At 39.7% G+C, this 72,089-nt stretch overlaps 1 protein-coding gene and 1 long non-coding RNA gene across 2 annotated transcripts; one reads left to right on the top strand and one right to left on the bottom strand.

Annotated features, from left to right (window-relative positions):
• Positions 1–13,447: 13,447 nt before the first annotated feature.
• tmtopsb (teleost multiple tissue opsin b) lies at positions 13,448–40,672 on the bottom strand. Its single transcript, XM_079662039.1, has 4 exons — positions 40,037–40,672; positions 33,497–33,825; positions 19,425–19,658; positions 13,448–14,469 (listed from the first exon to the last, which is right to left on the bottom strand). Exons 1-4 carry the CDS (start codon positions 40,416–40,418, stop codon positions 14,146–14,148), a joined length of 1,269 nt encoding a protein of 422 aa, XP_079518165.1. The 5' UTR covers positions 40,419–40,672; the 3' UTR covers positions 13,448–14,145.
• Positions 40,673–70,286: 29,614 nt separating this feature from the next.
• On the top strand, positions 70,287–71,487 carry LOC307026755. The gene is made up of 2 exons (XR_013804446.1): positions 70,287–71,122; positions 71,340–71,487. It is a non-coding gene; the product is annotated as an uncharacterized lncRNA (long non-coding RNA).
• Positions 71,488–72,089: the final 602 nt, after the last annotated feature.

Raw genomic sequence — 72,089 nt, 5'->3', positions numbered from 1 at the left:
TGACTTATATCTTCTTTTCTCTCAAGGACAATGTGTCTCAATCAAATTACCTTTCGGATATTATCTGAAAATGCACGAGTGCAGTTTATCTTCAAAATGTAAAAAAGTGCCCACAGACAGATAAAAAGTGCTGCTTGGTCTTTTTTTTCAGATTAGATTGATACAACTTTAATTCCACTGGACTTCTTCAGTTGCTGACACTGACAGAGGAAACTATTACATTATGTTAAAACATGATTGACTCACTGTTTTATTCTCGTGTCCCAAGTATTACGTCTGTCCAAGTAAATGTGCCAATCTTTTGTGACCTTAAACGATCAAATGAATCCATTAACTTGTTAGCCATTTGTAATTCTAAAATACATTAACAACACTAACCAGGCTTGTCAGATGGAAAACTCTGTGATACTATTCAAAGTTTCTGCAAGATGCTTTTCCTATATCATTTTTCATTTGTGTATAAAGTATTTCACAGCATCTAGTTCTGCTTAATGTCATAATGACACAGTAAGTGCCAATCCAAACCAACAAGTGTGGATGGGGTGTGGGTTATCAAGCCATCTAACAACGAGTCTACATCAGTCCTGTGTTGGGGTCCAATTGTCCAAAAATCCGCTCCTGCGGCCGCAAGGTATTGTGTGACAGCATGTTCTCTTTTCCTTTCATAAAGGTTAGTCCAGTGTTTCCTAAACTAAAGGAGATTTAAAGGAAGTTTTGAAGTTCCTTTCCTATCATAGAGAATTGGAAGAGCTATCATCATGGCTGCCACTGAGGTACTTCCGGGTCATTTCACTCCATTAGAAACCTTCCTAAGCTTAACTGACAATTCCCGTGTCTAGTCTAGAAAACGCTAAACGTATGAATTTGATCATAACGTTTTGTATATGCATTCGGTGGACTTCGAATCAGGGGGTAGCAAGTTCGAGTCCCACTGCAGTCAGCATGTCGTTGTCTTCCCTGGGCAAGACACTTCACCCCAAATTGCTCCTGTGGGGATTGCCCACAGTACTGAATAGTCGCTTTGGATAAAAGCGTGTAACAAATGACATGTAATGTAATGTAAATGTAATGTATACAGTGACTGCAGCATAAACCAAGTAGCTTATTGTGACGGCCCTGGGGCCTGTGAGTGTGCAGGTGTGTTGCAGGTCCTGCGATAGGGTGGAGCTGAAGAGGCCAATCAGCGTGATCGGGGACACCTGGCCGGAGCCGAGGTGCTAGTTAAGCCCAGCTGCCAAACATCAGATTAATTATTTTTTAGTCTAAGACATGCTGATTTGAAATGGTTGTTATGGAAAGTTACGGAGTTTCCTGTTTCTGCCGGAGAGTTGGGAGTTGGTCCCAAAGCTTGCTGCTGTATTTAAACTCTCCACCTGAAAGAAAGGAGCCTCGTTCAGCTGTGAGTGTGACTATATACTTTCTCTCTAACGGAGTGGGTATGGGGCAGTTTGGAATTGGGCCAACATTTCAGAGACCTTAAATCTAAAGTCCCAAAAAGCAGATAGACAAGAGGTTAACCTGGGCCAAAGAAAAAATTAGATACCAATCTTCCCAAGAAGAAGCAGCAATCTGTGATTTAGGTCGACCCAAAATTCCATTAAAATAGACCAAATGTATGAAAGGTTGGACCATCAGTGGTGGTCTGGCCATCTGGCATACGTGACCTTTTCCCAGTGGAGAGACGTGCCTTTTGGGCCAACACAACTGTCTTTGTTTGTTGATTGTCTGATTGTCAGAGAGATAAGATAGCTCTTATTTCACACCTGACTGGCCTAAACACATCTTTTAACCTCGCCCACTTTTGATCTCATTAAACAGCACATCTCATCTGTAACAATTCCAGAATAGATAAGACAAAACCCAAGGGAGAGAGCACAGAGTAATAGCTTGTAGAAAACAGACAGGCCCTTCAGGCAGAATGACCTTTTGCATCTGAGGCTAAAGCATTTAAGCGACTTGCAGCTCAGAAAAAAAACATAGTCACTTGTTATCTTGCTTAATGAAAACAGGCAAGTGTGAGATACTATGGTTAAGGGCATTGGCATCGACAGGTCATTTTTCTGAAAGGTAAGCTAAGTATTGACAAAAAGCTTGGTATGGGTTCATTTTCAATATCTTAATGACATATGCCATCCTAATTCAAATGTTGATATAGAGATGTAGGTGGTGAGGAAATAACTAGAGTATAAAGGAAAACGTTGCATGACAAAATAAAAGCACCATCTTTAACAGCTGTATTTGGAAACTCCAGCCCGACAAAAGAAAAAAAAGAAAAGAAAAAAGAAGACAGCATGACACCAACTCCATCCATTTTGTGTGATAGACAAAAAAGATTGTCACTCTAAATACATCTGAGCCAGTCTACCTCCAGCTGCTGACAAAGTCATACCCCCTGCACAGCTAGGAAACACACACACACACGCACGCACGCACGCACGTACACACACACACACAGGGCAAGTCAGGACCCCCTCTTGTGGCTGCAGATGTAAAAAAGATGACAAAATCTGTGTTTTGTAATACCACCCTAATAATCCTAATTTACCTCACTTCCTTGCTCACTAAATGTATTTTTTGAATACTAGGTTGTATTTCTTATTTAATAGGATTAAACCAGACACATTTTCATGATTATCAACATTCTGATCATTTAACTCTAATTCCATCCATTATAGATTCTATGGTTCGTTGATATCTGGCAGGAAGCTGGCATTCTTTAGTTTTCTCTGCTGTTCAAGAGACAAGTTTTTAGGTAATGGTGGTAGCAGACGTATGCCTTAAAGTTCTCACCAGCCACACTAACCCATTGCTGTACTGACAGTGTTATTTTCTCTTTATTGGATTTCTTGTTTAGCCTACTAAGTGCAACGAGATGGATGGCAACTTAACTTATTAACTGATTACAACGATACAAATCAAAAATATCACTGTACAAAAAAGGCAGACAAAATTGATCACAGGCTAAATTGTATTTGTTGTCTTCATTCCAAGACTGGAAATTGTGTAAGAGTTATTGGAAAGATATCTAATTGACAAAATGGAATGTTGCAACACCATCTCTCATTTGTTTGACATTTCAAGGAGGTTAAATGGGTTACGGTTACTACACAATGCCAATAAAAGTCACATGTTTTACTTTATATACTGTACCCTGATTATTGTTGAAGAGAAACAAAAGTATACAATACTTATATACTGCAGGTGATAATAAATATAACTGTTTTCTGTATACTTATGAAGAACATTGTTGTGTTTTCATTTTCAACTTTTCACAATTGAATTCCTGCCTAACCCAACACCTTCCTGTTACTTGGAGGGTTAATGCTGGGAAGAATGACACTCACCATGAATGAGTACAGTACAGTACAGTACAATAACCTAAAATTGTTTCTACTGCATTTACAATCAGTCTGGAGAGGACAGAGGAACACTGAGTCAGCAGATTCATTCAGGCTATTAAAATCCTCAGGATTACAGTAAAGAAGAGTCCACAATATTCATAGGAGGGGATTTCAGGGATACTTTAACCTCTGGAAAACCTCCATCCTCCATACCCTGATTTATTGGCAGCACCGCAGCCTTCTAAAAACCCAGGGGGAAAGGTTTGAAATGTTGTTTATAAATATGGAATAAAAAAGAATCTTTGCCACTTTTCGAATAAATGCAAATAGAAACAACATTATTATTCAGAAACTGTCTGATCCATGTCTGTGGTCTGCCTCTGTGTCATGCTGGCCCAATAGCAACAGGTGGGACATTTATTAAAAGCGCTAATGATTAATTTCAGCTACAGCATTAGTCATATGTAGATATCTACAGTGTAGTTATGACAATGAAATGCTTAGGTCACAGGCTCCTCCAACAGTCCAACACAATAAAACAGATAATAGTGCAAGTAAATAAAATAAAATACAATGTAATGAAGAATCGTCTATACTGTATGCAAGTAATTTGAATATTGATATACGTATATTAGTTGCAAACAGATGAATGTTATGGATGTTCCATGGATGGTAACCAAGAAAAGGAGAAAGGAGTGAACGTATAAATGTTTTCCAAATCCAGCGAAAAAAGCCCTTGTGTTTGATTTGGTTCCTGAAGAGGGATGACCCCCACTCGAGACTGTGCCTCAACACATCCTGTGTAGACACTGATAGAGAAGCACAACTGATGCTGCTCGGCTAAAACACTTTTGCTTTGCAGGTAACTGATATTAAACAGTGGTGCAACTGTCGTCTGTTTGGATTGATCTTGGGATCTTAGTCAGTTCTGTTCTGTTCCCTAAGTGGACTTATCAAAATACGACCTAACCCTCTATCCAGCACTACTTCACACATTTTTCAAAAGAATAAAGAGAACGTCTGACAGAACACACTCCTTTTGTTTGGTTTTTCTTGCTCAATGAGAAAACTGTTTGAACAAAGGCAACTGAGAGAATGAGACAGAAAAAGAGCTGGGATGGTGTCGTCTTATCATTGTAAAGCAGGGTTGCCTAGAGACAAAACCCATGAACTAATTTCATACTACATTTAAATGAAAATTACTATTAATTTCTCAGAGGTATGTTGAATACAATAATAAAATCCTCTTGCAGAAATTATTATGTAAATGTATTTGGTTCCTGTTCTATGTACACGCATGGTTTACCTCATTGTTTGGACACACACACACACACACACACACACACACACACACACACACACACACACACACACACACACACACACACACACACACACACACACACACACACACACACACACACACACACACACGTCCCTATTCAAAAGTCCCCACTCCTTTTGTTTCGTCCTCGTCATTGAAGAACTTGGTGATTAGATGTTCTGTGTGTTGTTTGAGGGCCACGGATCTCTGAGCTGAGCATCGCGTGCGGTCGCCTGGCGACAGGTTGTCATGGCGACCTTGGCGTGATAGATGTCCTCGCATCCTGATGTCGTCTTGGCGATGCTCTGGTGTTTGTCTTGCTATCCTTCGCCTGAAGCACTCATTCATCATCCGTCTGCTCAGAGGGGGCACGTCCCTTGCTATCAGCGGGTCTGATTAAATATTATTCACTTACTCACTGCCAGACTCAGCTTGGGTTGTTGGCTTCTAACTCTTTCAAGTCCTATTTTGTATTAACTGTTTTCCAAACTTGCTTGCGTCTAGCAGTGAACTGGAGTAGAATTAGCTCTGCCGTCATCTCTATTTGTCCCAGATTCAACAATTAATTTAAGTTAAGTAATGGAATGCTGTAAAAAGGGCCACGAAGATTTGCGTGACAAAGTCCATTCTATTCATATATGTTTGAATATGTTTGAATGTTTCTCTGAATTATGTTGGTGTGCACTTTCAAACTTTTCATCTTTCGCCATGAAGATTTGCCATCTGGAGCCACAATGCCTCCAACAGCTGTTTAATACAGCAACAGATTGCTCCCCCGGCCGTCTCTCCTGAGGCCCTTCACATTGACTGTTATTTAAACATTGAGATAAGATTGGAAATTAGAGCATCAGTGTTCATATGTGCAGCATTCTGAAATTAATCAAACCCTTTTTATGAAATAGCCTATTGCCCTATATTTGGTTTTTATCTCCATTTGATATGGTGATCCATAATTAAAACTGACAATATATTTAAACTTTGGTCCAGTGGATTCTCTGAAATACATTTTGGGGTTTTGGCACAGAGTTTAACTGAGTTTTACCAACTGCAAACTATTCTTTGACCAATCAGTGAACTGGAAAGTTTGTAGCTGTTACACTTGAATACAAGTCTACTCTGCTGATTTTTTTTATATAGCTTTCTTCCTTTTATCAACTTAATCACAACACAATACAGAATAGTTATTTAAGGCGCCTGTAACAATAGAACATCCCGAAATACTTGGGGAGCTTATGTTATGTAAAGTCTATACTTTCAATTGGTCATTGTTAACTTACACCTATAGGAATGATTTAAACACTGTGTTGCTTTACACATTTGTTTTAAAAGGTTGTCTGATGTCAGGTTCATTACAACATGCATTTCCCGTTCTCCATGCTCTCTTAAACGTCTCTGTTTGCAGTCAGCCATTCTTGTTTATGCTGGCGTTGCTGAAAAAAAGCAGTGATGTAAACAATGAAGTCAAGATTTGGCTCCAACAGGGCTCTGGTCATTGGAAAAGCAAACTAGCTCAAAGTTGGTTCAACATTGTGATTTCTTGAAGAGAGACCACAAGCTGTACGGGTCAACAATAACACCTCAGTACGGGGGCCCCCCAAGGATGTGTGCTCAGCCCCCTTCTCTTCACTCTGCTGACGCACGACTGCAAACCCATCTTCAGCACCAACCACATCGTGAAGTTTGCAGACGACACTACTGTGGTGGGTCTCATCAGCAACAACGATGAGACTAACTACAGGAAGGAAGTGAACCAGCTGGCCCTGTGGTGCCAAAAGAACAACCTCTTCCTCAACCTGGAGAAAACAAAGGAGATAGTTGTTGACTTCAGGAGAACCCACCGTCGACCCCCTCTCCCCCTGACCATCAACGGTGCTGCTGTGACGCAGGTGACCAGCACCAAATTCCTTGGGGTGACCATCACTGATGACCTCACCTGGAAAATCAACACCACCGCACTAGCGAGGAAAGCCCAGCAGCGCCTGTACTTCATCCGGAAGCTCAAGCGAGCCGGAGCATCACCCCCCATCGTGCTGTCCTTTTATCGATGCGCCACCGAGAGCATCCTCAGCAGCTGTGTGACGCTGTGGTTTGGAAGCTGCACCGCCGCCGACCGCAAGAGCCTGCAGCGCATAGTGAACTCTGCCCAGAGGATCATCGGTGCCTCGCTCCCGTCACTACAGGACATCTACAACACCCGCCTCACCCGCAAAGCACTCAGCATTGTGGGTGACTCCACCCACCCCTCCAACAGCCTCTTCAGCCTACTGGCTTCAGGAAGAAGGTTCCGCAGCCTCAGCTCGGGGACCGTCAGGCTGAGGAACAGCTTCCTCCACCAGGCGGTCAGGATGCTGAACTCTCTCCCCTCCCTACCTCCCTCTCTCCCCCCCTCTGACATCTCTCCCCTGAACTCTCCACCCTGCCTCCGACCTTTCTCCCCTGCCCCAAATGTTCCTGGACTCTAACACACACACACACACGCACACGCACACGCACACGCACACGCACACGCACACGCACAAAACCAACCTTCGTCATCCAGCACCAGTCACTTTTCTGCCAACTTTATACCCCGATTATCTAGGCCCTTTTTTTTATGTATATATGTCACACTGTAGGACCTCGAGAAAGGATATTTTGAGATTTCAGGATGTACAACATGTAGAATTAACTCATGTGCTAAGCCCCAATATTTGGACAACTTTTGGACCGGCTGCTTGAAACATGAATAAATGAACAGTATGAATGTAGCGTGAAGGTACTGGTTGTTTGTCAGTCAGTGGAAATGCATGAATTACTTGGGAAAAGGCAAACAGCTCCCAGTCAAGTGCTCTACACAAACACAAGCTTATAATGAGCTCCAGAGAAGCACTGGAGGTAGGAATTGATAGATGCAAAGAAGGAGGGTTGAAGGATTCAGTAGACTTTACAGTGTCTACTTTTCCATTGGGTGAAGACTGGAGGGTCTAAACATGTTGTGGGTGGAGGAGTGTCGTGGGTGTTTGTGTATATACCTGAATACTAAGGGAGCCTCAGAAACATATTGGCACTGCACCAAAAAGGAAACATTTCACTTCTTAGTCTGCATCTCTGGTGTGACGCTTTATACATTTCCAAACAATATTCCTAGCAAAAAGAGGGAAGGAAGAATCTTCTACCATCTACTGTAAGCTACGTAAGAAGAGGCACAATTAGTCTGACAATTTTCCCCGCAGGATACATCACACTCCAGCTGAGTTTGGCTTGCCTTATCTTGTTCATTGTCTGCTCGTTTGACAAGATGTTAACAGCTGGGTAGCTGTCTAACCACATGCTCACTCAATTGTTGATTTCTGGCTCCCTGGCTAATGAAAAGATGGAGTAATCATTTTGGACGCTAACAGTGGTGGTGTAATGATGTTACAGTGATTCTGCAGCTCTAAAACCTTTATTATGATCTGCAGATCTGGTCCATTTCATTCAGTTGTGAAGCTGACTTTAATTTATTCAATCTATCCATCTATCTTTACTCAGGCTGTAGACCTACTTGCTTAATTCTTTACTCTGCTTGTTTGAATTCTTTGCCACTGAAAACGTGCATTGGTCTCATGTCAAGCATAATGACATCTGGAGGATCTTCAACGCAGTATAGTGGGTGCGCCTACGGAGAGAAATGGCCACAAATTCAAGTTAAACATGCATTAAGCTAATATTAGTTGATTTTAATTAGCTTCCCTTTCCCTGTGACCATAAAAACACTGAAGCCCAAAGCGCATATGACAGCTCCCGAACGAAGTCTGAGGGGTTTGAGGGCACTTTTTATTTATTTATTTTTTCCACTAAAAGACTAATGCTTTTGTTTTTTAGCCAACTCACATTTGGCTGGAAAATCAGTGCTCTTCTGGTGTTTTCAATCCGCCCGTACAAAAGGCCCACCGAAAAGGAGGAAACATGAGAAGAGACATTTAATCCGTAGCTAGGCCACACCCCCTTTACATTTGTGTTTGTAGGCTTGTAGAAAGCATATTAGTTCATTCTCACAGTTAAGTTTCAGTTGGTGTTTGTCTTTGACCACCAATAAGGGATTTGTTGACTATTTAAATAGACGTTTTCTGTTAGTAATTTGTAAAGTTCAGTTATAGGCTTACCAACTGTTCATTTAGTTTAGAAGTACGTTTATATTGAGTGGTAGTCTAGTCTTTATCTGTGTAAGAGTAGCTGCACTTTCAATTGTAGAGAATTGTTATATTTTATTTTTGTTAATGCTGATGCTTGTTTCTTTCCTTTGGAACCCACATATTTCAACAATAATAGTGTAAAGCCTATCCATATCCAGTTAATTAATAAACCTCTAAAGGAAAACCCTGCCTCCTGTGTCCTGACACACCTAATTGTTTTCGTTCCTTATCAGCAAGAGCTTCATTTCCATTTATTTTCCTACACGACGGATAGTGAAAATAATATAGCAACCAGTAGAGAGGAAACTCGTCTCCCTGTCTCACTATCTGTACACCCAAAATGCACCACGTGCAGTGCCCAAGATACATGGAGGATAATTGTACTGAATATGAAGGTGAACATAGTGTAGAGCAGATGCACAGGCATAAAGAGGAGAGGGAACGGCTGAGTCCTGCCAGAAGCACATCCTCCACGCTTCCAATGCAGAATATGCCTGAAGAAATCGTTCAACAAGCTTTAGAGTCGGCTGGGCAGACAGCTGAGACAGCCAGAAGGCAAACAGAGCTTATGGAGTTCGTACATGCAGCATGATTCACCTCGGCCCTCAACTTAATCCGATATCATCACGACATCAGACAATAGTTAACACATTTTACCCAGAGAAAGTAGGTGAGTCGAATCTTTACCCAGCTCGTGCCCCTCGCCTTTCCAGAATTCAAGCTGCACTTAACTCAATGACTAGATGATTACATTTCTATCCATATCCGGTTAATAAATAAACCTTAAAAAGAGAACCTTCCCTCCCTTGTCCGGACTAGTAGGCACCCTATATTTTTGTCTATGGTATTTCCTCTCAATCCAATTATAACTGAATCACGACATGGAGATTCGTTTCCTGTTGATTCAAATCTCTTTCCAGTGGTGGCGTTTATCTTCAGTATAATAACACTGGTAACATTGAAAACCGTTTGTGCCATTTTCAAATGATCCTGCTCTGAACCAATCATATCCTTTGATTCTATCCGTTTTCCTTTTGAAGTCTTCCATGTTTCTGGCATTGGAGGCTCTGTAGTCTCTGATTAGTCTCTGATTAGTCTCTTCGACCTGCTAATGGCTTCCAAAGCACCTATCTGGAGTTCTTCTACTCATACAAATCACCGTACTGTGCGTGATAGCCGATGCTGAAGTTTTTAGCACAAAACACGCATTAAGTTCAGGATCTTTGATTTGGAAATGTCTTTACAGTTGTCCATGGTACGACGTCATTGACGCTCAGGTCAAGCATAGACTACAGTCCTTTTACATTCTAATGGGAAAGAGTGTATTATAATCTTATCTCATGTTTGCTTTGTAAGATTGAAGATAAAATAGTTGTTTTAGTGAACTTTCCACTGTATTACCACGACTACCATTAATTGGGTCAACTGTACTTTAGTGTGATTGATCACAATATTTTTTTAACCCGCACATCACTTACTCTGCTATTGTACAATCCTCTTCAGTTGTCCACATATCTTCGCAAGTCCATAAAATGGAATTCATTTTTTCCCATTTCATTCCAAATGACCTGATCGTGGCCTACGGTCCACCTAAAAATGACAGAATCAGTCAGTTGTTGGTTTAAAGCCATGTTCTGGCTTTAAAATGGGTAATTTACATGGATTAGACATTTCTAATTTCCAATATAATAACTTCACAAACTCCAAAATTATACTCTGAACAGCTGGCCAGATGTTAACAATGCCTCTCTGTACGTTTGCATCTCACAGCTCATTATTTATTCATGGCAATCAGTTGTAATCAGTGTTGGGTGTAACGCGTTACAAAAGTAACAGTGTTACAGTAATGTATTACTTTTTGCAGTAACGAAATAATGTAACGCATTACTAATGACATTTGGGTAATATACTAGGGGAGAAGGGGGTAAGTTGAGCCAGTGGGTAAATTGAACCACCCCCTGTAACCAGGCAACGCCTTATAGTTGTAATCAAGTGACCAGAAATGATGCAAGCTCCGCCCATTTCTCATTGCCTGTGAAAGAGAGATACTCATTGTGGTCTGGTAAGTAAACATTTAAAAAAAAAACGTTTTTTGCTTGTCAAAGTAAATGTTCCAAATGTCAGCTATATCGGCTGTCATGTCAAAAAAAAAAGTTTCCAGGTTTAAACACATATATTGTATATGTTGATGTGTTGGCAGCGTATTAAACCATGTGAATCATTAAGCTAAAGATGACTCTGCGGTTTGCTAATGAATTTGCTAATGAATTAATTTCAGTTGATTAAAAAATAATCAAATTCTTTTTTTTTCTCGCGACCCCCCCCCCCCCCACTTTGGGAACCCCTGGCTTAGAGGACAGCATAACTAAAAAATGGCTCAATTTACCCCACTCTCCCCAACCCGTTACAATTCTTAGTAACGCATTTACAACACATTTTAACCCGAAATTAAAGGGTGTTTTGTTTTTTAAGAATTCACTAACACCGCGAGACATTCCGACACCAGAGAAAAATTGTGCTGGTAGATTAGTAAACCTGGTGTTTACCCTTAAGGCTCATCAAGATCCCTCCCCTTCGTGTCGGGTTCCCTGATCAGCCTTTCGTGTGTTCTTTTCCCCATAATGACCGCCTCGCTGCACATTATCCCGCTTATTACACGGCCATTTAGGCTACTAAACAAACTACAGAGCTACTTCCTCTCTGCCTTCTTCTGGTGATTTATGTGAGGTCCAGCGCTTCGTCTTTTAACATCTTTTCCTTTCTCTTTCTTGATCCTCCTTAGCAACCTTCATTATAGTCCTTGACAGTGGTCTGTACTACTGTATTAACAACGTGTCATGTGTTAAGAATTTACAATCAGAATCGAGTATTCAACTAAGCCGTGAAAATTGTTAGTAGCGTTAATGGCCTGCACCAGGGGTATTCAACTAAAATTCAACGAGGTCCAGTTAGAGAAAATCTCCCCATGCAAAGGTCAGGAACTTCAAAATGTCTAACTTGCTTTATGAATTACTGTGATATATATTGAAATAGCTTGTAGCTTTATCAACGTCTGCATGTAATCAACAACTGACTGCCAATCAAATAAAGAAAGTACAATTCAAAAACAACAATATTTATTGTCACTAACATTGAACTATAGGCCTACAGATATACAGTAAATACTGTGGATATGTGTAATGTTCCTCTCGGGCTGCATTTAAAATAAAATCGAGAAAACAAATAAAATAGCTTTTGAAAATGTGTGCATCTTAAAAGTGCTTAATTTAGATAAATAAAAGAAAGTGTAGCACCGCTTGAGTTTCCCTTTTTCTTTGTTAACCGTTTCACATCATGACTTAACAGTTTCAGACGATTATAGAACAATATCAGTCTTTACACATCATAGCAATTGAACAGTTTTAAAGTTTCTCTTTCTTTTCCACTTATATTGCAGTCCATCACTCACTTTTTTTTATTCAGGGCGAGAATTGAGCTTAAGCTTGTCCCACCAGGAGTTTAAATCTGGGCTGAAATGGTGTTAGGGCCATTCTCATACACACATACAGGGGCTCATTGCTTAGCCTCGGTTAGCCTGCCCTGGAACGATATTTATTTTTTGTGACCTCAGTTCTGACTTGAGAGGGAATGTTTGGTCAAACACTTTGTGTTTTGTCTCATAGTGGCGTGTTGGCACTTTTAATGAGCGCCACGGTCTCTGAACAAATGAGACACACCGGTGTTGAGGTCCCAGTGGGCAGGATGAACATGAATGAGTCCATCCACTCAGGGTTAAAAGCTCTGTTCTCACTGTCCACTTTCCTCTTCTTGGAGAGCGCCATGTGTAATTATTTGTCTCTCCTGTCTGCCGCTAACACGTCTGTTCACTCTCCTCTCCGCTTTTCTCCCTGTATCGCTAATTATTCTCTTCACTCACTTTCCTCTCTGCTTCTCTCTGCCGCGCTCTAGTCTCTTCTTCTGTGTTTCTCTCCCTGTATCACTCACTCGTCTCTTTCGCCCCCTGTCAGCGGCGGTTAAAATATAATCGCGCCGTCAAAATTGAAATCCTCTATTAATGTATTGATTATAGGTCCGGGTCCGTATAGGTCGGCGTCCGGGTCCGGATCCGGACCGCGGTCCGCCTGTTGCCGACCCCTGGCCTACACAGTTGTTATGCTATACCACATTGCCCTTCACTGGATGTATAATGAGCTGCACTAAACTACATTTTAGCATTTAAAATACCTAGCCATTCTTTTGCGGTTATTTTGGTAAAGTAACTCAAAAGTAATATAAAAGTAGTGTAACTCGTTACATTTCAGAGACAGTAATATTGTAATGTAACTTATTACTTAAAAAAGACAGTAATAAGTCATATGTACTGTATCACATTTTTGAAGTAACTTGCCCAACACTGGTTGTAATATTATACTCTAGGGCTCCTATTCTGTTTGTTTCTCAGCAAGACGAAGGCTTTAATGTAGAATCTGATTCCCACCATGTAAATAATGCCTAATTCATGGATTAATCAACACATGGATGTAAATAAGAATGAGAGATACAATGAAAAAGATTGAGAGTCAAATCTGCAAGTGAACAGATTTCATTTATGTTACATAAGCAAATAAACTACATTGGTTGACACAACTTTTCTACTAAACAAAGAAAAACAGAAGCTTCAGAAACATCAAGACAACTCAAAACAGTGAAATCTCACAAATAACATAGCAACATTTCCCTTTTAATGGCTTTCATAAAAGTCCCAGTCCTGAAGGCCTATATGCATCAAAGCAAAATAGCAAATGAAGGCAACTCCTCAGTTCTTAATTGCATACTTTTGTTCAACACATCTTTAATACTGTACACTGTATGAAATCCTTAAATATTACAAATGGGAAAAATGATTTGAAAATAATAACCCTGCTTAGAGTAGAGCAACACCTCGTTTAAAAAGAAACACCAAAAGATTTATGAAATCTCCCCCAAAGAACGCTTTGCTTCTTCAAATTGTTTCTGATTAATTTCTCAGATCAAAAAATAACATTATTAATTAACGTAACAATTATATTTAATTAATACAGCCAAAATACTTAACCTATTTATGTGGATTAAATAATGGGTAATCTTAACATGAAGCACTACGCTTAGCCCTGTGCGTACATTGCCTCTTGTAAACAGGATTAAACTGACATGTTGTGTGTATCTCTGTTTGCTGACTTCACAGAAAAATATAACATTTTCTGGGATTAAAAACGTCCTAGTTTTTTAATTTTTTAAATCCTACTCAAATCCTTGTATCAGGATAGCATAATTGTTGGTTTTGAGACCTGTGACCTTTTCATCACCTTCAGTTCCTATTCTCATTTCCCCTTTTCTGTGCCCTGTAGTGAGCCACCAGAATCAGCTTGGGTTTGGGGGTGTTAGCAGCAGGGGAGTGTGAAGCAGCTGAGTGATGATTCGATGAACACGGAGGCACATAATTAGCTCTCTGAGACACATTTTGGATGGAGTTGGGTGTGGGGTTGACGGTGGACAGGGCAGGATCCGTCACATTGAGTTCCTTCTGCTCGCGGCCGGTGCGAAGCGTCCTGGTTGGCCGTGAAAATGTCTTTAAGGTGGAGCCTCTTTCCGGTGTAGAGCATCCAAGGAAGCCCCTGAAACATCTGTAGAACTGGAAACATACACATTGGATTAGTGTCATTCAATAGTGGTCAAAAACTATATTGAGTACAATGAAGAAAAATGCATCCAATAAGTCTGAAGTCTTGAAATATGGTAAAGACAATCCGGATTTCAAGAAATCAAATGAAAATAAAACTTTCATTAATAGTCAAGGATTAGGGTTAAGTTTAGGAGGAAGCAATTTGTTTATTACATTTCAAATTTGTAACTCCTCAATAATGCATGTATCTTGTTACAATATGATTTAAACCACACCAACTACTGATTGGGCTTCTTGTAGTCTTTTGGGATAAATATATTATCTTATATGGTCTTTGGTTCTATTAGATTAGGTGTATCCCAATCAAGTGGTTTTAGCTCCCGCTCCTACTATACTTTGAAGAGCTCTTGAATTGCATAAGGAAAACAAACAGCCTGCATCCAAGCTGTTCCTTAATGTTTTTGTTTCAAAATAAAGTATAAAATATGAAACCCTGTCTATTATCTGTGTGGCGGTGTTGCTGTCTTAAGGGCATTTCTTGCTTCCTCTTTGTGTCCTTGTCCACCAAAGTTTGTTACTTGCCTTTTACTCTCTTACCTAACAACAACAACATTACCTCTAACACAACATATTCTCACATTGACATGAAATGAGATGTGCAGCCTACACATAAAAGGTTTATAACCAAATGTGGGTTGAAACTATATTGAATTATATTGACACTCTCACATGTAGGATATACAGTATAAGTAGCCTAACTTTAATACCTAATAATCTTTTTGAGTAAAAGTACACATGATTTACTAATTTTTTTGCAAGTCATAGTGTCATATAAAGAAATCAAAAGAAGAATGTCATTTTAAAAATCATCACAAATTAATAAATAATGTTTATTGTGAGGTTGAAAGAATTCCGTTGATATCCACATCGAACAAAATACTTGTGGGAAAGGAGTATATACGTCAATAGTGTGACAGTGTTTTGTTTTTTTTATTCCTGATTTTCTCCATTCTAAAGTATTTTCATTTTTAGTAAAAACGTTGTAGGCTACTCTACTCTTACTCAACTATTCTAATAGAATTGTAGCGATAATGTGTTATTATGTTTGTAAAAGTAGAAATTGAACTATGAAAGACAGCACCAGTAAACTGCTTTTTTCAACAACAAAAAACAACTTTAGTTCAATCTGCATATCAGTAGGCCATGCAGTATTACAAGTTGTACACCTAGTATAGCTGTGGTCACATAGTCATGGTATAAATAGGGATAACAACAATGAATGGGAGCAGACAGTTGTGACAACATAATGAATGGTATGTAATATAGCAGTAGAAGAAGTAGACCTAAAGTACAAGAAGACCTTGTAAGTGACCTTAGCTACGAGTAAAACAGTACCATAAGACTTAGAAATTGAGGTATAGTAGCAGTAGTAGACTAGGGTTAGTCTAGTATGAGTGGTGGAATAGTATATAGCTGTAGTTTTAGTATTAATAATATTAACAGATGACAAAGTAATGGCCAAAAACGAGTATGAATAAAATGAACATGTAACTCTTTATGATGTGTAGAATTAGTACAGTTCTATTGACATCCTTCTTCCTTCCTCCATGTCGGGAGTCGAGCAGGCATCAAGCTCCCCTGGATAAACGTAGTGTACTTAGTATACTCTCTGGTTCCGCACGTATACTTTAAGTCAACTACATTTCCCCAGGGCGCCGCTATGCAAATTAGTGTGCCGCATGATGAGACACTTCACTACATCTCATTACAACATATGAATGAGTAGTTTCCTCGCATGTTTCCACCCAGAGATTGATATGACAAATGAGACCAGTGGTGCTTTTTAACTTAAATACTTAAGCTCTTTCATGATATACGAGCCAATTAATTTTTGTCACCCCGAGGAAATTATCCAGCTTTCAAAATTGGCAATCCATTTAGAATCTTCTTGTGTTTTAAATCCTAATGTATTATTTTCCAGAGAGCTGTGATTAGCCTGGTAATAGTGTCTCATTTGTGTACACTTATGTTCCAGGAAGAAAAAAGAAGAAATGTACCACTGCTGTAGGCTGTAATATGCCTTTATTCTACCAGAAATTCTATAAATAAGATTATATATAACCACAAAGTTATTCTTAGAAAAAACAACGAGTGCACAATTTTCCCTCGAATGAAACCTTTCCCTTGTCCCTATTATGAAAAAGAAATAAAGATAACTTATAATTAAACCAGTGAGGACAGGTAAAAAGTCATTACTTTGTTAAAACATTTTTAAATGGATTGATTGATTGATTTAAATGGGTTGCAAACCAAAACGTTTCTGACCACAATTGTGAAAAAGTTTTGGACATACAGGTGTATCCAAATATTGAAATAAAAAAGGTATTTTGATAAAAAATGAAAATAAATCCACATTAATAGTACATTTTATTACGCTTTCCTATATCTTAAAAGCAGAATGGTCCCATTCAGAGAGTTACATTATTATATTACTTCTATAGGTTTATTGCTTGGTAGTGATGGACCACATTTTGACAACAAACAATTGTATTGTATGTACATGTATTGTATTGTAAGCACAAAATCATATTTTATAAATGAATCACATGTGTTGTTGTTATAAATCTTAATCTGTAAAGTTACAGCCAAGACACATGGATGGATGTAATGGAGGATTTAGTACAATATATCCCTCTGAAATGTTGAATAGAAGTATTAAGCATCTTCAAATGTAAACAGTATGGAAGTAAATGTATTTAGTGACTTAACACCAAAAAGATGTGAAAACCTTATGCAGAAAAAACCTAAAATCAATAAAGGAGTAAGATTGACAGCTCAGATCCGGGGAATGAATCTGTGCAGCGCTTTAAGTCTTCAACTCGCCTCAACACACTGCTGCCATAGTTATGGGCTGGGAGGAACTGAAGACTGAAAGTGCCACACAGTGTTTCTTCCTGTGAGTTTATCTGTGGCCGTGGAAGTCCAGTTCGGTAGCTTTATCATCACACACACATAAAGCTAAAAAGAAACCTTCACGACCAGACAGAGCAGACAGTTGTGACATCAAAGAAATGTAAATGTCTCCCAATCTCAAAAGTGACAGGAGACAGACTGAGGTTGGAAGTATAGATTAAAAGAGACAGACAGATAAAAGAGTGTGAGAAAAAGGAAAGGTCACCAGCGCAGTGTCGCTCCTTGATATTAACATCACATGTTAATCCAAAGCTATGTTATGAGAAGGTTATATTAAATGGATTTCTTTTTCCCGCTCATCAACTTTTTTCCTTCAATACCTGTGGTTCCTCTTTATATCAGTTTTTTCATTTAGTTCCATCGTTTCCTTTACCCTTTCCTTCACTGTTTCTTATGGTCTTTCTGACATGTGTCACTGCTTTATCCTTACTTTATATCTTATCATTATTTAATGTCTTCCTCTTTATCTCCATTTATCTTTTTTTCATTGCTTTTTCTGTCTATCCATATCCCCCCCATTATCTCCCTATTTAATAATAAATACCGTCCTTTCTTGTTTTCTGTCTTCCCTCAACAACTACTTACTGTAGATTACCCATCCAAACAATTTCTTCTTCTTCAATCCTGCTAACTCTTCTTTCATTTACTCTTCAATTGTGTCTTCCCCTTTCTCACTATTTCCTCCCTTTTTTCTCTTTTTTTCCCAACATTTATTGATTCTTCTTCTCTTTTTTCCTTCCTTTTTTCTACCCAGGTATTATCCTTCATTGATGTCAGTTCTGTCATGTTGCATTATCGTGTAATGTGTGCCAAAAAGACATTAGATGAAGGAAAAAAGGAAAAAATCGTTCTCAATTACTTTTTGAAGAAATTTGTAATCCTAGATTACATTAGCAGTTTGAAATACGTGGTTAACATTGTGTATTAAAAGAACCCCACAAAAAAATGACTTGGTTAAGTTACAGTCATACATTTAAAAAGCTGCATGAAGGACTGTACAATCGGAGTGAGAAATAACTAAATAACCTAATACTTACAGTACTCAGGTCACCTGAGTTATTACATTATTTACAGAGGTATTAAAGAAAATCTTGTCAAAATGTCCCAAGCAATGTGTAGACACGCATGAGTTGACCTTTAATGCTCACACTTGTTCACAGTAATTAAACTAATCTACTAATGACTGTGGTAATGATTTATTGAAGGTGAAATGCTGCTACAAAGACCCTTGAAATGTTCTCTGCTGCCAATTAGGACAGCCAGTGGCATAAACCAGATTACTTCCCCTTCCTCCTTTAATTACTGTGCTGTGTGCTTGTATGTCAGTGAAATGTATCACAAGCTCACACACAGTGGGCAGAAGCGGTGGCTTGACATATTTTAATGGTGTGTGTGTGTATGTGTATGTTGTGTGCATGTGTGTGTTTGTTTATGGCTTTTAGCGGTTTGCTTCCTGTATGTATGTTCACAGCTGGATGTGTTCAGTCTGAAGGTGTCAATGAGGAGCCAGCAGATGGAGGAAGGAGGTCTGCATGTGCCTTCACTAACCCTCCCATGGCTGTCAATCTCCTTTAACTAACCTCTGCATTTGATTTTTCAGGAATAGTAGAGCAGATAAATAGATTGCTGAAACTGACCACATCTGTTTAGTTTAGGATAACAATTTACCACAAAAACACTTTACTTTAACCTCACTATCTACAATAAAATAAACTGAAAGAACACTAAAGGTTTGCCATAAGTTACAATTCCACTAAAATCAATCATGTGAAAAGTGATTGAGTTGTTCAGAATGCAAGCGATTTTAACCAAACATCTCGACTGAATCAGAGTTTGGCTAAACATGATGCCTAAATCCTAATTAACATTATATTTCCAACCACATTTTGAAATACATTTAACAGACACTTTTTTTTACAATAAACAAGATGGCAATGCACGAAAAAGCCTGCATTATGACTAAGGAACTGAGAAAGAGAAAGAAATCTCACCTGTTTGTTCATGAATATATAGATACAAGGGTTTACGACGGTGGAGAACTTGGCCAGCAGCGATGGCGTGATGCTCGCCTGTGGGGTCAAAATGTCACGGGGGCCGAAAGTTGAGAGCAGGGCTGCCACTCCATAAGGCAGCCAGCATACCAGGTAGCACACCACCATGGTGACGACCATCACCAACACCCGGTGCTCTCTGCGCCGGTTTACCACTGAACTCACACTGCGGACCTGGCAGGGGAACAAAAACGATATTGATACACAACAAATAAACACATGGTACGTAAGAAGAAAGGAAAAACAACACAGTTTCGATAACATAAACTTCAAGTTAATTGGTCTGAGGATTCAGGAGACAATTATATTGTTTGTTGTTTTACCTGGGGTCAGTTAATGTTAATAAGTAACAAACTGCACCCGAGCTATCATTATAATCGAGCAAAAAAACACCTGCCAGAAGAGCACACACCCTACTGTTTATTGCTTATAAGAGTCATTCATAGGGTCAAACTAATAAGAATTCAAACACATTAGTTGCAGACTTTTCTTACGTGTTAGCTGCAATGGATAATTAGGCTTTTTTCCTTAAATATTGACTTTAGTCGTGACTATTTCCAATATGATGACATTTACAACAGTGTTTTTTGTGTTACAGATCAACTCAAAATGTAAACAGTTGCTTTAACTTGGTCATAGGATCAATGTGTGTTGCTAAAGGGAGAAATAGCTTGAAATGAATCTTACTCTGCATTCCAAAGTGAAATGCTGTTAAACTACCTGAGGATGCAGCTCCCATATATAGCAGGCAGCTCAGAGTAATCTGACTGCAATGTTGCCAACAAGAAAACTTGCCAACAAAGTAATTGCTGTTTCCTTTTTTCTTTTATCTGCACACTCACCTGGGAGATTTGCCATGTCTGGCCTGTCTTAAATAGGCAGCAACATTCTGGTTCTAAAAAGTAAAGCCATTGTTGAAGAGGCAAAAACTTGCATTCTTTCTCAAGTAAATAGCCCTACTTCTACTTGATTTATTATAACATTGTTTACATCTGTTTATGGTCTCAATGCTAGATTCAAGCCTTCTTCAATGAAAAATGATATCCATTGTGTCAATGATGGTCCCTTTAAAGTAAAATAGATGAAAACGCATTGCTTTATTGCTTATGGTTGACAAGTTGTCACCATGGCGACCTGTCCATCAGGATTAAGGCACAGCAAAACGTCACTCACTCCAGCTCCACCATCTCTTCTAAAGATTGTCACTTTTGGTTCTCTAGAACAAAATAGTAATGTGTAAAATGCAAAACTAACGATAAAGCAGCACGCTTTTGAGGGGCCGGCTTGAGATTGACTGGTTGTCAAGATACTACTCAAGAAGCTGACTCAGATAAGGAAATATATGATACATTATGATGTGATATGATGCGATATAAATGATAATGGGACACATCGACGTCTGCACTCACAGTGCCGCGGACTGAACTTAATGTTACTCTGATCCGGTTACTTGTGTTGAGGCAGATATTTAAGTAAGCTTTCTTAACGCTAATGTTATAATAGTCAGATTGCTCTGAAGATGGGAGGTGATATTCTATAAAAAATGTACGTTCACACAGTTTTTGCTAGCCGTCTTTCCTGCAATGGCAGTTTTTCTGTATTTCCTTTCTCTTGTAATATGACTTGATCGCTTTAAACTCCGCACACTGAGCTCTGATTGGTCAGCAGGCAGTGCTTTCACTGAGTTGATCTCTTTGCCTGCAACCTAACCTGCTCCGGACCAGGTTAGCCGCTCAGCATAAGTGACATTTATACCCAAACAATCAAATCCTCTTCTGCCAACATAAATATTGCATTAAGAACCTATTAAATATTCATGCGATTGGGAAATATAATTCAAAGAAAATCTAAATTAAACAGACAACATAGTCTGGGAGAGGAATGAGAATGATTCAGACCTTTATTTTGGTCTGTGCAGTTTCACACTCGAATGCATACATCAGTTTGCATCAGTGAGAAACCCTACAGTACAATAATTGACATAGCCACCAATATAATTCTCTGAAGGAAGTATCTTGCTCCTCACACTGTCACAAATATTACTGTATGTGCAATTGTTGTTTGTGCATGACTATAAGATACTGTATGAAGCTTTGTGTTTTTTTTTATGTTTTTAAATTCAAATCAGGACAACTCTCTTAAACTGACTTTTATAGTAGGCCTATACTTCTTACTTATTTAATATATTTCCCTAACAGCTATTGTTGCCTGTGTTTCTTAATGTAAAGTTCATAAAAGAGGTTTCCATGTTTCTGCCTTTTATCGATAAATTGTATTTTGCATTACTGTAACCAGTTTAAAAAAATGCCATACATTTCATAGCCCCTTAGATAATCACTTGTTTAATTTTCTAAACAAGAAATGTTTGCTGAATGGTGTGGCATGTGTAAGCAGGATTTATACTGTAAACTTTCATCAAAGTACATTCAAGGATGCTCTCATTCCACTGATAGACGGCTGCTATCAATTATATAAAAGATTATAATCCCAATGTCAAGCTCACAGGTGGTAATTTCTCATATATTGATTACCAACTTAAAGAAGGTGGGTTTTTTCTATTATGAGCTAATCAGTAGGCAGACGCCAGAGTGAGAAAGCGGACAGATAACCATAATTCCTAAAGTGTTGTGGTGTAGTTTCTGTAATTTAATTGAACCTGAATTGCATAAACCCAATGATTAGCACAGTGCTTATGACGCCAGGCCAGGCCGACCATAGTGACACTGTGTGAGACTAACAAAGAACCAAACAAGGACCTATTTAAAATAATCAAATCAAATTTAGAATATTTGGCAATTAAAAAACACTTTTATACAGTATTGCATGATTGTCATGTATCTGTAACTGTAACTGTTAGACTAAAACCTACAGTTGAGTTTGTGTGTAATATATTAAAGGACTCCTATTATACTATTTGTAGGTGTATATTATAGGTCTCAGATATATAAAAAACATGTCTATGAAGTGTTTTGCTCAGAATACCAAACAGATCACCCATTCTAGCCATGCCTCATACCCCTTTATTTCAGCCCTGTTAGAGAAGTGCTGATTCTGGGTCCGTAGCATTAAAAAAAAAATGGAGCCGAGACGAGAGCTCATGAAGGACAATTCTACAGAGATACTCTGTTATAGGCTGCCTTGATTAAATGCCATATTTTGTTCCAAACCACATCAAGGATTATTTCTGAAACAGTATGGAGCTCAAATGCTTTTTCTTTTGCGGGTTTACCACAAGGTGATTACCTTTTTATTTACTGCTTCTTTACATATACTCTCTCCAGTACAGCGTTAGCTCTGAGTGTTAGCGATGCTTGATAATGTAAACAAAGACCATATTACGTCCAAAATATGCCAGGCATTGTTTCTGATAGCAACGTTTCTGATAGGACCATGGGTGTAAAGCCAGCCCACATTTCCGATATTAGGTCATATCGGATGCAAATCTGGATCAGCTCCGTTGTACCCCCGTTTTTAGAGATGTGGGTACGGAGGAACAGAGAGGGTTCTGTTTTCTGACATTTTTTTGCATGATAGGAGACCTTTAGGAGCAAGGTTGATATTGAGAAACTGGAAGCAAATTCATTAGTGTATGACCAAAAATATGTTCTGACAACCCCACCAGAGCATGGACCATGAATGTGGGTTGAATGTATCAGCAAGCTCTCCCACAAAGCCTCAATCTCTTAGCTGCCAAAGCTGTCCTTTGAACAATGATCTGAGTAACTGAATCATCATGTCCATGGTACTCTGAGCAAATTGCTCAGAGTAAACTGCCCCCCCCCCCCCCCCCATAGTTGTTGTTTTTAGTACATATTTTAAGAGAAGCACAACCAGGGAGTACGATCCAGAATACCAAATCTGCTTTTGCTCAGCAGGTTATTTTACACACGTATTCAGTTTTCTGTATACCTGCGTAACTCTCCACACCCATTGCAAATAATATTGCTACAATAAAAAATGCCTCAGTGGAAAACATAACATCATGTAGTTCAGTGAACCGCTCTGGAGTAAGTTAGTTGTGTAGTACATTTTTCTTTTTTTCTTTCTTTCTTTTTTATTTAGATAAACAAATCAACAGTTATTGACCATCTTACATTTTACTTTTTTTGTTGTTGAAATAATACAAAACAAATAATGTAAATCACGCATACAGACAAACAAAAATGAAGAGACAGAGACACAACAACAAACAAAACTGTGTGTAGCAGAGAACCAGGGGGGTTACATTACAAATATAGTTTTAAGTTGAAGTCTGGTCTATACGAACTCAATCCATCCCTTCCAACACTTGTCAAAATGTGTCTGTCTTGAGCAGTGTTGGGCAAGTTACTTTTAAAAAGTAACTAGCAATAGTTATAGTTACTGCTGTCAAAAAAGTAACTAGTTACTTTATTAGTTACTCAATTATAAAAGTAACTAGTAACAAGTTACTTTACTTTAAAAATAATAACAATAAAAATACAAGTTTTTTGCTGACTAGTTCTCTGAAGGCAACAGACTCAATCGTTGCGATGGGCAGCATGTCCTCAACAACATACCTGGCAATCTATTTAGTTGACTCTGGGTGACATGTGGCAATTTGAAAGAATCGTTTTTTGGCTGTTTAGATGGTGTTGCTCCATCTGGGTCACTGCCGGTGGTTGAGACGGTGGGGTCTCATAGCGACTAGTTTTATAGCCCCATGTACATTAGTTAGGTGCTTCAGGAGATTGGCATTGCTGTTATTCGATGTGGACAATGCTTTCTGTCCTGCACACAGTTTACTTTTGACCGTAATATTTTTTGCGTCCTTTATCCCCACAAATTGAAAATAGTGGTTATATCTCCAAGTTGTAAATGCGCTGCTGCTCTCGCTGATACTTGCATCTGCCATTGTGTGTGTGTGTGCTGGTGGTGAGCGTTGCTCACAATTTTTTCGTAATGGCTTTTTTACTGGCGACTAGCATTACTTTAAACATGTACATTTTAGAGAAACCAAGAAGCTGTTTTGGCATCTTACCCAGGTACAGTACTTGAAAGTAAAAGGTAAATCTCAATGCTTAAAACTCTTTCCATTCAATCTCTTATTGAGTCCCAATAGTGAACAATCCCAGGGCATTCCCAAAACACATGATGGTGATTGGCCCTCACAGATCCACAGCCTCTCCAGCACACTATCTGCCCCCTCCTTGAATGCACTGGTGTTATAAACAACCCGGTATCACGGCAAGACGTGAACATGTGACGATTTACCATGCTGGGAGACGTGAAGATGTCACGATTTCGTCCCTTCAAACGTGACAGTTACACGGTATTGTTAACATGTCCCAACCAGTGGAGATATACCCGGAAATGCCAAGCAAATGCTACCCCGATGGTCAGTTGTTATTGTCAATATTAATATAATGTGGTGACACGTTATTGGACATAATTCACCTCTCGTATTGCGTTGCCACACGGACCCTTGAGTAGGGAACACCTGTAACTTCAGCTGCCATTCCTGCTAGTCCATCAAGCAGAGCAGTCATGTGTTAACCTCTCTGATATTAATGGCTAATAAAGATTGGAACTCCATTTTGAATACACCGCCTCCGACTCCCTTTTCACGGCACTACACTGGTGACCCTGACGTGATCAAACCTCCTCTCAGGCACCAGGAAACGCTCCAACGGGGCCTTCGTGTGGCGATGCACCTTAGCGCGTTGACAAGCCACGCACTCCCTGGCCCAAGTCCTCACATCCCTGTTCAGCCCTTTCCAGACGAACTTCGCCGCTACCAAACGTACCGAAGGTTTAACGCCGGGGTGTGACGACAGGCCGTGCACAGCCTCGAACACCGGACGCCTCCAGCTTGCAGGGACGATAGGGCGCGCCAGGCCCGTAGAGACGTCACAAAGGAGAGTAATGCCCGCGTCGCCGAACACCACGTCCTCCAAGCGCAGCCCCGCGCCCTCCACCTCCAGAGCCTGGACGCCGGGATCCGTGACCTGGTCCGCCGCCATGCGAGCATAGTCCAAGCCCAACTGGACGGCCCCGATGACGACCCTGGAGAGACAATCAGCAACCAGGTTCGACTTGCCAGCCACGTGCTTAACGTCCGTAGTGAACTCCGATATGTAGGAGAGCTGCCGCTGCCGCTGCCGCTGCCGCCGCAACAGCCTCCACCTTCGCTGGCAGAGGAGTCGCACCGCCCTTGGTGACGCGGTGCCCCAGGAAATCGATCTCAGACACCCTGAACTGGCACTTTGCAGGATTGATGATCAATCCATGTTCGTTGAGCCGCGTGAAAAGGGCTCGGAGGTGGGACAGGTGGTCCTGTACTGAAGAGTCCATGAGCACACAAAAAATCCGCTCCGAGGAGGGGAAAAGAAATGTCCGCTGTCACGAAATCCCAGCTGAAACGCTGTCCTCCGATGCACAAACACATAGGCCTCACGCCGTACGTGCGAATGGGACCGCCGTTAGCCGTCGTCAATCGCGGGCCGTGCCCACCATGGGCGACGTCTTCACTCGACGCTGGAACCACGCTCCGTTGAGCGCCCGTGTCACACAGAAACAGGCCCCCCGAAACGCTGTCGCTAACAAAGAGGGGCCTGCACGTGCCGCCAACGCTCAGGGCCACTACTGAGCGCCGGCCTCTCCGTTTCCCGGGGGTTTGTAGCTGCACGGAGCGACGCATCTCTTCGCCCTTGACCCGAAACGTGCATGGTAAACGCACTCTCCGGTGTCTCCACGCCGGCTCGACACAGCCGTGTCCGGCCTCCGCCACGCTTTCTTGACTGCAGATGGGCCTGAGGACAGCACCTAAGGAGGATCTGCAGTGTTCTACAGCGGAGATGGTGTACTGTCAGCCGCTGAGGGTTCCGGGGGATTTCCTCCCAAATGCATCAGCTCCCTGGTCTGCCACGGCCAAGCGCGTTTTTCTGCGAGACGCAGCGGAGGCTTTCGCTCCAGTCCCGACTGCTCAGCACGGTGCGCCGGGGTCTCAAGTTCCCGCGGAGCTACGCTCGGCTGGGCCCGTTTTCATACGGCACGACGCACACAGAGGCCCCCTGTAGCCCCCTTACTACGGACCTTTCCGGGTTTTGGAACACGGTGGCAAACACCTGGTGGTCGACATGGGCGGCGAGGCTGAGCACGTCTCGGTTGACCGGGTGAAGGCTGCTCACTTGGACGTGGACCGGCCGGTGGTGCTGGCTCGGCCGCCGAGATGGGGCCGACCCCCGGCTTCGATTCCTGTCAGGGTGTGTGGGCCTGTTGTTCCGGTCCCTCCTCTGTCGGGGGCCGCACAAGCGGAGGTCGCTGCACCGACTCCGGTGCGCAGGTCTCGTGGGGGCATACGGATTTTGTAATAATCAAATAATCAATAATAATGATCTATTTTTTAATAGTCACACTCGATTACGCCGATTTTCTTGTTGCCCCAGCTGGTCGACACCTCTTTCAGCAGAAACAAAGGCTACATTAATGTATTAAATCGATGTTAATCCATGTGTGTGGATGTGGAATTAACGGACGTGACGTTGTGCGAATGCGTTGCCAGGCAACAGCTTCGGTTCATGTTAATTTACAAACTCTTCAACTAGAACCGTAGTTATTTTAAAAAACATTTTAGAAGGCCTGACGAAATACTTTAATGTAAATCAAAATTTAAATGTGAAGGAACGTGTGTATAACAAAATACGTCCGTCATTAACAATACCGGAAACAGACGTAGGCAAGATCCTCAGCTCGGTGATTCGATGGTTTAGCACGTTGGGAAATGGTGTTTATGCGATGTGAAATCCGAAAACATTTAAAAAAAATAAAAGAATACTTTATTCCGAGTGTGCTTGCTTTTCTCTTTGAAAGTCATCACATAACGGCATTGTAATACATGGTTCGGCTGCATTAAATATTACATATCTGCCGTAGTTATCTATTTATAGAGCCCTGATGAGAAGACTTCTAGACAAACAGGAAGAACTGCCGCCAAAACTGAAAACGTGAAGTGGATCATAAATATGTCAGCAATTAAACAACATCTTACATTTCTTTTCACACAATACAAAGTCTCTTCGCAGTATCAACACTAATTCGGCTGAATTTGATATTTGATCCTATTGGTAGATAGACTGTATTTACACCATAACGGTGCACAGCTGATAGAAAGGGACACCTAGTGGTTGCAGATCATTAAAATCTCTTAAAAGGGCTGTTTCAGTGCTGTGCATGGGTTTGAAGCCAGACTGAAACTTGTCATGGATTCCATTCGTGGTGAAGAAAGACTGCAGCTGGGCAGAGACTAATCGCTCCAGGGTTTTAGATAAAAAAGGTAGCTGGGAGATGGGCCTAAGATCTGCGAGAATGGAGGGGTCGAGATTTTTATTTTTAAGTAGTGGCTTGACCACGGCATGTTTGAAGGCAGCTGGGACACATCCTGAGCTAAGAGAGGTGTTTATAAGTAATAAAATACTTGAGGTTTATGGCTGTTTTGGAGATTAACAGAGAAATATGCTCTGTTTTGGCTGCTTTGACTGCCATCTGGTAGTCAAGGCAAGCACGAAGGATTTCTTGGGAGACGTAGAGTTTATCCTTTTTCCATTTTCTCTCTGCACGCCTGCAAGCGCGTCTGAGAGCACGTGTACAGTCATTGAGCCACGGCTCTGAGAGAACTTTGGCGTGTCTAAGCGTAAAAGGAGCAACAGAATCCAGTATTAGGGTACATGTCGAGTCAAACATGGAGATAAGCTCATCAGCACTAAAAGCACAGTTCACCTCTAATTTACAGATCAGAGAAGCATTAAAAACATCAGAGAACTGTGAGGCAGTCAAGGGGTTAATCGGACGTGCAGGGGCACATGTTTCAACTCCTGGGGAAGGGATTGAGGTTGTAAACAGAACCGGTAAATGGTCTGAGATAGGGCTGAACGATATATCGTGTTATGGCGATAACCGCGATATGCGCATGCGCGATATTCACATCGGACGTGTGATATTAAGTAGGTAAATCAACTCAAACACGTCATGTTACAATTATTTTGCTGCTTGCTACAAAAGGAAAACTTGCGGGCTCTCATGTCAGGGGTACTTGCATGCACAGCAAACCACCAATCACAATAATTCTTGATCAGATCACAGCCCCGCTAATTTGCAGACCATCAAAACACCTGTAAAAAATTAGCGAGGCACAGGAGGACAATACCGGCGAGAATGAAGATTTACTTCCAAAAAGAAAAGCAACATCTGCCATCTGGAACTATTTTGGATACAAAAAGGTTCTTCTCTTCTTCATTCACAGATGAAGCCCCTTATTTGAGGGTAAGCAACATGCATTATCATGACATGTTAGTTAGATCATGACTAACATGTGGTGTGTGCGCAAGGTATGATGAGTCTACCAGTTAAGATCCAGACGTCCGTGACTAAAATCCTTCATCCGGTTAAATATAGTTAAAAAAAACGCAATATATATTCGCAGGGGAAAAAAATTATCGCAATGTCAGTTTTTTTCAATATCGTGCAGCCCTAGTCTGAGATACGCGTTGCTGCACCGATTTCATCCACAGATACAGACAGTCCAAACGATAATACTAAGTCCAAAGTGTGTCCTTTTTCGTGTGTTGGGCCAGCCATGGACTGAACAAGACCAAAAGAATCAAGGAGATTTAAAAAGTCCCTAACCAGAGGTTTGGACTCGCAACACACATGGACATTGAAGTCTCCGGAGATCAAAACACGATCATATTTCACCATGATCCCGGACAGAAAGTCAGAAAAGTCATTTATGAAATCCTTATTGCACTTTGGCGGACGATACACGACTGCGCAGAGTATAGGCGAGGTTCAGTTCAAAAAGCTGCAACTCAAAGCTAGCGTAGCTAGTTACAGGGTGAAGCAATCAGCATTGGGGCTAGCTCTAAACACTGAAGCTATGCATGCCCCCACCATGGCTGGTGGTACAGGGGGAGCTGAAGAATGTACAGTCAGGAGGAAGAAGTTCAGAGAACGGTGTATAGGCCTGCTCGCCAGAGTGGACCCAGGTCTCCGTCAGAAACATAAAATCCAGTTCACGAGAGGTGAAGAAGTCATTTAGCAGGAACGTTTTGTTTGCTATCGACCTAGCATTTAGCAAAGCCATGCAAAGTTTTCGCTCCGGGCTTGCCGAAGGTGTAGTGCGTCTCAGCTGACGAAGATGTGCATGTTGAACGCCGCGCGGGCCGGGAGCAGTCAGTCGGGCAGGAGGAGCTGTCAGCGGGCCCAGCAGAGGCCGCAGCTCCGGAAAGACAGGGCGAATCCATCGATCCCTCACATGGCGTGCAGCGAGAGGGCCATGACATCCGAGGCGTGGATGAGTCCCAGAAGAAGCCGTCAGGTATGCTTTTTGATGGACGCTTTCCCCGTCGTCTAAAGCGCTTTCGGCGAGGCAGGATGCAGGGCAACCGGCTCAGGTAGGTGGGAATATCCGACAGTAGAATGGGGAGGGACAATTTATGGTTGCCAGATGTAGGTTTGGGCAGCAATATAAACTCCAGTGCAGTGCAACTACGAGAGACATTCTGACAAACATAAAACAAAAAACAGGATAGCTAAAGGCAGAGAGCTGAGGGAGCGGCAAGCCGACACAGGCGCCATCTTCCCACACACTGGTCACAGCTGTACGGTCTCTCCTGATGGGCCGCCAGTCACTAAAAGCATACGTCACCAATAATGTCTAAAATATTTGGAACATGTTGAAGTCAGTATGAAGTCTCCATCAGACGGAAAATAATAGGCTGAGACAGTCTGTTAAACTCCAGTGACCACGTCATTAATCTGCTGCTCTAATTATGTCAATTGGAGTTATGACATCATCGTGTTCCATGACACAGGTGTTTATATTTGAGCTAACAACAGCTGTTGTCCCAATTCAGCGGCCGCATCCTCCTGAGGATGCATTCGGAGACCGCATACGTCACTTCTGCCAAACGAAGGCTGTCCCAATTTTTAAAAAAGACAAGACTCCTCCGAATGCGGCCCGCAAATGCAGCCTTCTTCCCCAGATTTAGAGGATACATCTGATGTACACTCCGCGGTCTACCATATCCCAGGATGCAACGGGTGACGGTGACGAGTGAGTTAAAAAAAATATATATGGCTTGTAACGTCCCATCAACGGCTACAACGGTTTCAGCTGGATTCGTTTTTAAATGTACTCACCCAAATAATAAACGACATGAAAGAAAAGTAAACCTATTTAATTTGTGTATTTAAATATACGGGCAATTGGAGATGTCTTCTTTATATTACATATAAAATAATATGAAGTGAAAATATTTCTAAACCCTGTTTGGTTTTCATATTGTTGGGATTCATTATGAAGCTAATTTATTTATTTAACTGCTTTTGTTATACAAATCTTACTGCAACAATTTTGTTTTGATAGGGAGCAAGGAGCAGACTGCGCAATTTATCCAGATGCGCGGGGAGAATGAAGCCCTCTTCACGGGGGCCTGTTGCGACCTCGGGAAAATAATTTAAACATATTATATAACACCAAAATAAGTACAGCGAGATCTGACTCCATATTGAACAGTTTTGAAAACAGTTTTGAAAACAGTTTGAAAACAGTTTGAAAATATTTTGCCTAGTGTCAGAAATTATTACCGGCACTTGTGACTGCAGCTGGTTGCTAGGTGACGGGGGCGGCAAAATGTTGGGGTAACTGCCGGTGACGTACAAGGACATGCTCCGTAGACCGTCTCATTTCGCAGTCCGCGGAGGACCCAAGCTGGGTCCTCCGCGGACTGCGAGGCTGGGTCAAGAGGACCCAGCCTCTGAATTGGGACACAGCTAACTTGTCCAGAGATCAAAGGTTTCCATGGGGATCAGTGAGAGGAGAACATTTTCATTGTTCTGAATGAGAGAGTAATCTCTTACATTTGAACGTTTTGTTGAAGAACCGTAACAGATATCGGTGAAATTTCAAAGCCTGAAGCATGTCAAGGAACTTGAGCTTCTGAAGTGTGCTTTTTGTGTACTTTTAGGTTAATAATGTGGCTTTTTTGGCAGATTAACTAAAGGTGTGCGGCTGCTGTGGTGGGGAAAGGTGAGGCTGAATTTACAATGGGGTTTAATGGAGACATGTTTAACGTTTTTGTCACTTCATGCCCTCAAAAGGCATTTTGTTTAATTATTTGGCATAATTTTGTTTTATCTTTCAAGCTACGAGATGTTTTCCTACGTTTGTCATGGCTAATTATGTCTCAGGAATGTAGGGTTTGGGAATTATGGCAGGTTTAAAAGAAAATATGAAGGCAAAATCTGTCCTCCACTCTAGCTGTGACATGACGCACTCTAAAATCTGAAGAAGGCCTCTTTTCCAAGGTCTGAACAATGTTTAATATCTCTAAAAGTAAGAATCGGATTTAAAAGTTGTGTTACACGAATAATGTCAGAAAGATGTGTAACATTTTAAAGTTGGAATTAGGTTTCTGAGTAAAAGTATGAAGGAACAGTTAGCAGTTGAAGTTGCATGAAGATTGTTCAAGTCTGAAGAGTTTCTCCATTGACTTCCATGTTAAAAATGTGATGAATTATGGGATGTATCTCTGGAATCATGAAAGTTATGAATTAAAGTAATTGCCATCGTTTCCCGACCGAGCTGAACGTTTTGATGTTTGAACGGAGTTTCTGCGATGTTCAATGTGGGAGAAGAAGAGGCGCAAAATAACCCCGCGGAATAATAAAGAATTTTGTGCGTAGCATAACAGATGGTTGGAATGCTGTGTCAGCATTCCCACTAAATGATTGTGCAAACAGCACCAACACATCAGCACCTAGCTCTCATAGAGTGTGGTTCATGGCCACAAACAAAGACGACCCTAAACTCAACAAAAGCAACACTTTGCAGACAGAGATGCTGTGTAAACTAATAATTTACACAATGAGCAGAACTTTAAAGGGAAGAGTTAGTGTAAAAACAAGGTATTGTACAGAAACAAATGACCCCTTAACAAAAACATGGCAGGCTTATACCACACAGTTTACATTTGTTGAGCCAGACTATGACAAAGGTGACTAGCTGTACTCGTCATCTGGTAGCCAAGCAGCTACTGATGACCAACTGAAAGTGAAGCCTGAGTGAAGCAGCTCATGCTTATCAAACAAACAGTGCTGTGCCTGGACCAGGCTCCATAACATCAGCCTGGAGAGCTCTCTGTAAACGGTAGTGTCAAGAAATTGTGAGGCATTTCAAATAAGGTGTCGAAGGGAATACCAGTAAATGAATCACTGTCAAAGTCCAGCAAGTAAAGAAAAGGAAAAGTCCAAACATCCAAGCTCTCAATTAAGGCCGCCATGGATCCTTTTTAAGGCTCACTTGGACTACTTCTTCACTTTTGTACAACAAATACCATTTTAGATTATGTTCTTTCTCGCTTGCCAACTCTATCTCAAGATTAAACCCTACCATACATGCAACAAACAATATGTTTAAGCAAGCATTTGTACTCACCTACAAACTGGATCTTGACATGTATTACATGTATTTCCTAAACTTTCGCAATTCGTAAGGGTAAAACTATTTGGATAATACAAGTGCCACCATTAAAGTTTTAAAAATAAATCACATACCTGAGAGAAGCAGACACAACATTTTATCGGTTAAGAAACAATGTGAGGAAAATATGGTTATCATCCTAACCTCTCTCGTGCATCGTCTGGCATGAAGGTTTACCTTACATACAAGAAGAAGGCTAACAACACTTACAGGGGCATCTCTAAGAGACAGCAAGAGTTCAAAACAGATGTTGAAATAATTCACTGGTGTAAGCAGCTTTAATAGACAACTTTGTTGAGGCGGTAAATCTGATGGCACATTGAAAGAGCAGCTGATACATGGCTCCATTTCAAATATTAGGGAATGCACTGCTGGGTTGAATTTGAGTCACTCATAAATGCATTTATTTTTGTCAAAACTACCTTGAAGTGCATTAACTGGCTCACTTCCACTGAGATATACAACCTATTTTAACAAAAGTGACTTTGTAAGAAGTACATTTGCATACTCGCACCTGTCTGATGGCGTGCAGCAGCTTGCCGTAGGAGTAGAGAATAACGCTGAAGGGCAGGACCAGGCAGAAGGTGAACAGGCAGACAATGTACGAGACATTGTTTGGCGTCTGAGTCCTCCAGTCTACTGAGCAGGTGGTGCCAGGACCCTCGGGCCCATATCGGCTCCAGCCCAGCAGTGGGGGCACAGTCCAGGCCACAGAGTAGAGCCAAGAGAAGCAGATCCCTCCAAGCGCTGGGCGGAAGTCTTTGCCGTCAGCGATGGTTGGCTTTATCATGGTGCAGTAGCGCTCGTAGGACAGAACGGCCAGGGAGATCAGGGAGACAACGCCTGAGAGAGGGGTAAAACAGAACAAGAAACTGAGTCTATAATCTTTCGTCTCTTGACCATGTATGGGTTCTGGCAGCTTATGATATATTAAGATTTCCAGTACTGTATGTTGTATGTTTTTATTTGATTGTATTTACTTGTTTAAAATTAAATGTGTCTTCACGTTGACTTACAAAAGCTGTCCTGTCCTCTTGGCTAATTCTGGCAAACGTATAGAAATGTTGATTAAATAAATTAAAAACTAAATTGCAGATATATGTTTGCCTCAATTTGCAGTTCATCCGAATCTTTTTGTTAATGTTGACTTTTTTACCTTCATTTTATTTGCATAGATAGTTCTTCCTAGAATCCATTTTGGATTTAAAAAAACAACATAAATGCTAAATAGAATTAGTCACCACATTTGAAAAACTGATATTTGTGGCCAACTATTGTGCTTAGAGAAGTATGCCACTTCTTAAGTAAGAATTTGCTGAACTTAAAGAACTTAAGTTCAGCAAATTCTTACTTAAGACGTCAAACGTTTTGCTGGGGAAATGACTTAATCGATCATCTTAACACTTTTTGTTCGTTTTTCTTAGCTCTAATTAGATGTAAAGTTATATTCAAACATTATACATGATATAACATTAATTATACTGAATTGTTATTTTTTCATCAACTGTTATTAAAATTGGGAGATAATGTTTATCTCGCTTAATTCCTCAGTGTTCGGTGGCTATATCTGTTCACATTGTAACTGATTTGGATGGGAGCAGAGGCAGACACCTGTACAAACCTTTTATTGCAGTGAATTGTTGCTGAAGTGAAGTCTTAATCAGTGTTAATCAGCACATAAGTGTATCGGGGGCACTTTACCTCCATTTCACTGAGTCTTCAAAGCACTTTGATTACAGATAATTGCAGAACCTTTATGCATAATTAAGGATTTGTTTGGCTCTTACCGTGGCAGGTTTGTTGTGGACAGGTCAAAGGCATACTCTATGTGTTGAAAGCAACCACAGAGGGTGAGAGTCTTGAGAATAATTTAAATGAAAGAGTGTGTGTGTGTGTGTGTGTGTGTGTGTGTGTGTGTGTGTGTGTGTGTGTGTGTGTGTGTGTGTGTGTGTGTGTGTGTGTGTGTGTGTGTGTGTGTGTGTGTGTGTGTGTGTGTGTGTGTGTGTGTGTGTGTGTGTGTGTGTGTGTGTGTGTGTGTGTGTGCGTGTGTTTGTAGGTGGTTGAAGTGGGAGTAAGAGCCCTTTGAATTCATTACAAAAGCTCTCTGGTTAAATAAAGCATTCATTAACATACAATCACAGAAGGTTACAAAGAAACATTGATTAAAAAGACATACAAGTCAAATAATGTCCCCAATTAATTTTTAAATATTCAGGAAGAATAGGAAGTTCATAAGAGAAATTGGCCCAATACATGCCACTGGGAGTCGCCTAAGTGAGAACATTTTGAAGTCTTACATATCAGAGTTTTAAGACTGGATTATAAACAGAAGAAGTGGCAACTGCAGTGAACACACAAACACACACACACACACACACACACACACACACACACACACACACACACACACACACACACCCCCCCCCCCCCCCACACACACACACACACACACACACACACACACACACACACACACACACACACACACACACAAGGAAGAGACCACTCCAAGTTTTTCTTAAGCTTCAATCTAAGGCAGCCATTCAATTCCAGTGTCTGTTGAATTCCAACACAAACAGATGTTGTCAGTGGTTTATATAATACAATAAAAAATGTTAATTTTACTCAAACACCTATAAATAGTAAAACCAGAGAAACTGACAATGCTGACAATGGTGCAGTGATCTCTTATTTTTTTTAGAGCTGTATATAGGCTCTATTCATCAGAGAGTGCAGTCTGTAAATGGTCTTGCATTAATATGGCACCTTACTTGTCCACTTTTACCCCTCAAAGCACTTTTACAACATTTACCCTTTAACACATGTATTCATACACTGATAGGAGGGCTGCCAAGGTATACAAATGCATTAAATCTAATCTAATGCTCATTCACAAACATGGATTGGACGGCTACAGTATGCCTTGAGCAGCAATTTGGGGTTCTATATCTTTCCCAAGTATCAAACCGCTCAACCTTCCGACTAATGGAAAATCCTCTCGTTTTCCAGAGCCACGGCCGCCCGGTGTGGTCTCTATGGTAACAACGACTATCGATAGGTAAGCAGTGGGAGACAATGCTCAGAAATGGGTCAATGGATAACCAAAGGTAACACCTGAAAGATTATGATCAGGTCCAATGTCTTTTTTCTTTCTTGATTTCGATGAGAAAAGGCCTGAGGTTGAGGAAAGATGTGAGGGAGAATTAATCAGGACTTTTCATCAGGAAAAAGGCTACGTAATAACGATGCCATAGTCTTATGGGTCAATCATTTAAATAAATAAATACCCAGAGACATGACATGGGCCCTTTAAGCATACTGTATACAAGCATTTAGCAAGTTTTTTTATTCGACGGAAATGGTTCTTAAGCTCCTGTTACAACATCTTAAATTTGCCAACGATGAAAATCTGTATATGTGAACAGCAGAATGGTACAGCAATACAAAAATTGTTGGACAGCATCATCTCTTTTTATTTCGGCCACTTAGATTACTTTGGTAATTGAACTAAATTAGGAACCTTTCTAAACCACTTTCTCTCATTCGCTAGCTGGATTAATACATGTTTAATCTATATATCCTTCTGTCTATGTGTATGTCCTTCTGTCTGTCTGTCGTCATTTCAATCTGTTTATACATCTTTAATAGTCTGCTACCCGAAAAAACAAGAAAAGTTCACTTAAAGGTGGGGTAGGTAAGTTTGAGAAACCGGCTTGAGATACACTTTTTGTTATATTCCATGGAATGCTCTTAACATCCCGATAGCAATGAATATCTTTAGTGCTTTGAAAACAAATCCATACAAAAATGTCATCTGTGGAAGCCGTAGTACTGTAAAAAGCACGACCAATCATTTTAGCTGGCCCGGCTAAAATAACTGGATGCCCTACCTGCCTGTCAGCCTTCCATCTGTGCACAAACTTATCTCGTGCCCTCATTGGTCATGTGCGCGTCCGTCTGTGTTGGAGGAGGGGCTCTGTAAGGAAGTGGCAGATTTTTTCCGGCTGTGTATTTTCAAATTCTAGCCCACTCGAGCTGGTTTCTCCAAAATTACCTACCCCACCTTTAACAACCATTTCATTCTATTCATTTCCTGTAATGATCTCTCTTCTGAGCCTGGTGGGGATTCGGGGGAATGTAATAGTCCCTGACATTGGCTTTGATTCACACAAAGCCCACTTTGATTTTCCAACATGCATTTTAATGGATTTATCACCTGAGGCCTGATTTTTCTTAACACCATAAAGAGTGGTGTGTAATAGATTTACAGTATTGTAAAAATAATGACCCAATGTTCTACACCTGAGTCAGCACAGGAGTTAATCATCTCTCATTGTCTCCTTCTTGGTTTTTCTCCCTCTCTTTCTATTACCCTATTCCCCTTTCTCCCACTTTCTATCTAACCTCTGTCTTCCAATGTTTGCTTTTCTTCTTTCTTTGTTTCAGATCAAACTGATGGCAAAGTGCTTCGGGATTTGTCTTGGCAGATGAGAAGCGCTAAATAAATTGAATTTATTATTATTATTATTATTAAAGCAAAAAAACTTGCTAAATATTACCAAGATGATGCACACTCAGCAAACAAAGACTAAGTAATCAGGTTAATCTTTAGTGTTTTTGCAGATATATATCGCCCTGTCTATAATCACATTTACAAGTTAATTAGTGAAAGCAGAGTTTGAATTTGTGTAAATAAAAGGATGACCTTTTAGGTTTCTAAGTCTGAATAACTTAGTTTCCACAGCGCAGGGGTCAGGCACAACATATGTTGTCTTATGTCACATAAATGCTGTAGCTCCACAATAAGCGTATGGGGGAGAAATAATAGAGCTGTCCTGCTACTTTTAAAATAATTTGACAGTGTACTATGACACATGTACTGTAATGGCATTGTCAGATGTCCTGCATACAGGTATTCTTTCTTTCTCCTGTTTCAATGTGTCCTGCTTCTTTATGCCAGTTGAGATGTACAACTCACACATCTTTCTTTCTTTTAGATAGTATCCTCCTTTTACTTTTAGATACCTTCACCTGTTTCTCCACACAGCACGATGAAGTTGGATTGCTGTAGAACTATAAGCTAGGCCAATATGATATCAAAGCAGCAGGATGGACAGTTTCTTACTAGTGAATTAACAAAATGCCTTTATTTCACCTTGCAGGTCGAGGCCAGGGTGAAATGAGAAGTTCTGTTTTCACTTAAGACCTGCCAACCTGAATAGATCAATCTATTTTTTCTCCTGTAAGTAATACTGTGTATTCATTCTGACTGACTGAACTTATCAATCAGAAAATGGCTGGGCAACCGCAAGGGAAGTCTTGAAATTGTGGTTTTAAACTTTAAATAAATTGAATTCAAAAAAATATTAATCCTTATGCATTACCGGTTATGTTTATGGTTGCTTGATTTTAAAACGTGTTATAATTTAGCTTTGTTATGGCCATGGTGTACATATCATAATATACTGCAATCTATTCTCCTTAAAAGTCTCAAATTTAACTTGGTGAACTCTAAACGATCCCGAAAAGTTAATTCTAGTAAAACAAAAACATCAACAAGAGACTCTGAGAAGCCACTTGCTTACAAAACTTTTGCTTGGCCAATGCATAAAATATATAAACACAGAGATACTTGTGCACTTTGAAGATGCTAGCAACTCAATTTAGGTCTTCTCCTCAGGCAGTTTTTTCCAGTTAAAACACAACTTAGCACAGTGGAGAAAGGATCAAATGTAACTCTGCTCTTAAAAGGTAACTCACATTTTTTTTGATCAAAGTATAATTCATATTACGTGTCCTTGACTAGAGAGTGTACATCTACATTATTTTTAGGATTGCTTAAAGTATCTCAATAAGCCAGAGAACAATGTGAATCAAGCCGCGTCTAGTTTTCAAAACACATTTCGGAATTCTGACCAAGTTCTCACATGAATATTTCATGCTAGTAGGAAATGATTAGCCTAGCCAATAATTAAATATTCAAAGCATTTTATTCAGGTATTTTTCCACAGCGGGCAGTAGCACTTGGTCTTGCAGGGGCTTGAACTGGTGACCTTACTGTTGCCAAACCAAGTCCCTATGGACTTCGCCACCACCACCATGTTATTGCTTGATACTTGTTTATACTAAACTTGCACAGAGAATTTAGAAAGTACGCAGGCTTTCCATATACTGAAAACTTGATATCAATTGTGCACGTCCTTCTACAGTGAATGTCAGTGTGTTGTTGAAGGATTGAAAACCCTGTCAGTATATCGAAGTGTGAATATGGTATGTTACTGCAAGCCAAACTCCATACAGTAAACCACTTATTTTTAAGTATCTACACCTGAGTCCAAGAAGTCCAGACTTCATTTAGGACAAACAATACCTTGCTGCAAGTCCACACTCACAAGAGAAAACAACCCATTTAAGAGCAACAAACCCTTGCTTCAGGTGCGAAGACTACAAAAAGGATACAAGAGAAATAACATCACTTCAGAGAGCAGCAAAGGTAAAGGAGAAAGATGAGAAGGAGAAGAGATCTTAGTTTCTGAGCAATGGGGTGACATTAATCAAGCTTTGGCAGTAATTACAATGATTGTCCTGAAAATTAGAGGTCACAGGTTTGATCCCTGATGAAGTATTACAATACATCTCCTCTGCTTCAAATTCATTCCCATTAAAAGTTATATCCGGAGAAAAAAAATTGAATTATGACACTTTAATATACTGTAATAATAATGTAAATTCCGCAGGATATTCAGTTTGCAGCACAGCTGAAAATTACCAGTAGTGACCTTAATAGGATTGTGACGGGAATTAGATCCAGAATTAAATTGCAGGGTTTTAATCGAGTTAATACTGTTTTGGGTTCAGGGGCGGACTGGCCATCGGGACGTTCGGGACGAATCCCGATGGGCCGATACTGAAGTGGGCCGGTCGGATGATTGGGGCCGGTCGGATAAGTCACTATCGCGAGAGTAATAATAACATCGGACTTAAAGGTGAAACTCGTTGTTGAAAAAACTTAATCCAGTGACACATGCGCCAGATAACGCAAAGAGCTACTTACCTAAAAATGCGTTAATGAACCCGTACCAAATGCACCCAGCGCGTCCAATCAGCCATCGCCCCTGCACGCTGGCTGCGAAGCTGAACGGGGTGCCGACCACGCTCACCAGCAGGTCGCTCGCTGAGATGCTCACCAGCAAGAGGTTCATGGGGGTGCGCAGTACCCGGTACCGGCAGAACAGCGTGAGCACCAGAAAGTTATTGAGGAACCCGAAGATGCCGATGAAGCCGAGGCACACCGCCACCACCAGGTGACCCTTTGGGCTCAGGGACGGAGGAGCGAGAGAACCGGACACTTCTTCGTACACCTCCGTCACTGCCGTGCCACCGGCTCCTCCGCCTGGAGATTGCGCACAGCTAAGGTTCAAGTTGCAAACGATCATAACGGGCAAAGCCGTGAAGTTTGCATCAGCCCGAAGTTTGCACCGCGGGACGTGAAAATTCAGTCTCGGTGCTGCTGACTCTCAACCCATATGGAGAAGCGAGGGCGCACGAGGGAGTCCACAATTGTCCCGAGCACGCATGAGGCAGCCTTGTATAAGCACAGAAGAGGTTGGTAAAGCTACCAAGAGGCGAATGAATGAGGATTCAGAGAGAAGATGCTGCTGTCATCTTGGATCCACCCATCCGCCGTGCGCTCCGGTTGCGGAGATGTGCGCTCCTGCGTTATTGTTCGGCCACCGGACCAGTGCTAAGTGCTCCTGAGCTTTTATCACCCAGTGTCCTTGGGGGGGGAAAGCTCAACATTATGTGTTGGGGCTTGGCGCGTGTGTGTCTGTGAGCATGCATGTGTGTAATTGTCTCAAACTACCAACAAACAATCACGGTCAATGAAAGCATTGCACAATAATATATCGAGGGATAAACAAACTGTATATTAAGGGACAGTATGAGCAGGTGCATGTCCACAACAGTTATATTAGAAATGAAATTCATATCTTTGAAATCCAATCATTTTTTTTCATCATCATTTTCTTTATCCGGTAATCATCTCTCTTTCTTCTGCTTTGCTGGCTATTTTGTCTTGTGTTTCCTTTAAAAATAAACCTTTTTTATATACAAAAATAACTAGAGACTATCATGCGATGGCATTACAGTCATGATAGCAAATTTGGCGAGGGACATAAAATGCGTGGGGGAGACCACACCAATGCTTTACCTACGCCTTTATTGCAATCTCAACTACACACAAATGTAATGTTTCATTACATCTTGCACATACAGACAGTAATATAGACACCTGATCCATTATTTAAAACTATTCATGTGATAGCTTCTGCTTCAAATGTTGCCTCCAGGACTGATTTGCCATGATGACACACACACACACACACACACACACACACACACACACACACACACACACACACACACACACACACACACTTCAGAGACCTGTGCTTACTAAAGGCAGTTATTTTACATCCATCTCACATTCACACCAATTCTGTTTCTTTTCTTCACATTGGTTTACATCAAATCAGCCTATACATCCCCCCATGGCCACCTTTGACGCTGGGTATTGTACAGAGCACGTTATACGACACATTAAGTGATGTGAGTGGATAACGTGAAAATAGCTGAATAGCAGGTAAACTGAGGCTCCCTTAGTATTCAGGTATATACACAAACACCCACGACACTCCTCCACCCACAACATGTTTAGACCCTCCAGTCTTCACCCAATGGAAAAGTAGACACTGTAAAGTCTACTGAATCCTTCAACCCTCCTTCTTTGCATCGATCAATTCCTACCTCCAGTGCTTCTCTGGAGCTCATTATAAGCTTGTGTTTGTGTAGAGCACTTGACTGGGAGCTGTTTGCCTTTTCCCAAGTAATTCATGCATTTCCACTGACTGACAAACAACCAGTACCTTCACGCTACATTCATACTGTTCATTTATTCATGTTTCATACTAAAGCAGCCGGTCCAAAAGTTGTCCAAATATTGGGGCTTAGCACATGAGTTACTCTAACCCCTTTTCCAATTAAATGAGTTCTGTGCTGGTGCTAGTTTGGTTCACAAAGAAATCGCAATATTGAACCAACTTTGAGCTAGTTTGCTTTTCCAATGACCAGAGCCCTGTTGGAGCCAAATCTTGATTTCATTGTTTACATCACTGCTTTTTTTCAGCAACGCCAGCATAAACAAGAATGGCTGACTGCAAACAGAGACGTTTAAGAGAGCATGGAGAACGGGAGATGCATGTTGTAATGAACCTCACATCAGACAACCTTTTAAAACAAATGTTTAAAGCGACACAGTGTGTAAATCATTCATTTAGGTGTAATTTAATTGAAAGAATAGACTTTACACAACACTTTCACAGCAGGAAAAATGTGGGTTGACAGGACAGACAGACAGAGAAGGATGGGTTCGACCAAAAACACAATCGTTGTCAATTTTCTGAAAGGTTCTTAAAACGTCATTCATATTTCTTAAAGCTCTGCTCTCATTGGTAGAGTCTTGTAAAAGCCACTAGGAGCACTGCGGGACCCCGGGGAGGCAGAGGAAAATGATTTGTTTCATATATTATCTGCACTATACTGTTACGTTATAGTGACTGTTTAAACAGATGAGACAAACCGTTTTTAAAATGAAGTTATCAGCTGAAGCCTTGATGCAGTAGATTGTGCCCTAAAGCCTGTGAGCACATCTGTGAGCTAACATACAGTAGGAGCTCTTCTCCAACATCACAGCCACATTAAAGGGAACATCCCAAGTCTCTAAAATGTCATGTTTATCTGTTGTTTCCTTACATCTTAGTCCTCCTAATGAGGATGCATGTAGAGATGCAGAAAACCAATAGAGTAGAGAGGAAACAGTTTTCACAATTGCCAAATCTACATATACCTACAAGGCATTTTCTTGTATTTAATGAATTTCTTTTGTTGCCATCATAACGTGACATGTAAGGAACAACTTGTTTCCTAATGGCCAATAAATAACTAAATTGTAAGATACACACTTTAAAAGAGGGTTCATACATAACTCAACGGGTTGTGGAAGAAGTAAACATGTTAAATTAACGTTTTTCTGTCATACTGTTTGAATTTGCAGTGGCAGAATATCTAATGTTTTACTTTCATCTGAACGCCTTCTGTGAAGGCTGTTCTCATGTATCCAAGCTCATACAGAGAAAATTCAGTTTCAACTTGTCTTAATACTTCAATAAGACTAAAGTAAATGCATCGTACACAGTCCTTTCTTGATCATGTCAAGGGTTTCCTCATGATCTTAAAAAAAGATAAAAGATACAAATTGAAAGCATCATTCACGTGATACGTGGTTAAAAAAAGGCTCATGCGCTGACATGACAGTGTGTTTCCATGGAGAGAGCTATGCTGCCTGATTAGGCCTCGGTGTCGGGAATCGTTCAAAATTGTTGCCAAGCGCTGGGCTCCAAATACAGCGCAGCAGTACGTAGTTGCACAAGCTAGCAGGGGCGGTAACCAAAGAAACCACCTACTGTAGCTGTTTTCATCACAAAGTTCAAACTCGCGGTGAGCAAAGAACAAATCGCGTATCATGAATAGCTTGAATTGACAACTTTACATTTTTAGTTTTACATAACCTTCAACAAAAAAACAATGCCATCTTAATCATTGAATTGGATTTTGGAAAAAGTAGTAAGGCCTTGCCCATTTTTAAGAGTCTTGGCAATTGACAATTCAAAATATAATAAACATAAAGAAGCTCTAAGTGCTCCTCACAACCTCTGCGACCAGAAAGATCACTGCTAGACTAACAGCACATGTGTCACACTAAGAGCCTTCCTCCACACGTCATTCTAACAGATGCAGTCTCTATGCATTACGTAATGCCTGAAGCTTCATCATGAGCTTCATTCATCATTTTGACATTTTAATTCTGAATTCAACATTTGAATGCTTTTTTTAATTGCATTTTTTCCCCTGCATGTCCATTTATTCTTTTTAAACCTGTTTATTTTTAGGCCTATATTTGCATATAAAGATAAGGCTATACTGAAATTATTAGTATGATAGTGTGAAACCCTTTGTAGGATTAGATTCCATTGGTGGCCGTGTATAAATGTTTTCTCACTTGTGTGATCCAAACATTTTCCATAACTGCTTGATTTGATCATTGCTGAAATGTACATGTTTTTATCTAACAAAATATTCTGCCATAGCCAAAATGTATTGGTGTTTTAAAAACAACACTATCACTTATCCAATCTGCTGAATCAGTGATTTAAATGCCAATGCTCCAGGTGCACCAAAAGGGGAATGGGAGAAGACAATGGTTGGTTGTATGTTACGCCAAAACATACCTATGGTTTATTATGAGACTAAATCCAGCTGCTTGTGCTTTACTTTGTTCCCTGGTTTATGTATTGTTTAACAATCAATGCACTTTAAACTATGTGCCATAGATAGTTTAAAAAGGTAGTTTAAGAATGGGTCTTCTTGTATTTAGTACACGCATATCGAATACCTTGCCAGTAGACCAATGTACATTTACGTCAAACTTAGTATGAATAGTATGTCAGGATGCGATGATTAAACAATGTACATTTGAAACTCTTTTTAAGAAAATGGCTTTGTAACTACTTAGGAAATGCACCCTTTCAAGATCTTAAAGCTACAAAAAAAGTTATTTAAAAAGTAAACTCCATAAAAGGTGCCTTACCTAATGAAAGCAGCATTGATTTTTAGCATATTCAACAACTTCAATGTGGATGTCTTTAACTTCTGAAATTAAACTTATTTTCTTTTATTGTTGCTTTTGTTTGTGCACTCTTTCTTTACATTTACCATATTCTAATTCACTTTTACTTCATGCCCTTCTAATGGCTTCAAGTTTAAAACATACAAATAGATTTATTTTTAAAATGGTAATATAGTTAAAACTAGAAATTGAATGAATAAATACAGGCAATGCAGAGACATGCAGAGGGTATACAGTACAACACGAAGATAATTAACACTAGACTTTCTGGTCAAGTGGTGACATGAAGAGGTGTGAATCCATTAAATCTCCTGAACCCCTGATCGAATATTACCTCAACATGTGGTGTACCACCTCAAAGTAGGTTTGATGTCTGAAGGTTGAGAAAAGCATAAAAACATTGACACAAATGCTTGGATAACAGTGTTGATATAAAATAGAGATATTGCATTTTCTAAGATATGCCACTTTTATACACATGCAGGCTGCACACAGTTGGACACAGATACCTCATTCACACCAACGGTGTTTCAGGGCCGGTTCGGAGCTGGAGCTTGAAAAGCACCGGGTTTTCCTGTTCACACCGCAGTGGAGCAGCCTCTGAGCTCCGGAATCCGGTTCGTTTCAAGCACCAAAAAATTGTCCGGCCAGGGCAAAAGCGCCACATACGTCACGCTTACGTCGAGGCGGGGGCTGGGTCAGATCAACTCCTGAACAACAACAAAAAGCCAGCGTTTTATCCAGTTTGTACACAACGATGGAGAAACTTAACAAGCAGCAGTGGTCCACTGAAGAGACCAGCTACCTACTGGGAATCTGGTCTTCTGAAGAGGTGCAGAGGAAGCTGGAGCACAATCGGCCATTGTTGTTGGCCGGGGGTTTCCGCGCGGTTTGGCTTTATGAAGCAGGCACGCAAACGGTTACGTCATGACGCAAACGATGACGCAATGACGCAGCACCAGTCGGACTCTGGGCAGTGTGAAAAGAGCCGGAGCTAAACCGAAGAACCGGTTCTGAACCTGAAAAGCTCTAGCATGGAGCTTGAACCGGAGTTGCGTTGTTGTGAATGAGGTAAGAGTGAGAGAAATGCTTTAATTTAGCAATTGAATATGATATTTAGTCGGTGTTGTGATTAAGTGCTATTAAGATGTTTTGCCAATAGCAGTCAGAGCAGTGCCATTAGGGTGTATGGACTAAACTGAGAGACAGAGTGAGACAGCAAACGGGCAGAAGACTAAAACACTGCCAGCAGGATTGAAGAAGGAGAGTGAATTGAGTTCAAAACAGCCATGTGGGAGGCTGGCCTTGAGAGGACACCTACTTCCCAGCCAGTGTTCAAATCTATTGTAAAAAAAACTTTAATCTCAGTTTTCCATCTGCTCTATAAGTGCTAGTTGAGCTGAAAAGTGAATACAGCCATGTGCTACAATGAGAAGGTCAGAAGGTGAAAAGTTTATATATACCCAAGAGAATTAAGGATTTTTTTTTGTATTGTTAGTTTTCTGGAACAAATTGAGTGTGAAAGGGCATGTATTAAAAAAAAAATGTATATAAAGGGCTGTATTTAAAAGAGCTGTAACTGACAACTGTGTATGTGTGTGTCATAAGTTTTAGGCCTCCACAGATGTATGTATTGTGGTCTTTTTTGTGCAGTTCATTTTATTTTGAGGGACATTTCATATCCATAAAAAGAAATTGGCTGACTCCAAACCACATTTTTTACATTTCTATCAAGAATTAAAAATATATTAGCACTATTAAAAACATTAGGAATAAGAAGCCACGAAACTAATTTGATATTTAAAAAATATTTAATCTGAAGTATCAAAATGTATTTTTCTATCCTTTTTTCTTTATTTACTGTACATTATATAATGTCTTATTGCTTTGTATGTCTGCCCCTGGACTTTGTTGTTTGTAGAATGTATAATGTTCATGTATGACATTGAATAGATGAATTCAACAACAACAAAAAAGATGTATGTGTTGTGTGATCGATAAACAGTACATTTTAATTCCACTCATTTAGATAAAGGGCAGATAGCAAAAAATTACAAATCCGAAAAACATAAACATGCCACAGACTTAATTATTATATTTCAAAGTTTTATTGCGGGTGATGTCATTTTTCCACCATCTGCTCCTCCTGTTCTCGCTGCTGTCTTGTCTTTATGGATGCGTCTCACCTCAGCCTCAGGCAAGATACTTATATAAACTCATCAAGATGACTGACAAGTGTTGAGGCAGGAAGATGGGATTACTTTTTTCCTGAGGGCGGAAAGGTTGGATCAATTAGACTAGAGGACAGGGATGGAAGACACAACTGACAACCCTTAATCTGCGTTAAGGCTGATGTGGACTGTTTCCAGCCACATCAATATGATCAAAATAGGTGTTTTGGAAATAAAATGAAATCTTGTTCTTTGGGTTTTTTTCATTTTAAAACTGCATTTCTTTTCCTTTTTTTCTGAATATGATGCCCCTTCATCAGCTTTTTTTTTTCTTCTGTACGTTTCAAAATCCATTTTCCTTTATGCATGCTTTTAACGATATGATATCATTCACAGCAGTTAAAGAAGACACTGCTTTGTGGTTTTCCCTTCGGTTAGGCTGCTTATTAAAAAGCTGGGTTTGCTTTTGAACAACTCGTTGTATCCGGACTTTCTTTTTGTCCATTTCCCGGGCTGGCTCTAAAATAAGTATTCAATAAAATAATGAATAGTTCTCTACATTATTAACTTATATTAGATTGATTTACATAGTAATGCAGTATAATCCCTTCAAACCATACCATTAGGTTACCTTTTTGGATTAAGGAATCAGCATTTTGTGAACTCATTTGGCAAACGCTGCAACAGAAGCATATTTATACTGTATGTACTGAATGAGTCTTTGTCCAGTCCGCTAAGAAAAAGATAAATCTTTTGTTGAACTTGTTGGTATGTACCTTCAGTGTCTTTAATGCACGTTAATGTTGTCAAGGTCTTTTTTTTAACATGTAACCTAGATTTATTATCAAGGAATATCCAGACTTTATTGTTGAAGCAAGTATGATATCTATGTTTGGGTTAAAAGTAGGAAGTCTGTCATTCCACTTGTTCAAAACAAAAGTGGTATGAGAATTCTCCCTAATATGGTGCTGGGAAATATAAACAGATATTTGGAATTTTAACATATCTTCTTAATTTCTATAAATAGAAAATAAATATATTATCAGACCTATTTGTGTAGACATTGTCTGAGCTTAAGGCCAACCTCTGGGTGGACATTTTCCATGGTTGTGGTTGTCTTACATCTGAGGGCCAGTGTCGCTGCAAGACAAGATTGTGTGTTGGCTGATGACAGAAACAGGTCATTTCCATGCATCGCCCGTAGACATTGATGCAATTGCTTTCATCTTTACAGGGTTATGTAACATTCAGCATTTGGGAGCATGGCTTTTGCTTTTTATGTGCTAATGTAACTGTATCAAACTGGATGGTTAATATGTGGCCGCACACTAATGCTATGTTGCGCTGTGGACAGGAAGTACACTGAAAAAACTGAAACTTGAATTAAATGTATTATGTCACCAAATTTCACATAACTGTATTAGGTTAGTTAAAAGCAATATTGTAAAGTTGAACCTAATATGTTGTATTTAAACTTAATATTTATGCTTTCAACTAACGAATACAGTTATGTGAAATCTGTTAAGCATTTAATTAAAGTCAACGTTTCAGTTTGAAAGGTGTATTCTCTTTTTGTCTTTCTTTCAAGTCCATAATCTTTACACTGAATTGGAAGATTGGAATATTGAATATTACAAATATTGAATATTGGAGCAATAAACATACCAGCTGGAAGAAAGCACACACAAAAAAAGCCTTTCAAAAAAGGTAACAGTTAGATTAAGTTGAAATATTCAGCAATGAATATAAATGCCAAGCACTTCCTGAGAGAATAGATCCTCACACTCTCTGAGAATCAAACTGAAGATGACAGAAGACTTTTTTTCATCAAACAGATCAAAGTGAAATGATGTCATTTCCATTTGGATGATTTTCCCCGCTGTCAGGCCAATACATTGACGATTGAAAAGCAAAGCAAAGGAAGGAAAAAGAGGCGAGGGAAAAAGAGAAGAAAAGTGTGTACTGACTGTCTTTCAATGAAAAGGTTTTTTCATCGATTTCTTTTTTCATTGAAGAAGACAGTTGAAAGGGACGTTGCAAGATGAAGGTCAGTGGTGTTATTCAGTGCTTTCTTTCTGTTCTTTTCAGGTTCTTTCTCTCGCTCTGCCAGGGGACTCGTTTTGCTATGAGTAAGTGGCTGAGTTGGAAAAAGCATTAGTACATTTATCCACACCATTACCCACATCACCACCACCAACCAGAGTTCACTCTCAATCTTCTTTTCCACGAGAAGACTCTTTGACCTGGCAAATGCTGGCATGTGATTACAGAACGCCAGGGAAGGAGAAAGACAGATTCAAAGTCCATGTTTGTTCGATTAAATGTACCAAAAAGATAAACCTTCACGGATGTTTCAGTTTATTCTTTTTTTTAAACGACAAAGAATAAGTAGAATTTGCTTACTTATATAGAGAGGTATCAGAACTTGTCTTGGAAGTCCCAAACATTTTTGCAGTCATATATTTCGACCATTTCAAATAAAAATAAACAAATATGAATATGCTTCTGATATCATCATGACCTAGAAATAGTGATGGTTTTAGATCTAGTGAAATTATTTTGGGCTCCTTCTTTTCTTCCCCAAATTCATCATCTTTACATGTTTTGTTTTTTTTCTTTTTTGAGGAGCAATCATATATCCAAGATTATGAATGTCTTTATTCTGTGGGTTGCCAAAAGTTGATTTATGGAGAGATAGTTGAACCAAAAAACAAATGGGGACATTGAGATCAGTGGTACAGTATATCTCCCAAAAATATATCAACAAATAAAAAGAGTTGTGTTTTTAGAAGCCTAAAGTTGGATATATTATTCCAATAAAATTGTAGGTTTCTGTGTTTCAAAAATTGACAAAGATACAAATAAAATCTATTTGCTTATTTATAGGGAGTGACTGTCTGAACATCTAGTCCAAATGTTGTTACACTGTACATTGTTTCCAGAGCTGTGAGACGGCAGATTCTGCCGCTTTAGGAGAAGCCTACATTGTCACCACCGTCAGAACAGCAAACAAAAAAACCATCCAATTACAGGACTTGACATATTAAAGTTATGAAAATATATGGTTTTGATCTTATCTTAACAAAGGCATCTCAACTTGAAAGGGCCTTTGATCTTCTACTTAAATCCGTTTGTAGGTTTGAACTGTCAGCTGAAGTTCTGAATTCATTCAATTTTATTGGTGAGGTTAGGTTATCCCATTTCCTACTTTTGGACTTCTCCCCTATTTGTTACAGTTGTAAGGATATATGGGATTTTTGGTAAATAAAATTGTAAGGATGGATCTGAAATAGCCACTTGGTGTTTTGTTTTATTTTTGGCTGCGTGAATCCTGTTCAACCTTTAAAACTGATAAGGTCAAGAGGGTAATCATCTAAATAAGCAAACAGAGAGAAGTATTAGAAAAAAAAGCTTAACCAAGGATAAATAAAGTCCTCCCTCGGGATGTGGAGCAGCATCAGCCACATGCTCCTGCTGCCAATCAATAACACAAGCCCTAAGTTATGTCTCTTTATAACTCATTCACCGGACTCTGATGTTATTAAAACAAGAGGAAGTGTCAAGAGACGACACTTAAAATCTGAAAGGTCACAGGGTTGACCGCTGCAAAGCCCAAAGCGTTTCCATTAAGAGTGTTTTTGTTTTTGTTTCACCTTCAGGCAACAGATGGTTATTTAAGTCTTTCTAACCAAATGTAATAGTTTACGCCCTTGTTATGGAGGTTACTACAGTATAATCAAATGTAAAAAGTCCTTGCAGGAACAAAGGGCAATCTGCAAAGGTATAAAACCATAACAGTTTATAAAGCTGGTAAGAAAACTGTAATCAGGAGACTTTAAAGAAGGGCAAATAAAGACATCAAGGACAAATGACATGATACAATGTAGTAAGGGCACTAGTGATGATTTGAAGATTGTGAGACCGTTTTGCTTCTTCATGAGGTGTCTAACTGAGTCTCTGTACATATGGAATATGTAGCTGGATGGAGACATAGTATCAAAATAATAGAAAACTGCTGGTTCTCCACCATGTTGATAACGCTCCATAACAGAGTGTGTTTTTGAATCTTTCTGTGATTTAGTTTTTGGGAGATCCCGCTTTCACTTTATTCTTCTTGCACCTCCTGCCTGTTCTCTGTCCTTTACTCCTTTTACTGCTCCTTTGGGAGAACACATTTTACACTTGGTTTGACACAATCGATCGAAACCCAGTTCAAGGATGAGTCATTTCCCCTCTGCCTCTGCCTCTTTCACTTTGAATATGTATTCAAGTATCCGATTTCTTATTTTCTTTAAACAATCCAATCAAGTTTTGACCGAACTACGTGTGCACTACACATTCTAATGGCACTAATGAAAAGAAGACATGCACACGAGGCAAATTAAAATGGCAGGGGTGACACTGTTAGCGTGATTTTGCTAATAAGATGAAGACAGAAAGACACTTATACTTCCGTGCAAGTTTTTTCATGTCTGTTTTCTGACACTTATTTAACACTTTCCTCGATGTGTAAAATCTATTTAATTTCTACAGCCTCAAAGCATAAATGTATACCCTTATCTTGACAGAAAGTGTCAGCCTTATGAGAAGAAACTCCCTCATTAACCTGTGCTTTTGACAAAACATCATCATCAAGGGGAATAAAATGTAGATGTTCTTGTTATTTCAAGGATGCAAGAAAAAATATTGTAACAGTATTTACAGTCATTCATTCATTGTACACTAGAGTATTGTTGAATGTATTATCTTTAAACAAAACAGACCGTTTAACAAGTGCCTGTACTGCACTAAAAATAACCCATTAGGCTGTGAGAGGAAAGCTTGTGATTGTTTGAAATAACACTCCCATTATGGTGGGAAATGTTATGTGTTTTGATCATGTGAAGTATATCAGGTGTCAGTCACCTCATGCAGCTTTGAAAGCGCTTGAAATATTGTGTTCTTGGACTTAATTGGTGAACATTTTCACTACCCTTGCACAGTTGCTAGTACCATGACACTGTATTGAACACAATACAATAACATGACTAGAAGTTAAATATGAAAATGAAGAAAGTGTTTAGGGCAATGAACCAAAAAAAGGGAATGCCAGGGGCAGTTTTTAGTTCATATGCTAGAGAGGTTTTCATCACTGTGAGAGCAGGACTTGGTTGCTCGCAAGAGTGCAAAATACATGCACACCTGTTGATGAGTTTGACGACGTTGTGTAAGAGGACTTAAAGAAGAAAGAAGAATACATACTTTAATTATCCCTCAGGGGACATTTATTAGCTCTACTTTTAGCAGTACATTACACTCACAGTAGTGAGTGTAATATAGATATTGTCTAGGTGAAAAAGTAAAGATTGTCTATATGAGGAGTTGCATAACCTAGCCTCCTGTGCATTGTTTGACATTTTTATGTAAAGTATAAATTGCATTTTTTGACAAGCTAGTTCTACAGTGTAGCAGTCATACGTATGCACATCAAGTTTGAAAAAATAGATTGTTGAATAGAAAAGCTTCACCTTAAATGTTTTGACTTACCTATAAAAGTAAAAATGACAGCTTACCATAATATGGCCAATAGGGACCTGGGATATCGACAGAATGATTGGCTGATTGCCTCTGAAGAACATCAACTCGGCTGAATAATGTACAACTGTTTTATCACTCTGCATAATTCAGGTGTAAATACATCAATGTGGGTTTTTCAAGTTAAGCATATCCTGAATTTATGTGCTTTTGTCTTAACTCTGGATCATGGACAGACAGACTTTTACTGATACTTAAGAGAGAACAACAAGAAGTTGTTTAAAAAGTTACCATCAAGATGGCCTTTGTTCACCTTGCTTGACTTGGCAAACAAAAATACTTCTCAGGCCTGCAGAGGGTTTCTCATTCTAACAAAGTGTAGTCACTTTGAGGTACTTGTGGTACCTTTGCTCTCTAGTGAGGTCCTGTCTCTTCCTAAAAATGTGCAATTAGTCAGCTTCTAATTCAGGTTATGAGGGCGTTTGAGTGTTTTTGGTCTAGCTAGTCCTTTTTGTCTTAGATGAGGATGCTTTCAAGGACACTCATTAGAGACCTAGTCAGGCATGGTGGCAAAGCTGTGTTTGGTCAGCTTTGGCAGGAGCACAAACATACTGGCAGCCCTGTTTGTCTCCAAATTGTCTGGCCTCTAAGTCACAGTTAAAAAATCAACAACAAATAGTCCAAGAACAATGAGCGAATTACATGGTTTCAGGCCTAGATCTGCGTCACTGAAGCTTGTGATTTCAGTACAATGAGTGCCAGCCCTGTTTTTCTTTCTGTGTCTAACTCTCATATTTATGTGATTGAATGGATTGGACCCAAGAGCAGATAAGAGATGGCGGACAGAGGGAGTATGATTTCCACATGGGAAAGGATGAACAGGAATATAGACTTTAAAAAACTAAACCTTCAAAATGACTGCGACGTAAAGTTAGACTTTTTTTTATCCTTTTGGGTGTCCTCTGTATTGACCCATTTCTTCTCAACTACAAAAGCAACTCCTGATCTAAGTCCAAGGGCAATAGTAAAATATAGCAACATGTTTTTTCCATACCCAAAGGAAACCCAGTCAGATATCAAAGAGAGTCAGCCAGTGAGGGCCACATTGGGCTTACTTGCTAAAATATTGTAGTCTTTCTGAGAGAGGAGTTAAGGCCAAAGGAACACAAAAAACGGACAGAAAACAAACGGAAATCAAGCAAAGTGTGAAACAAAGTAAGGGATGCCAAGAAGACTGACAACAGTAATGGAGGTTGGTAATACATAAATATACATTTCAATGTCAAAGAGCAAGACAAAATATACAAACATGGTTACTTTCTAAAGCTATTGTATTTCATTAGGAAGTAAACTCTAGCTAACAATGAATTAACCAATAAGGACATACTATTACCTAATTCTGCAGTCCCCAATCTTTGCACTCTGAACGATTGATTATTTTGGAGCCTTGTCCACTAGAGAGGTCCAGGACAGAGGTGAGTAGATCTCTCAAAAGGATTAATCAATACAAGGCCCTTGGACCTGATGATATCCCTGTCTGAGCTGTTAAGCAGTGTGCACTGTGCAGACTAACTGCAGACATGTCATCCTCTCAATGCTGTCACCACAACAGTCATTATCCTATTTTTTTTTACCTCAGCCTGGATGTCCTTACTCGGTTACCTCAACCAACACAAAGTGGTCTGAGTAATTAGTCCTTCACCACCTCATATTTCACTGGAACCACTTCCATTTGTTTCATGGCAAACAGATCCATAGGCAACGCCATCACCAAAGCCCTATTTTAAGTTACAATATTATTCATTGAGTATATTTCAGATTTCAACACCAATATGAACCTCATATCTTTTCATCCAGCTCTGAGACCAATGACTCAACAAAGCCCTTTCAGAATGGATACTGTGTTTCCCTATAGGCTTCTCCAGGCTGTGCTGATACAGTAGGCACCACCACATCCTCCCCCCCCCCCCCCACTCACAATGCTGGAGCACCTCAGGGCTCTAAGATCAGCCCTCACCTTTACTCCCTTTTCACACACGACTGCATGTCCACATTTAAATCAATAAACATCACACATTGTTTCCGACAAAATGACCCACATCGGCCCAGTCATCAACGGCAACAACGCAGTGACCTTTCAGAGGAAGCAAGAAACCTGAAATCTTGCTGACAGGGCAACATACTCCATTCAAACGTTAGCAAAACCAAAGAGCTGATTGTCTACTACAGAATCAGAAACAGAAACTGGTTTATTGCCAACACATACAGTACAATACATTATACTTGGTGCTGTGGTGCATATATTAAAATAAAACGAAAATAAAAAACACAGATAGAAAACTATTTGAAGAAACTAAAAAAATATTAAAGAATATAGCCAAATATAGAGGTACTTACATTGAATATGATTGAAATCGTAAAAAATATAATTGGAATAAATTATGAATGAAAAACAAAATAATTATGTACAGTGTGTGCATTAACAGAAAGAAAAAGGGAGTAAGATACGCACCTATTATCTTATATGGGATTGCTGCTTCAGGTTCCTACTGTATGGGATCACATCCATGAGGATAACACCTTATCTTACCACACAGCTCTTCAGCTTGTCACTTGACATTATATCATTTCATCATCATCACTTTATCATTTTGCATAATAATTGAATGCATTCATCTTTACATTCAGTGTATTCCTTTGCAGTTACTGTGTGATTTTTTACAGTACGTATTTATTTATTAAGTGCTTACAAGTGCAATTTGTATTACTTTAATTGATATTATCTTGTTATATTTTATCCCTTATTTTAACCTCCACTATATAATGTTTACATTTTAATTTAGTTTTGACTTTCATGATCTTTTTCTTTTTTATACATATGAAATAAGCATTTTTGTTAGTAGCTTCAATGTACAAATGAAAACCTAAAATCTTTGGACTAAAAATATTTTTTGGGTAAAGTAAACCCATTTTTTCCTCTACATCAAAGTATTTATCGCAAATACCTTTACTACGTTTTTTGTGCAAAGTTTGTGTCATTTCATGAGCTAAGTTGGCAAAACTTTAAATTATAGCTTTATGGTCAGACTAACGGTAGGTCCACACGGCAAGCTTGCCGATGGGCGTTTCTGTTGCGTGACCAAAAACCAATCACATGAATCTCCCGCCCCGGACACACAAGCACGTGGTTTGATTGGCTAGCGCTTGTACTGGCATATGATTCGATTGGCTGACGCTTCCGTCGAAGCTTGAAAAGTTGAACTTTTCTCAACTTTAGAAGCGAGTCACGGAGGCAAAGCGACGCAATGGAACCACGATGCAGTTCGGCAAAGCCTGACGTCACCCCATTCAAAGTGAATAGGAAGCGTCTCCATTGAAGCATGCAACGCTGCCGTGTGAACGTACCGTAAGTTCTATAAGCTTGCTTCGTCAAAGAATGGAGTCTCCAACTGAAATCTGCAGGGGTCCTTCGATTTCCTACTTGTGCGGCAATCTCTCCATATGAAAGAAACATTTTCTAAATGAAAGAATATAATGTCAGCACAACTTCTACTATTTGGAATTCTTATTAAGTACATAGAACTCAAAACCGGAAGTTATATTACATGTGAAAAGGTTAGATTAACAACATATATTTAGTTGGCTCAAATGTATGCAGCTTACCTTAAAACTTTCAGTTTTAGCCAGTGTTGAAAGTGTGCCGGTCCTACCCGGTCCTTAGTACCGGTAAGAGATTTCCAGGCGGACCAGGAAGAATTGACAGCTCCACCCGTGGAATTTATACTACGAAGGGCAGATATTTTGGTTTGGATTACTGGTCTGGGGGAAGCTCGCGAGTGTGTGTGTGTGTGTGTATACGTGTGTGTGTGTTTGTGTATTTTTGCGTTTGTGCGTATTGTGTTTGTTTCCCGGGGAAAACACTAACGAGAAACACCGGCTGCTGTTATGCCTGCTGTGACCTCAAGTTACTCCGTTCTCCGCTTGTAATTATGCCGTTACAAGCTTCTAGGTTGTATTTATCATCTGAATTTGCCGAAACAAGTTTCATATTCTGAAAGCCAAGACTTTGTTTATTTAAAATCAAACAAAACACCCGAACCCCGAAAAACTATTTTTTTACGCAAATCCACGTTTATTTTGAAATGAGCCGTTGCGACTTCCGACTGATTTCGATAGAGCGGGTCACATATTAGCTTTTTCCCACTTGATCAGAACAGCGGGAGGAGAAAAGAATGGAGTGACTGAATGACAGCTAGAAAATTAGGCTACGTGGTAATTAAAGCAAAAACGCAAACGACGATTCTTCAGATGTTTAAGAGAAAGGAGAGAGATGAAGAAACTCAGAATGTGCTTAAAATTTGAAAAACAACGCCCACAGATGACACAGGTGATGATGCTTATTTAGCCCATGACATGAACATGGCCATGATGAATATAATAAGTTAGCTAACTAGCAAACTGTATATCTCTATATGGGGTGCCCAACCAGTCGATCCCCAGTCGATCTCGAGATGTCTAAAAGTAGAACAACAATATTCTGTTTTATCGTTAATGTCCTACAACAGGGATGGCCAAACTTTTTGGCTCAGGGGCCACAATGATGTATCAATGTGACAGCCGGGCCGGGGGGCATTGTTTGGTTCCGTCTTGATTCATGTCGGGCTGAGGGTTGTTTTAATCTCATTCTCCCGTGCGCGGGGCGACGTCCACGCGCAGCTGCGACGACCAGGGAGGAAGGGACTTTTCACGGCGCGCGCGGCGTGTGGACAGTGGGGGATAAAATAAATAAAAAATGGATCGTTGTATTTTAGACTTTAAGGCTTTTTAAGATCAGCGCGGGAACCCTGGCTCATTTATACCAATATTGGACGGGCCGCATTAAACACATCAACGGGCCGCATGTGGCCCGCGGGCCGTAGTTTGGCCACCTCCAGGCCCGGTTTTACGGGGGTGCATAAGGGTCCCAGTTGAATGTTATGCACCCTCACTTGAAAAAGAGAAGGGAGTGAAAAATATTACATATACAATAACAATAATAATAATAATAATAATAATAATAGTAGTAGTAATATGAAGAAGAAGAAGAATATAGTTGAAAATAAAATAAACTGTAATTGTGTTCAAATATTGTGGTCAAATAACTATAGTTAATAACCTCCCCCCGTCAACGATCGCCGCGGTCTTGGTTCAAAAAAGGTTGGGCACCCCTGCTCTATATAGTCAATGGCTATCTTACTCAGAACACAACATGAACACAGCATACTATTTTAACATTAAATATTTTGCTTTGATATCTTCTATTTTAATGTGCACATTGTGGCATACATTTTTATTTTATTAGTATTTTAATTTATGTAACCAATATTCTGAAAATTCAAAGAAAGACGGAGACTTGTACACTTTTGACTGTCTGCTGAATTTAGTTATACATTTTTATTCTAATTTATAACAGTTGAGGCCCAGAGGGAGGAAGAGGAGACTCAGCCAGAAGAAGTGGCAGCAGGTCCCTCAGAAGCCACCACAGGTGATGCTAGCCCTACTGCATACCCTTCTATATGGAAAGAAGAACAATATGAACAGTTCAAACAGAAAAATGAATGGATGTATGCTCACAATGGAAGGCTAGGCTGTACCCCATGCCATGATGTGAAGGATCTGGGTGTCATGGCATCCCGTGGTGTTAATATTGCTATTCAGTGGGCTGATGGAAAGATAATCCCAGCTGGTCAATCAAGGGATGTCCAGATTTCATCACTGCACAAAAAAATCTGTGAACACAAGAACTCTGCAGCACATAATGGAGCAGTCAAGATTCTTCAGACAGCAAATGAAGATATTCTTCTGAACATGAACGCGAGTAGTCAGGAGTCTGTGTTTGAGTCTACTGTCAAGGTATTCATGACAGCCTATTATGTGGCCAAGAACAACAAGCCTTTGACAGACTTTGAGATTCTGATTGACCTGCAGCATGCAAATTCTGCTGATTTAGGGCGTGTTTTGCATAGCAAAACTGTCTGTGTTGACATAATTGAGCATGTGTCATCACAGATGAAAAAGGAACTTCTAAAAAAGATAATAGAGACCAAGAGCAAAATCACAGTATTGGCTGATGAGTCAACCAGTGTTGGCACAAATCAACACTAATTGTGTTCCTGAAGGCTAGTGTTGATGGAGACATGGAGCCCATTGCCTTTCCGTTGGACCTGGTTGAGCTGGATAGTATGTCTGTGGGACCACCATGCAGACAGTGGGATCCACTGCCTTATGTGAAGACCTGGCTGGGCAAAGGAAGAAGAGCAGCCCACTCAACAAGCTGCATGGCTCGCCGGTACACAGAAGAGGAGAGCTACTTCAGCCCTCTGTGGAAAATGTGGAAAAGTGTGTAGTTTACCTCCCTCAACATGCCTTGCTAATGGTCTGTTAAGTTTTGACACAAGTTGTATGCACAATTGAAAATAAATAATTGACTATACATATTGTCAAGTGTTTCTAATGTCTACCCCATAAAGGCATTAAAAATGTGAAGTTTGTTTTCAGGGATGCATGAAGCTGGGGGCGGGAGGAGAACAATATGAACCAATGAAGGTCGGGGTAGCATTATAGTACTTGCAAGAAATTCAAACCACTTTCACCCCTGGTTTTAGCTAACGGACCAACCCTGTCTCCTAAAAATTACGTTCCCACAGAACTAAACTGCATTCTCAATTACGTTTAGCAAGAAACATATTTTCTCCCACGTTACGTTCGTTATGAACGTATCTCAAATACGTTTATTTTCTACATATCTTCTAGAAACATATTTTCTCGCACGTTACGTTTCTTATAAACGCATCTTAAATACGTTTATTTTCTACATATATTTGCCATTTATTGTCTTGCTTATAATAATGATAATAGTCATTTATAAATATCATTTTAGAGCACACATTTGAAATTGAGAATCGGGCTCGATATATGGTTAAATTAAAATCAGTAGGCGAGGCTGTAATTTCGCCAGCTGTTACTCCCATGAGCGAAGCAGAAAATAATAGTTTTAACATGCCAAAAAGCTGCTGTGTCGTTTATTGCACCTCAAACATTAAAACAAACCCAGAGTTACGTGTTTCTGTACTTCCTCTAAGAACAAAGGACAGTAACAGAAGATCTCTGTGGCTTCAGGCTTGATCGTCGTTCAAATGACAGCGTTGGTTTCCCCAAAAATGGGCGGGGCTTTAAAGTGACGTAGATTTTTCTCTCATTCAAAACCATTCTATTTATTCTAACGTAAATTACATGCCAGTGTTTTATCTTTTTTTTTTTTTTTAAATCGTATAATTTCGGACTTTTTTTCCCGTCTGTGAGGAAAATAAATGGGGCTTAGAGCCTCAAAATACTGAAATCTGCATATTTGAAAATCTTTTTTTCCTTCTAATTTGTTATTATTTTCAAAATAACACACTGTTATTTACTCAACAATAACACATAATTATCCTTGTTTTTATTTTTGTCGTTTAATTCTATAATCTTGGGCTTTTTAGCATGCCTTTTAGCCGTAAATGGTGCACAGCTGATAGAAAAGGACTTGTAGTTTTTAAAGATATTACTGATTGTCTTTGAATATAAGAATGTAAATACTGAGTTGAGAGAATAGTCAGAGGATTTGGGTGATGGGAGACACATCTATGGAATCACAATTTCAATAGCTTACCATTAAATGACGCATATGCCTTTCTGTCTGTGATGTTTTACAAATCAGATATTATTGTGTAGAAGTAAAACATGAAAAATAGTATAGCAATATCCTGTAAAATTATGTAAAAACATGAATAAAACTACACATCTTAAGATTTTATACATACATAAGTGTCCTACACTAATAATACAAAGTTATTATTAGTATGCTGTACCTTGTGTGCTCCTCCTAGTGGTTAAAGCACGTTATTGAATTATTTTTGTTGAATAATGTTATTTTTGTTGAATAATGTTATTTGACGAAAAAAATATTAAGAGTACATACTTTCATAGGGGGAAAGTAGAAGGTCAATGATAGAAATATAGAATATAAAAAATCAAGAAGATACTGTAAGTGATCTCTACGATAAAACAGTTTAGTGCTGGATGTACAAAGATATTAATAGGAGGATGTGCAAAAGAGACAAACTAATTAACCTTTATTAACACATTAAAGAATACTTTAGGTTAAGGTCTTCTTTCAAATAAGAAATATCTATCTACAGATAAATATTAAGCCTGACAAAGTACTTAACGTCTAATATATTGCTTTCCTGCAATGTTATGAAGCACTTATTTTAACTGATATTATACACATTAATGATACTCTAATGTATGTAGATATTATAAGAAATGTGCAGAATTTGACAGTTTAATGCTGGAGGTATACACACATATTGATAGATGTCTTGTAATGCACTGTTGAGGAACCTGTGACCCACGTTTTTCATTCATTGCATATCTACACTGTAGTTGTCACACTCCTAGGGTTATGTCACGTTTGTAATTTTATTATGTTTAGGTTATGTCACGTTTCTATGTCTAGGTTTGGGTTTTTTGTTGTTCTCCCTGTCATGTTTTTCTCCTGTTTATTGTCTGGTCCTTTTCCCTGTGTTTTTTTCTCCTGTTGTTAGTTTCCCTGGTGTGTCTAATTGTCTGATTATGTTCACCTGTGGCCCCTGTGTTTTCTCCTCCCTCCTCACCTGTGTCTTGTTGTGTGATTAGTCTTGTGTGTATTTAAGTTCTGGGTTTTCTGTCTGTCTTTGTCGGTTCGTCTTGTTTAATGACTAGTTCTGCGCCGGTGAGTGTTCTGATTTGTCTTGGTTTATATCATAGCCTTGAAATAAAGGAGTTTTTTCAGTTTATATCTGCATTTGGGTCCTGCTTCCTACACACACCGTGACAGTAGTTGTGTATATGATATGTCAATAAACCTTAGAACATCTTGAAATCTTGAAAGGGATGTGCAAAATAGCAATTATATAGTCTTTAATTAACTATTAGAAGATAATAACGAGTAATTAATATACTTTATAGAGATCTGCAGATAAATGTTTAGTCTTCTCAAGCACCAACTATCAAATATCTCTCCTGATTGTTGGCACTTGACCATCACCTTCCCTGAATTTTACCCACGTGTAACTAAAGTCTGCTTTAAGGGTTGTTTATATTTCACATTATTAATCAGAATCTGAAAAGTAACTAAAATAAATTTAGTGGAGTAAAAATACCAGGTTAACCTCTGAATTGTAGTAGAGTAGAATTACAAAGTAACAATGAGCTGTCATGTGGGTATATATTAATGCTGCCCATTATGGATACAAGTGATTTTCACCCTTTTAGTAATTACATGTTTTACATTTGTACACACCAATGTGTTTCCTATCGCCTAAAACTCCAGGGCTGTACACAGTTTAATACTGTCAACTTCTAATTTTTGGAAAAACGAAAACGTCTTTAAAACTACAATTCCCAGTAGAGAAGTGCCATAGAGAACATGTTGCGAAACACAATAGCCAGCATGTGTAGTTCTGGGGGGGCGTTCGAGTCCAGTTTTGAATAGTCTGCCGTGGTTTTGTTCCATTTCAAAGAGCTTGACGCTCGGCGTAACCTTGGCGCGCTGCCACTCCAACATCCAAATCCCAGAGCCCGAAAATGAATCACGGGGTTTGTCAACGGGACTGTAGTCCCAAACGATAGCTGGGGATTATGGGTAGTGTAGTGTCTTCGGCCATCCTAAACTGAATTTTTTTCCGGATATCATATCGCATTAACAACACCACATCTGGCGTCACAGAGATCTTCTGTTACTGTCCTTTCTTCTTAGAGGAAGTACAGAAAAACGTAACTCTGGATTTATTTTAATGTTTGAGGTGCAATAAACGACACAGCAGCTTTTTGGCATGTTAAAACTATTATTTTCTGCCTCGCTCATGAGAGTAACAGCTGGCGAAATGACAGCCTCGCCTACTGATTTCAAATGTGTGCTCTACAATGATATTTATAAATGACTATCAAAAATAAACGTATTTAAGATAAGTTCATAAGAAACGTAACGTGGGAGAAAATACGTTTCTAGCTAAACGTAATTGAGAATGCAGTTTAGCTCTGTGGGAACGTAATTTTTAGGAGACAGGGTTGAACGGACCGTTAGCCCCGCAGTCATCCGGTTCGACCTGACTATGGCTGTGAATGTGTGACTATAGCACATTAGCAAAAGTCAAGGCCGCAGATTCGTCGATTTTTACTGCCACAGAGCAGATTCGTGAAGTTGTAATGACTGATTTTAGAGGTTGTAATAACCAAGTTGCAGTTGTAAGGGAAAATATATTTAAAATATATATATTTTTCTGCAAGTGAACATTTCATCACTAAGTTCATTTTTTTTTACAAGCTATAAAACTTTTACACGCTCTCGCATTTTGCACCATATCTACCTTCATACTTATCCAGTATGAAAATGAAATGAAATGAATACTTATACAGCATTGTTGAGCTAATGTATAGACAGCAGTCAAATAAAGCAGAAAGAAACACTTCTTCCACATTGTAATGTAGCCCACCTCCATAACAGTTAATCCCCAAAATGACTTACTGTAATGCATTTTGTTGTGAATACAGAAAGAGAAACCAATATGCCTGGAAAATATTTAAGCACACACTCAATTATACTTAATGAGTTCCAAATTGGAAATCCATGATCATTGTTCTTTAATTTCTCCATACATTGCCCCTATATATTTTCAATTAATAGGTAGCTGTCAATAAGAAATCACAGAGGTTAAACATTTTTACGAGGTGCAGCCATGTTAGTGTAGCAGGGGCAAGGATTCATTTTCATATAAAATTGAAATGTCATCTTTCAAAAATGATTAACATAATGAAAGATTTGAAAGTATTTTTTAGTGTGCTTGTCCATGGTTGAGGAAATGTGAAAATCTTATCTGACAGAATTGCCAGAAGTATTTTTGAAAGATGATGATAACTTTTGTCAACTCAAATTAGACCCTATAACCAATAATATATTGTAAGAGTGTGTTCCCCAATTAATGTACTGAGGATTAGACCTTAGACAGCAGGCAGGATTTCATTTTTACCAGAAGCCCTTGCGCAAAAAATAACAAAAAATGGGGTCTGTAAATGTCAACACATAAACTCTCGCGCTTATTCTGGAAACCTTTCCGGGTAAAAACATTATTGCAAAAGATAATCTCATTACCAAGTTTGACCCCAAATTTCTGTAATCCCAGCGTATAATTCACCATGAATTGCATGGAAGTGAAAAGGCAAAGAAAGCAAAGGAATGCTTAAACTACATACACTGACTGGAGACCACTGCACATCAGTACCAACCATAATTTTATTTTACATTAGTATAACTTTCCAGCTTAGTTTTGATGACTTCTGAATGATATGAAGTCCATTGAAATCATTTAATGAACTGGAGAGCAGCTGTGGTTCCACCCAGTATAATGTGTGCTACACAGCGCATATTGTGTGCCTGTAGTATTCTTTGCGATACGATAGACGTTACGATCTTTCTGAGCTATCATATTATGAGCACTATCTGTTCCTACATACAGGGGCGCCTTTTGCCGGCAGGCAAGGCAGGTAACTGCTTGGGGCCCCGGACCAGAAGGCCCCCAAAGAAGGTTGATTAAATTGGTCCACAACAACGACAACATGAAACCCCTATGCATGTCGGGGGCCCCATGCATAGCGCGCCGTCAAAAGCTGCTTCATCATTTCAGTTTCGTAATCTCCGCTCTGTCCGGGGGGGTTGATGGCGGTTGTGCTGGATGTGTTAGGGGGCATGACTCTTCTGCCTGGGGCCCCCAGAGTGTCTTGCAGCACCACTGTCTACATAGGTGAGATGTCCACTATCTCCCAACTTGCAACTTGAAAAGACTGGCACATGCTTCAGCAAAAGGCCTTATTTTTCATGTTCACCACACCTGAGTGCAGTTGCCATTCATCATCTATTATATCCCCCCTCAGTCATTAATCAACAGCCTACACGAAATTAAAACCTGGATGACCACCAACATACTCAAACTAAACAGTGATAAAACTGATCTCATGTTTGTGGACCCCAAGGCACTGCTCGGGAAGGCTGGAGATCTGCTCCTCAACATCGACGGTTCCATCATCTCTCCATCCCCTCAGGTCCGCAACCTTGGAGTTGTCTTGGATTCAACCCTCTCATTTCAAAACCACAGCAAGTCTGTTTCAAAATAAGCCTTCTTCCACCTCAGAAATATATCAAGACTCCGGCCATCACTGTCCGACTCTGTTGCAGAGAAGCTGATACATTGTTTTATACCTCACGCCTGGACTATTGTAACAGACTCCTGTCCGGGGTTCCCAGCAAAACCCTGGACAGGCCTCCAGAACTCAGCTGCCAGGGTTCTCACACGCACCAAGGCCTGGCAGCACATCACCCCCACTCTCTTCAACCTCCACTGGCTCCCGGTCAAGTCCCGCATCACTTACAAACTCCTCCTCCTCACCTACAAATCCCTCCATGTCCTCTCCCCTCAATACCTCACAGATCTCCTCCACCCATACATCCCGTCCCGCACCCTTCGATCCTCAGACTCCGGCCTGCTCTCCATTCCACCATCACGCCTCCGCACCTTCGGGGACCGTTCCTTCAGTGTCGCTGCCCCCACCCTCTGGAACTCCCTCCCTGCAGAAATCCGCAACGCCCCTTCTCTCAACATCTTCACATCAACCCTTAAAACTCATCTGTTCAACATCGCCTTCCAACAATAGCTCAATCTCCCCCCCACTTACACTTCCATTTCTGCCCCCCTGTTTTATGTTTTATGTCTTGTCCTTGTATGTTTCTTTGTAAAGCGACCTTGAGGTTATGAAAGGCGCTATATAAATTCAAGTTATTATTATTATTATGTATGGGATTTAACCAAGGTATATTGCTTTTAACAGTTTGTCATGCATTTCTTAACAACAACACCAAATGTGTATTTGGTTTATCGCCCCCCAAATACAAGCTAATAAACTTGTGATTAATCTTTATTATTACATAATTAAATTGATTGACAGAATTAAAAAAAATATAAAGAAATACAAATCTATTTCTATTTCCTTTTACCACTATTTCTCAATCAGATAGCGGCGGATGTGAGGTCCATTGCTCAGCAACTCAGTTTAGCTTAGTTATTGGCGCACTTCAAACCACATATTTGCTTTAATTAACGGAGGTAACAGGGGGAAAAAAGCAATTTTCAAAAAGGATTAGGTTATTTTGGAGGCTGATTTATTAAACCACATATTGCAAAGGCAAGCCAGGAAACCATGAGGTTGCAGCATTGAATAAGACATATATTTTTTATCAAGCAGACAGCATTTGCATACACTAAAATGAAAGACCAGAGAAGATAGAAAGGTATTGTTTTCTGGTGCCGTAACCTCCAGATAATGAAAAACTGAAAACTCAACGTGTACCGATGAAAATACTTTTTCCTGAAATACAGTCTTTACAATACAAGAGCTTTTGTGGAGTGATTGCACTCCAGGAGGCTTGGACAGAGACAGGTGGAGCTATCGTTGTCCAGTTATTCAATACATAGTATGGATTGACTTCACCATCCTTTTGAGGTGAGTCCCTAGTGATCAGTGTTCAAAAATCAGAAGGCCTGGCCTCCTGCTGATAGTCTAAAGGCTTTGTGGGTCTAGCTAAATGGATCAAACCTCTAGGGACTGTTGAATCAGCTCCAGCATTCACACAATGATACTCCTACATCTTTTCAAAGGAAGACATTCATGCTCCTGGACTTTTCTGTAGATATCTGAGATTGCATTCACATATGCTAGATAGTGATCTCATAGGTCAAGACAAGGGGAAGGCACTTATTTGAAATGACAATAGCACAAACAACACTGAAAACCAGCCTTTTTGCAAATAGAGAAGATTATTGATTTTCATCATCTGTTGCTTGGTGATTCTCCCTTGTCAATGTTTCTAGAGGGTGTTAATTAGTAGAAGAGTCCATCATCCCTTCCTTGGTGTTGACTTGACAGAGACGACATTAATAGAGAAAAGTGTATGGAAGAATACAAAATTAAGAGCAATAAAGAATAAGCCTTACTGCATTATATTCAATTGTATTTATTACTGGCACCTGAATATTTAGTTTTCTTTTACATGAATAAATATATTTCTCCTGTGAATTGGTGAAGCAAATATACAAGAAAGCAGTAAATCAAGAGTTTCAAGCAGTAATTGTTTCTAGGGGAGGACCCAGACCCCCCTGCTAAAAGGTCTCCTACTATTTTTAGGCACTGATTATCGGTCTCAGATATATAAAAACATGTCTATGAAGTGTTTTGCTTAAAATACCAAACAGATCACCCATTCTAGCCATGCCTCATACCCCTTTATTTCAGCCCTGTTAGAGATGTGCTGATTCTGGGTCTGTAGCTTTAAAAAAAGAAAAGGCTAGAGCTCATGCTGGATAATTCTACCGAGATACTTAACTAAGCTGCCGTTATTAAACGCAATATCATGTTCCAAACCACATCAAGGATTATTTCTGAAACAGTATGGAGCTCAAATATTTTTTCTCTGATGGGTTTACCACAAGGTGAGTACCTTTTTATATCCTGCTTTTTACACATTCTCTCTCCAGTACAGCGTTAGCTCTGAGTGTTGGCGATGCTTGCTCATGGAAACACAGACCATATTACTTCCAAAACACGTCGCGCATTGTTTCTGATAGCAACGTTTCTGATAGGGCCGTAGGCGTGAAGCCAGCCCACATTTCCAATATTACGTCATTTCGGCAGCAAATCCGGATCAGCTCCGTTGTACCCCCATTTTTAGAGATGTGGGTACGGAGGGAAAGAGAGAGGGTTTTTTTTTCTGACACTTTGTGTGTCTACTCACACACCGGGGAGACATATTTATGTATAAAAGACATCAAAAAGTGCATTTTGCATGATAGGGGACCATTAATCTGTGTCCTCATGACAAGAACCTATGACTGTTACGACCTGTAAGCTTTAAACATATAAGCAAACAATTACAAAAACACATATAATCAAACATGGACGCACAAATAACACCTATAATATAAAGCGATTTTGAAGGAAAGAAATGTAGCGATACTTCGTAGTTACACAAGTCTCCATAGGTGTTTGTGTCAGACACAAAAGGTGCATGTGTATGAGCATATGGTGTATGTGTTGGCCCCATGCACCATCAGTGGAAGTGACAGAGTGCTTACTGCTGTAGCAATAAGTGCAGAGTGGGCTTCCAAAATTGTCCAGGGATCACATCGTCCAATCAGAACACAATGTACTGCAACTGCAATCAATTTAGGAAGCAAAAGGTGTGTTTGAGTGAGTGATTGACTTAGAGTAGTGTGTGTGGGGAGTGATGGGGGCCTGTAGGTCCTCTAATGGAAAGGTCGCCGTGATCCCTGAGGAAGCATAGACAAGAGTTCCATGAGAGAAAGGACTGCAATGTTTGAATGTGTCATTCAGCTCAAAGTGTTTCAAAGAGCTGTAGCCTTTTTATACTTGAACTGAGGGATTTCATTCCGGTGGAAAATAAGGAATTAAAGTTAACACCATCTCATCTACTTTTTTTAGTTACACTTTACAATAACAGAGTATTAGTTTCACATGAATTAATGAGTGTCTCTCAGAAGAGCGGACTCAAGTCTTATGATTCAAGTCTAACTGGAGTCACATTTAATGACTTGAGACAGGACTTGAACAAATTAAAAAGACTTGCAACTCAACATGGGGTTTAACACTAATGTCTCCATACACACCTTTCCCAAAGATTAAATGTTATTTTTAAAGTTTTCCATAAAGCAATGTTAACTAACCTCCTAACATCAAATCAATTAGTGCTGTGTTTAAGGCCACTTCAATAAAGGTTTGAAACAGTTGCTGATAGTTATTGCTAGTTGAAAAGGAGAGTTTATAATATTATTTGTCTGATCATGTCATATGATGTGATGACAGTACTCCTGGGTTTAGTAACTTCTGGATTAGTCACTGAAATGGAAAAGAGAGGCAATGTATGCTCTGTGAGTTTTCAAAGAAAAATATATTTGTTAAATATAAATGCAACTAAAGGCCAAACCATTCCCCTAATTACCACCTGTTATAAAAAGCATTATTTATTTTTCTTTGGCCCTATGTTTGGGGGTGCAGGGAGGCAGTTCTTTTTTCCTGCTTATCCATTTATTCTCCTCCATTTATTATCAGACCTGTGGTTGTGAGTATAGGTTCACAACATTTAAATCAATGTTATATGCATCATGGTGATTCGTTTTTAACATTTTTCCTTTTCACCTGCTGCTAATTTGATTATGAAATATGATTTGCTATTTGCTCTTTTAGTGTTTTCCTGTTTTGATTTTGTTTTGTTTGCCTATTTCCTTTTAACTTGCATGGTGTTCTTAGGAACGACCTGGGATCTTTTTGCATAACTTCTCAGTTGGAGCTTAGTGTTGGTCATTGGGGGGGCTGGTCACACTCACTGCTTTGTTAGAGAGGACTGGGGCGCAAACATTCTTTTTGTAATAATATATAACGTCTTAAATGTACTTACCTGCTGCCCTGCCACACATATACATCAACATTGCAAAAGTCAACAAGTAAAAAGAGATGCAAGTATTAAGCTGCAAAGTGGATGCATTTAAATGGTGTTCAGATTGGAGTATACAACTGTTGCCTTGCTGCATAATAAAAGCTAAGATTTGTCATCATCAATGTGTCAAACTGTACTGAGACACCAAGGAAACATGCCCACTCTCCTTCATTATGTGTTGTCTTTATAGAACCACTTAGCTTTGCTTAATAACAATGCCAATGAAGCCGTTCACAACAACTTAAGGTTTGCCTCGATGCACTACTTACCAGAAGCTTCAAATTCTCTAGAACAGCGGTTTTCAAAGTGTGAGGCGCGCCTCCCCTGGGGGGCGCCAGAGAGCTTCAGGGGAGGCGCAGCGTGAGACACAAAAGGACGAGAAAAAGATGAGTAAAGTGACACTTGCCCACTTGTGGCTGTCTGTGGAGACCGAGTTCCCCCACTTCGCCAAAAAGGCTGTAAAAGTGCTCATTCCCTTCACCTCCACCACCTACCTGTGTGAGTGCAGGTTTTCCGCATTGACTTTGATCAAAAGCAAGTAGCCTACCGGTAAAGGCTGCAGCCAGTGTATGATCTGCGTTTATTCCTGTGTGCATCAAAGACGCAGACTCATTGTTCCCACTAAAGTAGGGGTGAGTGTAATAAGGAGGCAAAGTTGACGTTCAGTGTGTTGCCGGGAGCATATAAGGATTTATCCACCATGTTGAAAATGTTAAACAAAATATGTCTTGAGAACACGGCGGAAATATAGCCTACGGGTCGTGCTGCAGCTAGATGTGCCTGTCCTCTGTAAGAAGGTGTCGGCTGTCCACAGGCTGTTCCAACTTTAACAACTGTATTAACTTCCAGGGTAGTGAATTGAACATGGAATTGTAATTGGGTGTGTGGTATATTTTCATGCACGGACACGCATGTTCCACAACACACAAACTGAACAACACTCAATTTTCCGATCGCTACCAGTGTCCTTGCGATCTTGTTATAATAGAGAGGCGAAGTCCCTCCCCTTCCGGGAGCCTCCATGGGACCCCGGAAGCGGAAAATTATACATTGAAGTCAATGGAGAGAGAAAAGTTATCTTTTGATCCCGTTTGAATTGTGCCACGAATGACACATATGATGTTTGTCAATCTTAAACAATCATTTCCATGCAAAAAAAGTCACAGTTTGTCGTAAAAATGCTGAAATATAAGACTATGAATAATACGCAACTAGAAAGACTACAAATCCCAAATGCATTCTGGGTCGCGTAAGTGATGTCATAGGCGATAATGCTCCAAGACTGGTTGTGACTCGCAAAGCAAAGAGGAAGAAGAAGACTGATTTATTCCCTCCAATAAATATAAGAGATTGCTCCAATAAATTCACTTTTACAAGATGCCTGTGTGCTTTGTACGAGGTTGTAATCACAAAAGAGATCATACCACTTGCTCGTTCTATCGCTTCCCGTCTGATGAAAGGACCAGGAGTCGTTGGACCAAACATATCAGGTAATATACATGTTTTGCATGGAACATAGTCAAGTTAGCTACCTAGCTAGTAGCGAGCATGTTAGTTAGCATTATATTACATTACTTAGCCTTGTCATTTGTATTAGCCTTAACATGAAGTAAACCAAAATGTTAAACAGTAAGAGTAGTCATGATGGTAAGTATTTTGTGAAACATTTGAAGAGTAGCCTATCGCCCCCTCCACCAGGTGCTAAGGGGGCGGGAGGTAGGCTAACGCCACATTAGTATCAGCGATCTTTTCTACTTAATGCTATCTGCACAAATGGTTAACATTGACCATTAAAAGATCAGGCAGTTCAGGGAGAGTCGAAGGAAGGAAGGCAGGCAGCTTTGCATGACATTCTTCTGGACGTGTTTCATTGTGATGATAGTGAGAGTGAGTCAATCTGTTTGTTGGAAAGACAGTAGTTGAGTGATTACTGAGAGAAAATTATTAAAAGAGATAATTATTCAGTGTTGTTACTTTAAAGTGTTGTTACTGACCTTTTTCTCTTTTATTTTCTTTACCTCACCTGTAACTGCTGAGACCCTGAGGAACATGCACACTGGTCTGACCTGCTCTGGTAACCTGATTTCCACTGTACGTAATAGTATTTGGTTATGGTATATTATTTATATACATCAAAGGCACAATGCACCCCTCAGAGACACACATGTATTGAGTGTGATATTTTGCATTGGTCATGTGAAATCATCTTTACACACTAGAAAACTGTAGGAGCGGCAACTTGTTTTGAAATTGAATTTTTAATATCCGATAAAGTTGATCTGTTTTCTTTATTCTTCTCTCTTCCCAGCTCCATCCATCACCATTCTCTGTTCCTGCCAGGTCCTGCTTGCTAATCAATGCTCATATTTTTTTTACACAATTACAAATAAAGTCAATGTATTGTATGACATGAAGTTGTGCTTCATTCTGAGTCAATAATAAATTCATTCTGCCTTCAGCTGCAAAATTATTGTGGACTGCACTGACATCCATGTAGCTGCCCCCAAGTAAGATGAACCAAGCAAAGTTGACATACTCAACATACAGCTGTACTCTTAAGTTTACATGAAGAATTTGTGAAATATTGGTAATAACAGGTTTAAATGATTATTAGTAATTAATTATATAATTTTCTCATCGTAGATGAGCAGACAGGGAGCAGATGAGAAAAGCAGAATATGCAGCTGCCATTTTCCACATGGAAAAGAGAAAGGGCCAAGTGTATTTGAGTGGACAAAAGAGAAATCCCAAATACGAAAAATGAAATTATACAATTTACAGATATGTATACAAATAAATATATATCCTATATACACTATCATGTATAATGATGGTGTATGATGTAGAAGGAAGTGTGGTAGATAACAAGTAAATATAGTTACATACAGATCCATGTTACAGCAAAAGATGGAATAACTAAGAAGCACGCAGTATAATAATAATTACACGCAACAATTAAATAACTGCTCAGCATCTCCACCACAATCCCAATCTGCTGTGTCCTGTTTTCCTCCCCTCTGCATAACACCCCATCACACATACGAAACACAACGCAGAG

The sequence above is a fragment of the Notothenia rossii genome (genome assembly GCF_949606895.1).
Source record: "Notothenia rossii genome assembly, chromosome: 12".
NCBI classification, from domain to species: Eukaryota; Metazoa; Chordata; class Actinopteri; order Perciformes; family Nototheniidae; genus Notothenia; species Notothenia rossii.
Note: the sequence above shows the minus strand (reverse complement) of the source record. Positions and strands in the feature narration are given on the sequence as shown.

What these genes read in the sequence shown, in the direction of transcription:
- tmtopsb (XM_079662039.1), bottom strand. Translation starts at nt 40,418, where the DNA reads ATGATCGTTTGCAACTTGAACCTTAGCTGTGCGCAATCTCCAGGCGGA. An exon ending in GTTCATTAACGCATTTTTAG is followed by an intron (nt 33,826 to 40,036) that starts GTAAGTAGCTCT and finishes CCCCTCTCTCAG; the next exon opens with GCGTTGTCTCCCTGATCTCC. An exon ending in TGCTGCACGCCATCAGACAG is followed by an intron (nt 19,659 to 33,496) that starts GTGCGAGTATGC and finishes TTCCCCTGCCAG; the next exon opens with GTCCGCAGTGTGAGTTCAGT.